This window comes from Rattus rattus, chromosome 17 (assembly GCF_011064425.1).
Source record: "Rattus rattus isolate New Zealand chromosome 17, Rrattus_CSIRO_v1, whole genome shotgun sequence".
Lineage (NCBI taxonomy): Eukaryota > Metazoa > Chordata > Mammalia > Rodentia > Muridae > Rattus > Rattus rattus.
This window is the reverse complement of record NC_046170.1, coordinates 4138358-4210446: the sequence shown is the minus strand read 5'-3', so window position 1 is coordinate 4210446 and position 72089 is coordinate 4138358.

Genomic DNA, 72089 nt, shown 5'->3' with positions numbered 1-72089 from the left:
TAGATTTAGGCAAGAGAGTCTGTACTGTCTGGAGAGAGCTGAAAAACAAGGCTGAAACTCAAAGAAGATTATCTTTTTTAAAAGTTTGAGACTTGGTCTCATTAGGCTTTCCTAGCTGGCCTGACCATGTAGACCATGTAGACCAGGTTGAACTCACAGAGATCTGCCTGCCTCTCCATCTCCCGTGCTGATATTAAAGGTGTATGCTATTAGGCCTGGTTCAGCTGCCTTAAAAAATAGGTGTATGTTGTGTGGGGTGTGTATGTGCTGCATAAATGTAATTGAACAGGTGTTCTAGCCTGTGTACATATGTGCAGAAATCAGAGGAAGATATGGTTGTCTCTCCTCCCGGCCCCCTATCACATTTCCTTGCATAGGGTCTCTCATTGAACCAGAAGTTCACCCTTTATCTAGGTCGGCTGGTCAGTAACCTTCTGGAATCTGCCTGACTCTGTCCCCAGTAGGCACATGCAGTCACACCTGGCTTCTTGTGGGTGCTGGGGCTTTGAACTCAGATCCTCATGCTTGCAGTGCAAGCACTGTTACCCACTGAGTCATGGTCACAGCTTCTAAAACAACTCAGTAAGTTAGAAACCGAATACTCTATGAACATTAGTGCACTGTGGTCAAGCTAGTCTTCGCTCTTGGTGTTACATAAAACCCTTATGTACATAACGTGATTTGTCATCAAAACTTCCCCATGGTCAGACAGCAAGAATTTCAGGGTTCTCATGCGGCCCAGTCTCTGTGGCAGCCATTTAATTCTTCTCCAAAAACCTCAAAGAACCATTGGCAATGCTTAAAGGAGTCTGGCTACATTCCCATCGGATTTTATTTGTGGAATTTGTATTTCATAATTTTCATGTGCCATGAAATATTCTTCTTCTTTTTATTTTTTTTTGACAGCTTAAAAATGTGGAAGAATATTCTTAACTTGTAGGCTGTGTGTAAAAACAGGCTTTCGGGCTGCAGTTCGCTGGGCTCTGTGTGAAATTCAATAAAATGTGAGAAACCTGCTTTGCAGATTACAAAGCTAGGTCTAGAGAGTTGTGGAAATGTCTTCCGCAAGAGGACAGAATCCTGAACGTGGGAGGTTTCAGGAGCCCCTCGGGTTCTGAAGATAGGAGGCAGGCACAGGAGGTTCCACAGGACAAAGGTTCTGCCATGAGCCCTCGACCTTAGCTAGAGGATGCTCAGCGCTTCAAATTGGTTTTTGATTGCAATTTTTATTAATTATTTGAGAATTCCATACAATGCATTTCGATCACAGTCACCCCCCCTACTTCTATAATATCTACCCCCTCTCCCTTGCTTGCCCACTTTTGCGTCCTTCTTAAAAAAAACAAAGTATCTAGTTCAGTCTGTGCTGCCCAAACGCTCTTGGGTGGGTGAAGTGCCGTCTCCCAGGGGGGTCCCCACACGAAACACTGATGGGTGTGGCTAGGAATGTAGTTGAGTTGGTAGTGGGAGTGCCAAGTATGCAGGAAGTCCTGGGTTCAGTCTCCCGCATAGCGGTGACGTGCCTGCTATTTCAGTCCTCTGTAGGCGGAGGCAGGAGAATCAGAAATTCAAGGTCTTCCAAGGCTACACCGAGAGTTTGAGACCGACCTGGGATATAGGAGATTTGCCATATAAGAAAAAGAAGGCTGGGTGATGAGCATAATCACGCTAGCACGAGTTCATCTGAGTTAGTCATCCCCAATCCTCGCTGTTTTCCTCCCAGCCAATTCTCCAAGCTCTGCCCTTTCATTCAGGGGAGAAGGTATCCACCAGCCCTATACCTCTGCCCTCCTAACTCCACCTGAGGGGAAACATCAGCTGTCTCCATGAGCTGAGCCTGCAGTTGGTGCCAGGAGCACCAGCGAGGAGCCAGTACAGCAGCCGCCCTCCTGCAGCCCTGTCCTGCTGCCCTGTAACTGCTTCCAGCCCTCACCTGGGCTTTGCCTTCTTCCCCTAACCTCTCTCATGCGCTCCTGAGCTCTCTCTCCACTTAGTGGTTCATTTACTGCGCAATCTGTGATTAATTAAAACAATTTAAATAACCGTGCTGATGCTAAATTCATTTACAGCCACCTCCGCTGTGCTCAGCTGCGGGAGCACAAGGGAGCTGCAGCGCTGGGTTTCGACGGGCGGCCAGGGGGCACTGTGGTGTCAACTTCGATAGCTGGTGCTTTTGGCTGGGTCAGGCAGTTGGGCGCTAGGAATCTACCCAACCTTTTGCCTTCTTCCACGTGGCCCCACCTCACACCCCCAGGCTTCAGAGACGCCCTGGGATAATTCAGAGGAGGAAATGTCAGTCATGCTGGAATGCATTACTTGAATTCCTCAGGCCTCAGGGTTTGCTACCCGAAGGGAAACAGAGTCATAGACTCTGTGAGAAGAAAACATGCCTAAAAGACTCCCTTGGTAGGGAGAGGTAGAGGCCTAAATTCTGACTGGCAACTTTGTACAAGGTGAGGACATAGAAGGGAACATGCATAGAAAAGACCAGGTGAGGATGAGGCGAGGATGAAAGCCGGCAGCAGACCCACTCCCTGTCCTTCCTACAGACCTAGCAGGCAGATGAGCTCATACCGGGGATTTAAGCCATCCTGTTTGTTACGGCAGGAGGAATCAGGGGTAAGGCTAAGCTAGGAAGGAACCCAGCACACAGTCTTTTTTTTTTTTTTCCCCGTTTTTTCTTTATTAACTTGAGTATTTCTTATTTACATTTCAATGTTATTCCCTTTCCCGTTTCGGGCCAACATCCCCCCTAACTCCTCCCTTCCCCTTGTATATGGGCTTCCCTCCCATCCTCCCCCATTACCGCCCTCCCACCCGCAACAATCACGTTCACTGGGGGTTCAGTCTTAGCAGGACCAAGGGCTTCCCCTTCCACTGGTGCTCTTACTAGGCTATTCATTGCTACCTATGAGGTTGGAGCCCAGGGTCAGTCCATGTATAGTCTTTGGGTAGTGGCTTAGTCCCTGGAAGCTCTGGTTGGTTGGCATTGTTGTTCATATGGGGTCTCGGCTCCTTCAAGCTCTTCCAATCCTTTCTCTGATTCCTTCAACGGGGGTCCTGTTCTCAGTTCAGTGGTTTGCTGCTGGCATTCGCCTATGTATTTGCTGTATTCTGGCTGTGTCTCTCAGGAGAGATCTACATCCTGAACTTCTTTGCTTCATCCATCTTGTCTACTTGGGTGGCTGTATATGTATGGGTCACATGTGGGGCAGGCTCTGAATGGGTGTTCCTTCTGCCTCTGTTTTAATCTTTGCCTCCCTATTCCCTGCCAAGGGTATTCTTGTTCCCCTTTTAAAGAAGGAGTGAAGCATTCGCATTTTGATCATTCGTCTTGAGTTTCGTCTGTGTGTTCTGCCCAGCACACAGTCTTAATCTCCCAAGGCACTTTGCTAGATGTAATCACTAATGTTTTCTAAATTAGCACTATATTTGGGGAGAGGCAGGGCCAAGTTTTAGCATTTGCTGCTCAGTCTGTCTACCTTACCTCTACTGTCCTGTCGTCCTGACTAGGGATGAGACGAGGCTGGGTAGGTGTGGTGGGTGGGAACAGGCAGGGCTGAGGGTATTTTCTGCACAGGAGCACATTTTGTACAGCCCAGGATTACTCGTGGCAGCTGTCTGCCTTTGAGTTAACATGGGATAAAACCACATGCATCTAAGTGACCTTGGGCGGTTGACTTCTTTTCTCAGTAGGGGAGCTTTTTATTCTCAGCAGATACTTGGACATATCTGGAGACCTTTTCTGTTGTGTTGTGTAAGGTGTGCTTGTTGGCATCGAGTGGGTGGGCTATCAGGGCTGGCCATCTCTCCTAGCTCATTTCCTCCCACTCTCCCATTTCCACTTTCCTCTGACCCCTGTAGTTTCTAAGCCACATAGCACTTTCACTGGCTGATGCCAGGACCTGCCTCAGCCAGGTCACATTCCAATCTGCAATGCCTCCCTTCAAGGCTTTTTATGACCATTTTGTTTGAAAATACAATTTCATACAATTTCCGTGCTCACCTAATCCCTCGTCTTACTTTACTTTTACAATTTTCTTAAAAAAAGATAATATCTTGCAAACTTCCTAAGTTCTAGGAATATAGGTGTGCTGACACCATGCCTGGCTAAAAAAGTCTTTTAAAAATAAAAAAATCAGTAGAATATGCTTCCTTCTAACATATATTCTTTTTTCTTCCTTCCTTCCTTCCTTCCTTCCTTCCTTCCTTCCTTCCTTCTTTCTTTCCTTAAAAGATTTATTTATTCTTTTTAAATTGCATGTGTCTTATGGGTATGCACATGTGAGAGCAGGTACCTAAGGAGGTGATGAGGGAGTCAGACGCCTGGAGAAGGAGTCACTGGTATTTTTGGACTGCGTACTGTGGTCTTGAGAACCAAACCTGGGTCCTCTGTAAGAGTAGCATGGGTTGCTAACTCTCTCTTGCCCACACTACTCATTTCTTAAGACAAATATTTATTTATTTATTTATTTATTTATTATTTATTTATTTATTCAGGTGCGTGCTTTTGTTTGCATGTGTCTCTTGCAGCGCATGCCTGCCTGGTGACCACAGAGTCTAGAAGAGGATGTTGGGTTTCCAGGGAGTAGAGTTATGGAACTTGTTTGCTGGGAGTCAAACTCAGTCCTCTGGAAGAGCAACTAGTACTTTTTAACAGTCGAGCCATCTCTCCAGCTCTGTGTTAGCTTTTTCCTTATGTTTCAGTTTCTGTCATCAACTGTTTTTTCCCTTTGGTTTCTTTTATTGTCTGATGTGTTCCTCATGCCCAGTATACTCCTTGTGCTTGGGTGTGTGGGGCACACTCAATGGCCCCATTTCGTCAGCTCCACCCGTGCTATCTCAGTGGACATTGAGAATGTGTGGGCACATTCAAGCCTTCCAGAGGTCTGGTGGCAAAGAAATCAGTATGACTCTGTCTCACCCACGGTCCTCCAATCTTACTTGCCCGTAGAACCTACTTCCTGTCTGTCAGTCAGTCAGTCTGTCTGTCTGTCAGTCAGTCTGTCTGTCTGTCTGTCTGTCTCTGTCCTACCATCTGACAGTCTACAGAGGATACTGACCACTGCTTGTTCTGTTCCCAACCTTCCTGGGGGAATGCATGGGTGAAGATCCTGAAGATATGGGTGGTAGGCTTGGAGCCTTGGGGGCCTATGAGTGCATTCACTCAGGATAACACAAGCCCTGGCCCCTGGCTGCACAATAGCTGGTCAGGAGCTCAGCTGAGCTGCATCTTCTTCTGCACCTGTGCAAACACTGTGTATCACGAGACTCGGAAAGAGCATATGCCTAGAGTGTCCATTAGGACACCCTGGGAAAGAGGCTACAGCTTGCTTTGCCTGACCAAACAGGAACCTGGCAGTGTCGTATGTGTAGAAGGTCAGAGTGTATGTACAGAAGACAGGGCCAGATTTCTCCCTCCTTGGAGGCATTTTTGTGTGGACCCAGGCCCAGCTGGACATGGGCTGGGAGATGCTGAGATTAGGCATGAGGAATTCGGGCTTGATATTCACACTGAGGTTGTTTCAAAGGGAAGTATGAGACAAGGATGGGTGGATTTGATCATTGTAGCCATGCAAAACATAGAAAGAATCCATGAGAGAAACCTAAGACCTAGGTGATCTTAAGACCTAGATGAGTCAGAACCTTCTGGGAACCAGGATGCTTTCTGGATACTGAGTTAAACAAAGCAGGGCAGTGCTATTCCTAGATGTGCCCTGGGAGAGCCTTGGTGGCCAGTCTGCTCTATCCACACAGATATGTGCCCAGGATGTCATAATGTCAGCAGGTTCAGTTGTCTGATGGTGAAGGTTGAGTCCTCTATTGGGAGGAACCCACAGGACAGAAGGAAAGTGGTCAGGATGGCTTGGCATCCTGTGGGGCCTCTTCTCTAGGGACCCTAATCCCATCCATGAAAGAGGAGCCCTCACAGTCTATCCTGACCAGCTCTGAAAGGCTCACATCTTCCTACTGTCACCTACGCTAACACTTGAATTTTGGAGGGCAGATAGTCAAACCACTGAGATCTCCACATTGCTTACTCTGGCTCTGGGGTAGAGGTGGGGATTTCAAAGCATTTTATTTTGAATGTGGCATCTAGAACTCCTATTCGCTTGCTTTGCCACAATAACTTTAGAAAGCCCTCTGGGACCCCACAGATCAGTATTGATTCCCATGTATTTAAAGACCCCCCAAAGTCTACTGCTACCATGGTACTGGAGGCAACTTGGATATCAGAAGTGGAAGTGACAATCTCAAGTTCACAACGATGAGCACAATCAGTGTCCACTGGACCTAAAATGTGCGTCCTAAGGTCCCACTCAGAACAGCCTAAGTCTTTGTGAGAAATGAGTGAGGTTTGAACAATAGAAAGGGAAGAAGTCAGGCTTGTCAGGTAGTTTGTTACACAGATATATTTTAAAGCCCTTAGTCCTTGAGGATTTACTTATTTATTTTTATTTTTGTTGTTCTTAAGAAGGAGAGTGCATGTACTGATACGATTACACACATCTGGAGGTTAGAGAAAACCTTGGGTGAACGTCCTCAGAACCTTTCTACCTTTTCTTCAAGACAATGTCTTTCGTTGGCCCAGAGCTTCAGTGAGTGGGCTAGGCTAGCTGACCGAAAGTTTCCAGGAACTCACTTGCCTCTCCCTCTCATCCTGCCATCACTGGGATTATAGGTGTCTGACCACTATGGCCAGATTTTTGCATGGGTTCTGTGTATCCAAACTCAGCTCCTCATGCGTGCAAGCTCCTCAGCCTTCTTGGGGGATTTAAAACAAGTCATGGCTCTGCCTTGATGTTGGCCAAACAGGACTCTGAAGTGATTCTTCAACCATTTATTTCCCTGAGATGAGTGCTAAATAGCCTTTCCTTGCCCTTGCTGTTACTCAAACCCCAGAGGCACTCTGAGTCACCTTTGGAAGGTGTCTCCAGGTGGTCTCTCAGTGGAGCATCTGATTGGAGTCTGACTCTAGGATTTCCCCATTCTGTCCTCAGGTGCACTCTAGCAGCACACAGGTCCTTGACTGCCTTGCATTCTTCCCTCCCTGACCCTAGGGATGTCTTGTATAACTGGAATGGTTCTTTGGGCTGTTTGTTTCTGTTCTTTCTGATCCAGGAGGAAGCTGTGCAAGAGGAAGGTGTAGGTGGTAACTCACAGACTCCAGAAAGACCACAGACTCAAATCATGGCTAAATTAACTAAAGTGGTGTGTGTGTGTGTGTGTGTGTGTGTGTTGGACATGGGTGAGATAAGGGAGCAGTTCAGGAGCAGGAGGTTTCAAAGGGGGGGGGACTTGGCAGACAAATAGATGGGGTCACAGGAGCAGAACATAAGCATAACAAGTTAGCCAGAATGGCCCCCCTGAAACAAAAATATAGTTGCAAGGTAATCATTACAAGGTGGCCATAGCAAGGTGCTCATAACATCAGGTTGTCATAAAAACAGATGGTTATAACAAGGTGGTAATAACATCAGGTGGTCATAACTAGATGGTCATAATAATCTTCTGAAACAAAGGCATGGTTGCTGTTTCCCAAGACAGGAAGTACAGAACCATTTGTAGTTAAGGTTACAGGTGCAGCATAGCCAAGTCCTTGGGAACCAGATTTCATCACATACAGGAAAGAATCTGGTTTGTCTTTACTAGATGACATCATTCAAGCCTCAGAGGGAGGCAGGCTGGTTTACGTGTGGAACACAGAGCTGAGGAAAGCAATAGAGCGGCACACTGTCTTCTCTAGTTCCATTACCAAGAACTTTTTTGGAGTCCAGTTCTTTGCCAGGTGCCTGGAGACAGTGGTCATCGAGTACTGTCCATTGAAGACAAGATCTGGTCTCAAGAATGGCTAATCAGTGGGGACAAATATGAGGGAGGGGATACCTTTAGTACAGGGTGACAGTGATCACAGAGAACAATCTAGGAAGGAAGGGAAGAGGGGTAGCATCTGACTGGTGGGAAGTAGGAAAGAAGAAGTAGGAAAGGGAGGGGCGAGCTGATTTTGTGTACAGCCTTGAAAGTTAGCTGGCAGAAAGGGTTTGCAGATGAGATTTTCCAAGCAGGGAACAGAGCAGAGAGGATATCCTGTAAGACTGGCAGGCTGGGTCTATGCCAGACTAAGGTAGTCTGGAGTGCTAAGAATCCAGAGTGGAGCAGGGCCTCTGTTTTGTCTGCCAAGGTTCTGATGCCACTCCTGGTGGTGCAGGCTCTCTTCTGAAGACAGCAGTCTGTTTTTGTGAAGAATAGAGAGTAAATATTTTTGGCTCTCTGGATTATTCGGTCTGTCTGAATATATTCACTGTTGTCATGGTAGCAAGAAAGTATCCGTGGACATTCTTAAACAAATAGGTATGGTGGTGCCCCAGAACAAGTTTACATAGGAAAATAGGTAATGTTGGCCTTAAGGCTGAGGTTTGTTGATGACTGTAGAATGTGAGGGGTCATGGAATGGTTTTTCTTTTTTAACTCTTCTCTCATTCAATCCATCCCAAACACAGTTTCCCCTCCTTCCGTTTCTTCCAGTCCTGCTACCACCTCCCGTCTCCCCCCAGATCTACTTCTCTGTTTACCTTCAACAAAAGAACAAGCTTCCCAAGGGATGTCAACCAAAACACAGAAGAGTGATATACAATAAGAGTAGGCACAAACCCTCATATCAAGGCTGAGCAAGGCAACCCAGTAGGAGGAAAAGAACCCAAAAGCAGGTGAAAGACTCAGAGACACCCCCCTTTCCCACAGTTAGGAATCTCATAAAAACACCAAGTTAACAACCATAACCTATGCAGAGGACCCAGTGCAGACCCAGGCAGGATCTGTGATTGCTGCTTACTTGATTCTGTGGGTCATGTTGTCCTGTTGTCCTTTGCCCTTCTGGCTCCTACAATTCTTCCTCAGCTTCCCAGAGCTCCAAGGACCCAATGGAGACCTCTGATTTGGACTCTCTCCACCTACTGTTCGGTGCATCTGCTCCTGTCAGCTGCTATGGAAGCCTCTCTGATGACAAGTGGACTAGGCATCAAGCCTAGGTCTCCGGGTGGTCCTGCCTCCAGTTCCTGGTCATTAAGGCATAAGCTCCCTCTTGTGGCAAGAGCTACATTAGACTAATCATTGGTTGGCCACTCCAACAAGTACTGTGCCACCATTGCCTCAGCATGCCTTTTAGGAAGGACAGAAGGTCCTTGTAGGTAGAATGTTGTGTCTGGGTTGGTGTCCCAGTCTCACCTCTGCCTGGTTACAGGACATGGGGTATTTCAGGCTCAGTATCCCCCATTACTAGGAGAGCCCACTAGGGTCACCTTCATAGATTCCAGGGAGTTTCCACTGCAGTAGGTTTCTACATCGATCTCCATGCCTACCAAATCTGGCCATCTATGCCTGTACTCTCTCCCCCTAGACCCCTACCTGATTCTTCCTATTTCCATCACCAACCACCCCTAGCCGACCCACAAAAATCCATCTCCCCTTCCCAGGGAGATCCATGCATGAAGTTCCTCGAATGTAGCCTAAGATAGGGGCCCCAGTCCGGGTGAGATATAAAGCAGGCTGAGGTTGAGGACGCAGGGGCTCCCAAACTCCTGGGCATTGAGATGCCACCGGGAAGCTTGAGGAGTCAGGGATGAAGTAGGGGGGCATAGGTGGGAGGGAGCGGTCCTCTTGCACACAAACATGAACTGTCACTTGTTCTTTTGATCGTAGCCATTCTGACAGGTGTTAGATGGAATCTCAAAGCCACTTTGATTTGCATTTCGCTGATGGCTAAGGATGTTCAGCGTTTCTTTAAATGTTTCTCAGACATCGAGATTCTCTCTGCTGAGAAGTCTCTGTTCAGTTTTGTGCTCCATTTTTAATTGGGTTATTTGGTTTTGTTGGTGTCTATAGTTTCTTGAGTTCTTTATATATTTTGGATATTAGACCTCTATCAGATGTAGAGTTGGTGAAACTCTTTTGCCGTTCTGTGCGATGCCATTTTGTCCTATTGGTGGTGTCCTTTGCCTTACAGAAGCTTTTCAGTTTCATGAAGTCTCCTTTATTCACTGCTGATCTTAGTGTCTGAGCCATTGGTGTTCTGTTTCAGGAAGTTGTCTCTTATGTCAATGAGTTCTAGGCTATCCCCTACTTTCTATTCTATTAGGCTGAGTGTATCAGGTTTTATATTGAGGCCTTTGATCCACTTGGACTTGAGTTTTGTGCAGAATGATAGATATGGATCTATTTGACTTCCTCTATATGAACAATCCAGTTAGACCAACAACATTTGTTGAAGATGTTTTTTTTTTACATTGTGTATTTCTGACTTCTTTATAAACAAATAAACAAACAAACAAACAAACAAAAACAGTGCCCATGTGTATGGGGATTTACATCTGGGCCTGAATATTAGCATTAGCTCTTCTTTGAAAGCCTGGTAGAGGGGCTGGGGATTTAGCTCAGCGGTAGAGCGCTTACCTAGGAAGCGCAAGGCCCTGGGTTCGGTCCCCAGCTCCGAAAAAAAGAACCAAAAAAAAAAAAAAAAAAAAGCCTGGTAGAATTCTGGGCCTTCTTTGGTTGGGAGACTTTTAATGACTGCTTCTATTTCCTTATGAGTTATAGGACTACTTAAATTGTTTATTTCTTTTCTATTTAAGTTGTTATTCTGTTTTCTCAGTAGAACCCATTTACCAAACTGAGTAAATTTCAGCCCTTATTTCCTGCCATCTATTCTACTCGGATGTGTTTGCTTCTTTTTGTTCTAGCTTTCAGGTCTGTCAAGTTGAGAGCACTCCAATTTCTTTAGGAAGGCACTTAGTGCTATGAACTTTTCTCTTAGCATTGCTTACATCGTGTCCCGTAAATCTGGGTATGTTTGGCTTTCATTTTCAGTGAGTTCTAGGAAGCCTTTAGTTTCTTTAATGCTGCCTTGACCAGAAGTCATTCATTCAGTTGAGAGTTATTCACTTTCCATGATTTTGTAGGCTTTCCGTTCTTGTTGAAATCCAGCTTTAATCTGTGGTGGTCTAATATGATGTAAGGGGTTATTTAAATTTTCATGTATCTGTTGAGACTTGCATTGTGATCAATTTTTGAGAATGTCCCATGGAGTGTTAAGAGGTGTATTTGTGTGTGTGTGTGTGTGTGTGTGTGTGTGTGTGTGTGTGTGTGTGTATGTATGTGTGCGTGTGTTTAGATGAAATGATTTGTAGGTATCTGTTATGTCCATTTGAGTCATAATATCCGTTAGCTCTTTTTAATTTGTCTTTCTCTTTTTAATTTTTTGTCCAGATGATCTGCCTGTTGGCGAGAGTGGAATATTGAAGTCTCCCGCTATCAATGTTGTGATGGTCGAAGTGTGATTTAAACTTTAGTAGTGTTTACAGATGTAGGTGATCTTGAGTTTGAGCATCGATGTTTAGAATTGAAGCATCATCTTGGTGGATTTTTCTTTTATAAGGAAAGTATGAAGAAGTGTTCTCCCTCATCTTTTTTGATTAATTTTTAACTGAAGTCTATTTTGTTAGATATTAGAGTGACTATACTAGTTTGTTTCTTAGGTCTCTTTGTTTGGAAAAAATTTTCCAACTCTTTTCTCTAAGGTAAGTCTATCTTTCACATTGTGACGTGGTTCTTGTATGCGCCGGAAGGACAGACTCTGTTTTTACACACATTCTGTTAGTTCGTGTCCTTTTATTGGGGAATCGAATCCATTGATATTGGGAGACATCACTGATCATGATTGTTAGTTTCTGATGTTTTGTTGTTGTTGTTAGTATGTGTGTTTGTGTGTTTCTGTATGTGTGTGCATCCCTTCTTTGTTTTTGCTGGTGTGAGATTACTTCTTTTCTTTTTTTTTGGTGTACTTAACCTCCTTAGGTTCAAGTTTTCCTTCCAGTACCTCTATGGGTTTGATTTGTAGATAAATGTTTAAATTTGATTTTATCATAGGCTATCTTGTTTTCTCCATCTTCAGTGCTTGAAAATTTTGCTGGATATAGTAGTCTGGGCTGGCATCCACTGTCTCTTAGAGTCTGCAGGACATCTGTCTAGGCTCTTCTGGCTTTTAGAATCTCCACTGAGAAGTTGGATATATTTCTAATAGGTCTGCCTTTAATATGCTACTTGGCCTTTTCCCCTTGCAGCTTTTAATATTCTTTCCTTGTTTTATAGGTTAATGTTTTGATTATTATGTGGTAAGGGTACTTTCTTTTCTGGTCCAACCTATTTGGAGTTCTTTATGCTTCTTTTATCTTTATAAGCATCTCCTTCTTTACGCAAGGAAATTTTTCTTCTATGATTTTGCTGAAAATTTTTTCCTGCTTTTGAGTTGGGATTCTTCACTTTTTTCTACTCCTAGTATTCTCAAGTTTGTTTTTTTCATAATGTCCCAGATTTCTTGGATGTTTTGGGTCAGACATTTTTCACATTTTCTTTGACCAATGTGTCTATTTCTTCTATTGTTATCTTTAACAGCTGAGTTTCTCTCGTCCATCTCTTGTCTTCTGTTGGTGATGCTTATATTTGTAGTTCCTGTTTGCTTACGTAGATTTTCCATTTCCATAATTCCCTCAGATTGTGTTTTCTTTATTGCTTCTATTTTATTTTCAATTTTTATTCATTTCCTTCCACTGTTTATTTCCTTGCTTTCTTTAAGGGGTTGGTTTATTTATTTCCTCCAATATTTTGTTTGTCTTTTCCTCAGTTTCTTTAAAAGATTTATTCATTTTCTCTTTAAGGACCTCTAGCATCTTTATAATGGTTTTAAGGCTCTTTTTGCTTCAGCTGTTTTGGAATATTCCGGGTTTGCTGTAGTAGGAAAGCTGGGCTCTGGTGGTGACATATTGCCTTGGCTGTTGTTGATTATGTTAGTATACTGGCATCTAGTTAGCTGGTTTTTGTTTGTTTATTTGTTTGTTTGTTTTTTGTGATTATTGGTCTAGTACCAATTTCTGAGTTTATCATTGTTGGATAGGTATTTCTGGTTCCTCTCTGAACTTCTTACTGGTGTGGCCTATTGTTGAACTGGTAGTCTCCATCTGACTTGGGGTCTGGACTTCTGGTGGCCAGGGTGGCCTCTAGACAAGCGGGGCATCTCTCTTCAGATTGGGGGCTGGAATGTAGTAATGAGGAGGGGAGAGAGGACTAGAGGTAGGGTGAAGGATCACTGAAAGAGTTGGGGAGGTGTGTGTGTAGGAGGCCTACTTGGACTTCTGTCAGCCTGTGTAGTCCCTGGTTGAGTAGGGTATATGTCCAAGTTGGGGACTGGGATAAGGCAACAAGGAGGGGATAGGGGATTAAAAATAGTATTGTGGGGGGACAGCCCTGAGGCAGTGGCGGAGGTCCACAGGCAGGTGGCCTACCTGGGTTTGTGGCAGTTGGTGTGGCCTGTTGTGTGGTGATTGTGGGTTATAAGTAAGAGAAAACAATTTCTTTTATTGATGTTGGCTTTTAATTGCTGTGACAAAATGCTTGAAGGAAGCTATTTAAGATAGGAGAGGTTCATTTTAGTTTACAGTCATTTTAAGGTCATTTGGCTACATTGTTCAGAGGCCTGTGGTGAGGAAACCCATCGCGACAGAAGGGTGTGGCAGGCTAAGCTGCTTACCTTATGGTGGCTGTGAAGCAGTCAGTGAGAGATGAAGGGGACAAGATACATCCTTCAGTGGCCTCCAGTGACTTCCTCCACCTAATCTTTACCTTCTAACAGCTGACTTAGCTTTGAACTCATCAGTGGGTCAATTCAATAACACATGAGACTTTAGGAGATAGTACATATTCAACCACAACAGCAAACATATGTTTATGTTCTCAGTAGGTATTATAAGATTTAGGGATCAGACATTGAGTTCACACCTCCAGAATTCCGGAGCCCTGGATTCTGCCATTTCTCGTTAATCTTACATCTTCAGATAGCCCAGAGTAGGTGCTCAATAAATGTTTGTTGAGTGAATTAATGAGTCACTCCATCTGGGGTTGGCTCTGACCAGTGCCAGGATACACGTGAAGGTGACATATTTAACAGGCTCTTAGGAACAAACAAGTCTAGAGAAAGAGCAGGGAGGGGGGTGTGATTGGCCAATTAATTCAGGTGCTCTCTCACACCTGTTTCTTTCTGATTCCCCTGTCATAAGTTTTGCCATTCAGGGGGGGTAGGTCCTTCTGGAGGGAGGAACAGTGCCAGTCACAGCTTGGTGATGAGAGGGTGAGATGGTCTATCAAATAAAAATAATTTCTTGTAGCTACCCTAGGTCTGAGTGTTCTGAAACGATAGTGCCACCCATGCAAAAGTAACCATTGCACAATTTTGGAGTTGATGTTTATGGTGCTAATTTCGGGGGCACAGAGAGGATATTATTTCTTGTGTTTATGGTTTCCCACATCATGTTATTGAGCAGCTGAAGCCTAGTGAGTTCACAGAGAGAAAGCAGTGGCCTTCTCATTCCTAGCAAGATCCTAATTTTAAACCCACATGGTGGGGTCATTGGGGTCACCTACCTCCCCTGTCTGTGTTATACGTTGCTGTGCTATGATAAGAAGGTGATTGGTGCATTAGTTCACTTTGTGAGCAGTTCATCAACTTGCCACTCATGGCCCCTTTCCTCTGAGGGACCCACCCAGGGGACCATACTCCTTTTAGTTGCCACAATCAGTTTCCTCTGGTCTGCCATATTTCATAGACGGTCCATTGCAAGTACCCACCTTGTCCTGATGCACGCTCAGCCTTCTGCTTTTGCTCTCAATGTCTTGTGTTCCCTATCCTCACAGCACCTGTGCCTCAGTTGTGACCTGCACTGACATACATGATTTGTACATTCCCAGCTTCTGGCACACAAGCATGTGAATGTACCAGTGGCCTGTGGTCAACACTGAACTCAGAGTTACTCAGAGCCATCCTCCTCTGGGGTTAAATCTTCTGTTTGCTTAATGTACTCATTAGGGGACTTATTCATGTTGGCTTACTCTTACCTCAGATGCCTTCAACAGGAAGCATAACATGGTACCTTACTTACAGAGAAGTCCTGGAGCTGGAGGGCCAAGACTGGGTTATCAGGCATCTCGGTAGGCTCACAGGGACTCTGGTTCTTTCTTTCATTTCTCTCACCACTTTCGTTTTCCTCAGTGTCCAACATGACCTACCATCTACTTAGGTGATCTCATCCACAACTCCACAACTGGAGATCTGATGGTCAGTCCATCAGTCTTTTTTTTTCTGACGTCACCATACCTCAGTGTACTAGGCCATTTGCACAGCTAGGTCTGAGTGTTTCCCTCCTTTTGTTCATTGCTAGTCACAGCCTCTTGCCATTAGAGTCACCAGACGTGACTGATAGGGCACTGACACTAGATAGCCCATAGAGGGAAGGCCGCCTTTCTGGGTATGAAGAAGGAAGGAGGTACCCTTAGCTACCTTTTCATCATCCGGACCAAGGGTAAACTCTAATATCTCCATGCTCCTGTGACTTGCTGCAGCATTTAATAGGTGGGTAGGCAGTCAGACAAGGGAGGCCATTTGCAAAGTGGATAGTCGGTCCCTCCTTCCTGCATTCTGGAGAGGGGCCTGGCACTCACCTTACACTGCTGATTCAGGTAGTGTTACTGAAACCAATAGGGAAAGCCTCTTTCTACAGCTGCTGTGCGGATGGTTTTCACTTGGCTGCTGTTACTTTTATGGTAGGGGAGGAATGTGTACCAGAATTCCCATTTCCTCACTCTCCGAGGGGCATCCCCCAGCCACAATGTCCCTCAGAGGTTGAGGGGAAGGGCACCCAGTCCAAGGGGGCAGGTCATTATCTAGATTCACTGTCATTTTTGTCAAAGCCAGCTGAAAGAAGCAGAACACACACACACACACACACACACACACACACACACACACACACACACACAGAGTGGGGGTGGGGAAGATGCTCACACGCAGTGCGCAGTGAAAGCAATTAAAAGAACCAGTGCGGTGACACAGAGACAGCCTGCCAACCGTGCCAAGTTGACAAATTTTGCAAAAACAAAAGCAGGAGCTTAATTGCCTCGCAGCCCCACTGGTGTCCCCAGTACAGCATGCTTCTGCAGCTGTGGAGAGGAGAAGAGGTCTGGCCAGTAAACACTGAGGCCATGCTGAAAAGGTGGCCACCGCAGACCCGGGGTAGAGTGGACCTGTAGACATCCTGAGGCCAGGAGAATGAGAGCAGGGTCTGCTGATCCTCACCGGCTGGCCATGCCTCACTGCTGGCTGAGACTTTGTGTTCCCAAACACTAGGGGTCCAGGCTGCAAGGTCTGCTCACAGACCTTTCCCTACAATGGCACCACCATGGGCCAGTCGCAGTGCTGTCTGCTCTGAAGTCTGATGTCTTTGGGTTTCTGATCTCCGTGGGCCCTCTACTCTGCCCTCTCTGAATTCTTTTACCTTGACTTCTTCTTGTGCTTGGGAGAGATTATGTTGATCAAATATCCTGACTTGTCCTCTAGTCTGTGCTGGGAGAATGTTCTAGAGAGCCCTACCATAAATGCTAGTGAGATGGCAGAAAGCATACAATGGGATAGGGAGATTTTTTTCCTCTGGGCCGAGGGAGGTGTGTTCTAAGTTTTTACATGTTAGTTTATTTTGGAGACAGGATCTTACTATGTATCACCCGGCGACATTGCTAACTATGTAACTCACTCAGACTGGTCTTGAACTCACAGAGATCTCTGCTCTGCCTCTGCCTTTCAACTTCTGGAATTCAAACTGGGAGCCATCACGCCTGGGTAGTGTTCTAAGTCTTTACACCAGCTGATTCCTCGTTTTTTGGATTGCTGTGCTGGGGAGAGAGTTCTATGTTTTTCAGGCTAGAGATGAGGGCAGAGTCAAGTGCAGGGAGCTGCAGGAAACAGCTGCAATTGGATTATGAGCCACTGGTCTCAGAACCGTTGTCTTTGATCCCGTGCAACAGTGAAAGCCCACTAAGGACAGGTAGATGCTGGGGGGAAAAGAGCAGCTATTGGGGACCTGGAGAGCAGTCAGAGGAGAGGTCCATGGGGCTGGTAGTAGATAGTATTGCTTTTTTTCTGGAGAACTGATATGGGAGTGTCCATTCAGTGAAGACTGGAGTGGTATCACACAAGGCATGGTCCTGTTGTGCCCATATCACAGACCCCAAAAGACCACCGAGGAGCCGATTCTGATGCAATTGCACAAGGGTCTTTATTCGAGCTCGAGCTCGGGCCGCACAGTCTGTCACTGACACAGCAGGATGGGAGGGTGAAACGCCAAGCCCAGTTTCAAGCAGGTATTTATAGAGGCAAGTAAACAAGCAAGGCACACATCTGATTGGGGGGCTATTAAGGAATTTGTTGCCCTTTAAAATGATTTGGCTGGGAGCCAAACTTTCATAAGTAAACATCTTTAGGTACAGCTGTAACTTCTGCTTTCTTCCTGATTGGTGGTTGTTAGGAGGTGACCTGGAGACCAGTGCTGGGTACAGGTCTGATATCTAACTCAAGTTCAACCTTAGGTCAGGCTCTCTAAGACAGAGTCTGAACCCAAGATGGAGTTGGTCTGCTCTCTCAGTCCATGGTGTCCACTGGTCATTGTCTTTTTTCTCTCTAGAACAAGTCCTTAAATTTTACCTATTTATTTTGGACACAACATCTTAAACTCTGTATCTCACAAAAGCTTAAAATGGTCTTTATAGCTCAGGCTATCTTAAACTTGAAGCAATCCTCCTACCTTAGCCTCCCAAATGCTTGATTACGGACATCAGTCACCATGTCTGGCATTTTTTTTTTTTAAAGCAAATTCCTTTGTTAATATCTCTTATTTTATCCTTAATAATGCCCACCCAAAATTAGCTTTTACTTGTGCCATCAAGAGAATGTTGACTTTTAAAGCAAACACCTGGGATTGGGACTCTGAGAGTCCTGAGTTTGTCCCCTGCTCTGCTATTGGCTGCAAGTGACTGAGCTAGGGTTTGTCTTCTCCCAGCATTGCCTTCTGTTGTGAAAAGAGGCCTATCTTTGATTATCTTGTCCACTGGGAAATCCCCGTGAGATTGCTAACTTCATGGCATATGAAGTACGTGATGTCACATCAGTAGGAACCACCACTCAGAAGAGCCTCCCTTCACATAAGAGCCCCCAACCCGTTCTTATATCTCAAACTTTCCACTTCATCCTATCCTATCACCTCCCACCCCACCATAAGCAGCTTAGGCTTTGATCTAGATGGCTGGGAGGAGCAAATGTCCTGTGTTTGTCTGCAGGAATCTTGCCTGAGCAAGGATCTTCCTGGTGTCCTCTGTGGTGCTTTGATGGGTGATGCCAACTGGTCAGCAGGACAGCTTCCAAGGATCTGAAGGCAAAGACTTTTGAATAACACAGTCGTTCCACCACCTGCTAGCTGCATGTCCTTGGTGTAGTCACTGAATATTGTTGAGCCCCAACTTCTCCATTAGATTATGTGGTGCATTACCAGAGAGCCTGTGGTGTACATCTGAGATGATGTTGGGCGAAAAACTAAGTTTTGAGACCAACTGATGACTCAGTGTAAGGGGGAAATCCGTAGGCATGAAGGGATTTTCCTGGGTATACATCATAGGGGTAGGAATGGGGGTGTTGGGGCGGAATTTATAGGCAGTAGAAATGGAGTAGGAAACTTGGGGGTGGAGGTGTGGTGGACCTGGAATTGGAAGTGGAGGAATGGCGTCTCTTTATCATTTGTACTCTTTACATTCCTGTTTCTGTGCCTAGATTTGGTTCTTGAAGTAGAACATGTTTTTCCCCAGTCATCTCTGTATTCTCCAGATCTAACAGCATTCAAAGCACAGTATGGGCTCATAGAAATATTACTAGGCTTGCTACGTTCTTTGGTTTGTCTCTTACCTGACTGGCTGCCCCTTCGGGTTGTACTCCTACTGTGTACTTTCTTTATGCAGCCTGTAACTCCCTGCTCCAGATTATTAAGCTGTGGATTTCCTCAAGGCAGCATGTCAGACACACCTCCAGCCATACTGCCTCCCGTGGCAGACATTGCTAATTGATAACAGTACTCTACCCTCTGAGTCTAGTCCTGCATTTCAGATCTTCCTCCATTGCCAGGCAGTACCAATCAATAAGTATGAGGATTCAGAGTGAGTGTGCCAGCCATTCTTGCTCCAGAGAGTCCAGAGGGCTCTGGATCCCCCTGGCTCCTGAGACCCTACTCAGCCGTACCTCACCCATCATAGAATGGTTCATCTCATCATGGACGCATGCACTTTGCAGGTAGTTTTCTGGCCTACTTTTTTTTTTTCACACCATGGTGACTCTTAAAAAATATTTTCCTAACAGCAAATGAGTGTCTTCCCACTGCGAAGAAAGGGGGAAGAAGAATTAGCAGCTTCCTGTCTGAGGACTTCCACTGGAATTGATTTATCCCAGCAGAAAGAACCCAGCATTTTCCTTCCAAATTAATATGCAAATAAGTGCAAGCAACACCTCCCACGGGCAGGTTCAGAACACAGCGGTATTATCTAGGAACATTTATTAGCACTATTAATAGAGTTCACTGCATTCCTCTCCCCCCAGCTTTTATTGCCATTCTAATTATGGACCATTTTGTTGCCTTTTATTTTATTTTCTGGGTTCTGGTGCAGGCCTGCTGCTGTTGTTGGTTGGGAAAGATGTTCCTTAGGGGAGGGGGTCTGTGAAAGTGGAGGGGCCGTGACCTTCATGATTTCTTCCTTCCCTGATATCATTCCTCGCTTGGTTTAAACTTTATTTTCTTTTAACACCTCTGACACCATGGGACCCTGGAGAGGAATTCAGCTGAGATCTGCTGTAACTGAGCAGGTTCGGGGAGGGCACTGGGCTTCTGAAGAATTGTGATATCAGAGCGGATGTTTCCTGGGAATTCTAGACCCTCGGGGGAATTCCTGCAGAGTACCAAGCGGTGTTGTAGGTGTTCTGTGCATATAAAGCCATTTTTTTTTTCATCTTGTGAAAGCTTAAATAAGCAATGACAGCATATCTGTTTGTTTTTCAAGGAGGAAACTAAGGCATAGAGAGGTTAAATGGCTCTTGAGGGCTGATGGGGCGTGGCTTCTGATTCTCGTGCCCAACCTACTGTCCTCTCTTGGGCCTCATCACCACTCTCCTTTCCCCATGCAAGCAGTTAAACATGGCCTGAGCAATTCCTAAGAGGTTTACCATGGAAGACACAGTCTTTTCCTGCTTAATAACAGGACACTTGGGGTTAAAGATTTATGCCTTTAGAGGACACAGGCTTCACAAGCAAATACATCCTTTTGCTCTTGCCTAAGGGAGTCTGCTTAAAGTCACAGAGCCCTAAATCTCATACCATGCTCCATAACCCTCTACACATGCCCTTCCTGACATCCATTCCATGCAACTGAGCTGTGTTAGGGTGACACCCCACCTTTACCCATGCCTAGAGTGCTTCCAGTCAGATGAGAGTCCAGTGATTTATGGTATCACCTCACCCTAAGACCTCTGATTTGACAATTAAGTTATTAACTGGTAAACTTGTTCAAGGTCCTGGACCATTGTTTTGTTTGTTTTTTTTGAAACAAGGACTCAGCCTATTTCCCCTGGAACTATGTAGCTCAGCCTGGTTCCAATCCTGCAGTGGTCACCCTGCTGCAGGCTCCTGAGTGCTGAGGTTACTGATGTGAGAATCTGTCAACTTAACCAACATGGGTTGCCTGTCGTTCACCAGTTTCTTCACTGTAACTGGGTTTCTAGAAGGTGTCAAGACAGTTTTTGTTCTAGATGTTGACATGAACCTAGGACCCTTTGTTCTGTTTGCATAGAAGCTGGAGGGTGCATGTGAACCTCTCATGCTTGGACTTCCTCTTCCTCTCAGCCAGCTGGGTTTCCCTTAGAGCTGTAGCTTCAGAGATGCTGAACATGGATACTGGGCATCTTATCATCAGGAGAAAGGTCGGCTTTCTCTGTCACTCAGCATTTAGCCAACTTTATGTTTCTCCAGGAACAGGACAACCCCCAGTTGCGGAGTGGATTGCACCTGTGGAGGAGGTGGGGTTTGCTGTTGTTATTTTCTCCACCTTCTCTCTCCTTTCTCCTTGTGGTCTCCTCATACCCCAAGCCTGGGAACCTCAAACTTGCCTACCTCTCTTCTGCCCAGCTATTGGCCGGAAGAATCCATTCATCAATCAAGGATAACACTTGAGGAGGGGGGAGGACAAGGTTACATGGTATCAGTTATGTATGTGTAGATTCTCTCATGACTAGGGGCAACCAGGTCTTGTGGCCAGTATTTAGCATTACAATATGTACCAAAAGACCAAACCTTAACAGTTGCCCTTCGTCTAAATAAAAAGGCTCTTTTTCTTATCATAATAAACAGCATACAGCAGGAACTCTTATGAAATAATTATGAGAATTATTAGGTATGAGTTACGTTCAGAAAGTCCGGTCTGGTTGTATTTGGCAATTTAGGATCAAGTATTTTTTATCATCTATCCTATCTTTGTTAGTTCAGAGTTCTCTATCTAAATCATTTTCTATCCTAACTTGTATTACTAATCTAACGACGTCTTCTTAGACTTAGATCTTCTTAAATCCTAAACGATGTAAGGTTATAGTATGACTATGACTGTTTAGTCTTCAACCTCATCAGAGACCTCATAAGGAGTAAATATTACCTGTCTGTGCAGGAAGTGCTGGGATGCAACTTCCAAAAATTATAGAAATGACAAGAGACAGCTGATCACCTGGACAGTCCCCAGTATTCTCTATAATGTTGGAGCATTCATCGTCAGCCTTCTTACCCAGGATATCTGACGAACCTTATGTGAAGCCGTAATTATGAAGGACTTGTTTACCCTGTATTGGCAGAGCTTGACAGTTGACTGCCTGGTGTCCATTTGTCCTGTTTTTGACAGCATTTTGCTTGTAGATGAAGTTAGGGCATTTTCTTTGCCCAGTGGCTAGTTTTCCACTGAAGTAACTCCATATGGAAATTATTGGTGTTTGTCATCTTTGAAGTGGAACGGGAGTATTGTTAGGAGCAGATCTGTGTCATAGTTAGAGGATCCTTTAATAATGAAATAACTTAAAGTGTTATGTGTATCTTGGAGGTTTTGAAGACCACTTATTTACTTACTTATAGTATATCTGAATTGTTTTACTTACTTATAATTGTTTACATTTATTTACTTATAGCATATCTGAATTGTTAGCATCCTAGGTATTTACTATGTGAATAACCTTGAAAATTTTGTTGTAATTAGCTAAACTAGTATCTAATATGGCCGTGAGTTTGACTGTCTGACTATTAACTTTCATTACTTAGTTATTTTAAACAGTTTGTAATAGAAGCCTTTTAAAGGACTGGAACTACATCTTATTTTTTTTTTTTAAATGAGTTGCATAGGCATAATACAGGGTGGGGAGAAGCAAGCATGAAATTGAGTAAATAAGGAGGTGGAAAGGATTTGCGAGGAGTTGGGGGAGAAACGTGATCAAAACACAGTATTTAGAAAAAAATCTCAAAGTACGTAAAATAAGAACATCAGGGGACTCATAGAAAGGGGAAAACATCTCTTCCAGGGACTAGCAGCAGTGTACAAGGTGGGGTCTAAACTCCAGAGAATTCTGGGGTACAGGTTCCTCATAGCCATCCTGCCCTTTAGCACTACAGTCTGCCCGGCCCTCTTCTCAAGGTACTGTGGGCCTTATTGCTTAAGGACAACAAACTGGACTGCATCACAGAAGCTATACCTTTGTCCAGGGCTATTGTAACAAAGCCCCCCAGGCAGGATGGCTTCAGTGATCGTCATTTGTTTTCTCAAGGTTGTGGTGGTTGACAGGAAGGCTGGGAGTTGTATCACATGAGTCAGGGTTCCCTGGCGCTACAGAACACGTAGAATGAATCTCTCGGTATCTATAGAAAGGGGATTTATTAGAATGGCTTACAGGCTGTGTGTTAGCTAGTCTGCTGGCTGTCTCCAGCACTAAGGCCGGTCTTTTCAAGTCTCAAGCTTGTAGATGGTCATATTTTACGTGGTATCCCTCTGTGTCTGTGTCCAATCTCCTTTCCATCATGTTTTATTTTTTTCTTTCTTATCTTTCTTTTTTTTTTTTTTGTGGGGGGCAGTGGTCAGATTTCCTCTTTCGGGTTCTTTGTCTCATTTATAAAAGAATTTAGGAAACTATTCAAAAGTCAACACAAGGACAATATCATAGAGTTTGGAAGAAAATAACAGAATAACTCAAGCTGGGCGTCCCTGCAGCCATTGGGGGAGGGGTAGGGGTAAGAAGAGGTAGAGCGAGGCCTTTTGCAGTGGAAGCACCGTGAGCAGCTGCACGGCAGGCAAGCAGCCATTTGGTAGAGGGAGGAGTAGGAGTAGCTTCAGAGAAACGCTGAGAAAGCCCAGTGTCTAGCAAAGCATGTTCAGGCTTTTGGTCAGTAAGTGAAAGAAAAAAAAAAAAAAAAGAGGTAGGAAACAGGAAGAAAGGAAAGCTACACTTCTCCAAGTTATGTAGGGACGTGGACGGCCACATGGCTAAGTTTCCGTGAGTAGCTAAACAGAGGAGAGGAGAGCATGTCGGGAAGTTTAAGTACGTTATCTCATCAAGGGGGTAATCATTCTCCCCCACTCCTTAGCATGTCTTCAGGTGCAACAGAACCCCTGGTCAGATGTTTGGCACCAATGTTGTGATAGAATTGCAGCCACTGTCCCTGGACACACGGGGACAATGCAGTTCCACGTAGGAGAGGTTTATTGGGGAGGGGTGATAGAGACAAAGGAGGTAAAGAGAGAGAAAAAGAAGGAAAAAGGGGAGAAGGTCAGGAAGGGCCTGCTTTTTGTTTAAACTGAGACATAACTGCTCGCAATTAAAGGTGGGAGCGGAACCAAATGGACACTGGGAATGTATGGCCATTGCCATGGCAACAGATGCGCGGGTCCCTGTCGCCTATGGGTGATATCACCATCCTGGCTGGGTTCGGAGGGGATCTGCAACCAACTGTAAAGTCAGTTCCCGATACCAACAGTCTCGATTTTCACTTTTGCTAGAAGAGTGAGATCTTGATGTGGTAGCTTCAGAGTCCATCTGCTGTCTAGCATGGAGAATTTAGTCAGGTCCTTACTGCAGTGCTTAAGTTTGTACAGTGCCTGCTTGAGTTCCCTTTGAATGAACCTCTCTCAAAGTCTCCAGGCAAGGCCAGCTGAATTGACACTCTCCAGCTCTTAGAGAGACAGTACCTTTGTGTCTGTCTTGCCGCAGCTGCCACATCCCAAGGTCTTTGCATTTTTGACTCGGGGCGGTGGTGCAGAAAGATCCTTCTGTGGCTGGGTGTGGCCGGTGAGAGAGCCATGCTGAGAGGACTTACTGGACGCTGCCTTTAAGTTCCATTCCCAGGCTTCTGCTGGAAAGAGGGTGAAGGAAGAGCTGAGTAGCAACTTTTATCTTTTGTGCGTCTTTCAGCCCTCCCTCCCCCTGTCCTCTGTTCTCCTAGGCAGATGCCCTCTCAGCTTTGTCTCCCTGGAAGGTTCTCACTGACTGGGGACTTGTGTCTTATGAAAGCTTTGGCTTTTAAGAGTGGCTAGAGGAAAGAGCTTAATTACTGTGGGCTTTGTACCTCAGTTACTTTGGGAGACGGAGTTTAATAATTCATAGGAATTAGGACAATTTCTTTCTTCCGGGTCAGGTTCTGCTGACCAGCTCCGAATTTTCTCTGGTTCATCACATCTTCTAAGTTTGCTAGGAAGAGATCCCCATCAGCAAGGTGTGTGACCCATTCCCTCCTTTCCAAGGTAATTAATTTGACACAGATAAACCCCAGGGCTTTGTGTGTCGCATTCTCAACACTGAACCTCTCACAAAGAAAGTGCCCCTGTCACCAGCAGTGGGGCTGTTTCTGTCTTGTCTGTTTCTGTCTCTTGATAGAATGTCAAAGGAGAAAAATCTGTTTTGTATTTGTTCCTTTGAAAAAGGGTCAGAGATGCCATTGATCATAAAAGGAATTGCTGCTTTTTGTACAGAGAGGGAGAGATAATTTGAGTGTGTTTTAACCCAGGGCGTGCTGGCTCACATCTGTGATGCTGGCCCTTGGGAGGCTGCAGGGTATGGTGGCTCACATCTGTGATGCTGGCCCTTGGGGTGCAAGTTAGATGAAGGCATGTAGCATATCTTCCCGTAGACAGAAGCACATGGAGGAAAGGGGGAAGGGTATGGCACAATCACGAATCTCCTCTTGATCCTGTTTCCTCCTGTGTCTCTGTGTCTTTCTGTCTATGGCTCTCACCTCCATACAGGCCCGTTAGTGGCCTGCTTTGTCTCTCTCTACTTTGCCCCCTTGAGACATGGCCTCTCACTCAGTCCGAAGTTCATCATTTTGGCTAAGCTGACTGGCCAGCAGGTTCCTGGGATCTGTGTCTACCACTCATGGCTGGAGTTACAAGTATCGGCAGCCGTGCCTGGGTTTTACACTCCAGAGCCGGGATTTGAAGTCAGGTTCTTATGCTTGCGTTACAAACTCTCTTGCCTACTGAGCCATCTCTCAGCCCTGTTGGTTGGCCCTCAGAACTGAAAGAAAGAAAAACAAACGAAATGAACTATTGCTCTGTTTTTGGTCTGTGTCACTACTAGGTCTTTTCATCTTTCATTTCTTATCAACCTATTTATTCCATGTATATAAATATTTAAATTTAATATGCACAACATATTATAGTTACCGTTTTAATCTCTCATTTTTCTTTTCTTCCCAAAGGAAATTATTATCTTGAATTTGGCTGGTATTGCTTATATTTGCATTTTAGCATACAGTTCTGGTTTTGTGAGACAGGATCTCACTATATAGCCCAGGCTGGCCTCTAACTTGTGGTCCTCCTGCCTTATCCTCTAGAGGTCTGGAGCTGGCATGCCCCATCGTGCTTGGCCTATTTTACATTTTTCACTACCCGTGTTTGTATTGTAAGCATAAAACTCCTGTATCTCTGATGACAAGGCTTCTTCTGTGCCAGAGACCGTGGGGGTGGTGGTGATGGTGGAGCAATATGAATCAAATATGTATTATAGTTGTGTGAATATTTCAAAGAGTAAATAAAACATTATTTCAAAGAATTATGCTCTCTTACTCTTCTCTTCTCTGCTCTTGTGCCCTCTTTGTCCCCGTCCCTTCTCTCCCCATCACCCCACCCCCACTTTTCTCCATGTGCTCATAGCTGGCCTTTACTTATCCCCCCTTCTACTCTTCTTCTTTCATTAAACCTCTCCATGTGGGGAAAAAAAAGAATTATGTAGGAAAGAACGGAAAGAGAGTCCGTATACCTTAAGAAATTTAAGGTTTTTGTTTGTTTAATGTCCGTCTTTACTTAGGAATTAACAGAAGGAACAAACAAAAATTCGTTAATGGTACCATAGTAAGACTCAGCATGAAGACTTGAAACAAATATTGGCTTTAAAAATTCTATTCTATGTGTGGGGGCATTTTGTCTGCATGTGTCTGTGACCGCGTGAACACACAGTGGCCAGAAGACGTCATCAGATCCCGAGTGGTTGTTTGAATGAGGATAGCCTCACCAGCGCATACATTTGCAGATTTAGTCCCCCATTGATAACTGTTTGGAAGGTTTAGGGCACTGCAACCTTGGAGGAGGTGTGACCCTGAGAGTGGGTTTTGAGATTTTAAAGTTACACACTAGGCTCACCCAGTTTCTCTCCCTCCCTCCCTCCCTCCCTCCTTCCTTCCTTCCTTCCTTCCTTTTTTGCTTTATTTTTTTTAAAACTGGATATTTTTTAGTTTACATTTCAAATGTTATCCCCTTTCCCAGTTTCCTGATCCTAAACTCCCTGTCCCATCCCCCTCCCCTTTCTTCTATGAGGGTGCTTCCCCATCCATGTGCCCACCACGTTCCACTTCCTGGCCCTGATATTTCCTTACACTGCAGGGGTCGATCCTTGGGAGGACTAAGGGCTTCTCCTAACATTGGTGCCCAACAAGGCCATCATCTGCTTCATATGCTGCTGGAGCCTTGGGTCTGTCCATGTATACCCTTTGGATAGTGGTTTAGTCTCTGCAAGCTCTGGTTGTTTGGTATGCTGTTCTTATGGGATTGCAAACCCCTTCACCTGTTCAATCCTTTTCTCTAATCCTCTAATGGGGACTGTGTTCTCAGTGCAATGGTTGGCTACAAGCATCCACCTCTGTATTTGTCATGCTCTGGCAGAGCCTCTCAGGAGACAGCTATATCAGGCTCCTGTCAGCATGCACTTCTTGGCATCAGCAGTATTGTCTGAGTTTGGTGGCTGTATGTATATGGGCTGGATCCCCAGGTGGGGCAGGTTCTGAATGACCTTTCCTTCAGTCTCTGCTCCAAACTTTGTCTTAGTATTTTCTCCTATGAATATTTTTGTTCCCCCTTCAAGGAAGGACTGAAGCATTCACACTTTGGTCTTCCTTCTTCTTGAGCTTCATGTGGTCTGTGGATTGTATATTGGGTAATCTGAGCTTTTGGGATAATATCCACTTATCAGTGAGTGCATACCATGAGTATTTGTGATTGCGTTATCTCACTCAGGATTACATTTTCTAGTTCCATCCATTTGCCTGTGAATTTCATGAAGTCACTGTTTTTAATAGCTGAGTAGTACTCCATAGTGTAAATATAACACATTTTCTGTATCCATTCCTCTGGTGAGGGACATCTGGGTTCTTTCCAACTTCTGCTATTATAATTAAGGCTGCTATGAACATAGTGGAACATGTGTTGTTATATGTTGGAGAATATTTTGGGTATATGCCTAGGAGAGGTATAGCTGGGTCCTCAGGTAGTGGAATGTCCAGTTTTCTGAGGAACCTCCAGACTGATTTCCAGAGTGGTTGTACCAGCTTGCCATCCCACCAACAATGGAGGAGTGTTCCTCTTTCTCCACATCCTCGCCAGTATCTTGTCACCTGAGTTTTTGATCTTGGCCATTCTGACTGGTATGTGGTGGAATCTCAGGGTTGTTTTCATTTGAATTTCCCTGATGACTAGGATGTTGAATATTTCTTTAGGTGCCTCTCAGCCATTTGATAATCCTCAGCTGAGAATTCTTTGTTTAGCACTGTACCTCATTTTTTAATAGGGTTATTTGACTCTTTGGAGTCTAACTTCTTAAGTTCTTTGTGTATATTGGATATTAGCCCTCTATCGGATGTAGGATGGGTAAAGAGCTTTTCCCAATCTGTTGGTTGCCATTTTGTCCTAATGACAGCGTCCTTTGCCTTATAGAAGCTTTGCAGTTTTATGAGATCCCATTTGTCAATTCTTGATCTTAGAGCATAAGCCATTGGTGTTCTGTTCAGGAAATTTTCCCAGTGCCCATGTGTTCAAGGCTCTTCTCCTCTTTTTCTTCTAATAGTTTGAGTGTATCTGGTTTGATATGGAGGTCCTTGATCCACTTGGACTTAAGCTTTGTACATGGTGATAAGAATGGAATGATTTGCCTTCTTCTACATGCTGACCTCCAGTTGAACCAACACCATTTGTTGAAAATGCTACCTTTTTCCCACTGGATGGTTTTGGCTCCTTTGTCAAAGATCAAGTGACCATAGGTGTGTGGGTTCATTTCTGGGTCTTCAATTCTATTGCATTGATCTACCTGTCTGTCTCTGTATAAATACCATATAGTTTTTATCACTGTTGCTCTGTAGTACTGCTTGAGGTCAGGGATGGTGATTTCCCCAGAAGTTCTTTTATTGTTGAGGACAGTTTTTTCAATCCTGGGTTTTTTGTTATTCCAAATGAATTTGCAAATTGCTCTTTTTAACTCTATGAAGAATTGAGTTGAACTTTTGATGGGGATTGCATTGACTCCATATATTACTTTTGGCAAGTTGCCCTTTTTCAGAATATTAATCCTGCCATGGGAGATCTCTCCATCTTCTGAGATCTTCAAATTCTTTCTTCAGAGACTTGAAGTTCTTGTCATACAGATCTTTCACTTGCTCGGTTAGAGTCACCCCAAGGTATTTTATATTATTTGTGACTATTATGAAGGGTGTCCTTTCCCTAATTTTTCTCAGCCTATTTATCCTTTGAGTAGAGGAAGGCTACTGATTTGTTTGAGTTAATTTTATATCCAGACACTTTGCTGAAGATTTTTTTATCAGCTATTAGTTCTCTGGTGGAATTTTTTGGATCATTTAAATATACTATCATATCCTCTGCAAATAGTGATATTTTGACTTCTTCCTTTCCAATTTGTATCCCTTTGATCTCCTTTTGTTGTCTGATTGCTCTGGCTAGGACTTCGAGTACTATATTGAATAAGTAAGGAGAGAATGGGCAGCCTTGTCTAGTCCCTGATTTAGTGGGATTGCTTCAAGTTTTTCTCCATTAGTTCGATGTTGGCTACTGGTTTGCTGTACATTGCTTTTACTTTGTTTAGGTATGGGTCTTGAATTCCTGATCTTTCCAAGAGTTTTACCATGAAGGTGTGTTGAATTTTGTCAAATGCTTTCTCAGTATCTAATGAGATGACCATGTGGTTTTTTCTTTGAATTTGTTTATATAATGGATTACATTGATGGATTTCCGAATACTGAACCATCCCTGGATCCCTGGGATGAAGCCTACTTCATCATGATAGATGATTGTTTTGATGTGTTCTTGGATTTGGTTTGTGAGAATTTTATTGAGAATTTTGACATCAACATTCATAAGGGAAATTAGTCTGAAGGTCTGTTTCTTTGTTGGGTCTTTGTGTGATTTAGGTATGAGTGTAATTGTGGCTTCATAGAAGGAATTGTGTAGTGCTCCTTCTGTTTCTATTTTGTGGAATAGTTTGGAAAGTATTGGTATTAGGTCTTCTATGAAGGTCTGATAGAATTCTGCACTAAACCCACCTGGTCCTGGGCTTTTTTGGCTGGGAGACTTTTAATAACTGCTTCTATTTCTTTAGGAGTTATGGGACTGCTTAGATGGTTTATCTGATCCTGATTTATCTTTGGTACCTGATATCTATCTAGAAAATTGTCCATTTCATCCAGATTTTCCAGTTTTGTTGAATATAGTGTTTTGTAGTATGAGCTGTTGAATTTTTTTAATTTCCTCAGATTCTGTTGTTATCTCTCCCTTTTCATCTCTGATTTTGCCAATTTGGATACTCTCTCTATGCTCTCTGGTTAGTCTGGCTAAGGGTTTATCTATTTTGTTAATTTTCTCAAAGAACCAGCTCCTGGTTTTGTTGATTCTTTGTATAGTTCTTTTTGTTTCTACTTGGTTGATTTCAGCCCTGAGTTTGATTATTTCCTGCTGTGTACTCCTCCTGGGTGTTTTTGCTTCTTCTTGTTCCAGAGCTTTCAGGTGTGCCATCGTGCTGCTAGTGTATGCTCTCTCCAGTTTCTTTTTGGAGGGCCTCAGAGCTATGAGTTTTTCTCTTAGCACTGCTCTCATTGTGTCTGATAAGTTTGGGTATGTTGTGCCTTCATTTTCATTAAATTCTAAAAAGACTTTAATTTCTTTCTTTATTTCTTCCTTGACCAGGTTATCATTGAGTAGAGCATTGTTCAACTTCCATGTGTATGTGGGCTTTCTGTCAGGTGGTGATTGTTGTTGTTGTTATGGAAGATCAGCCATAGTCCATGGTGATCTGATAGGATGAATAAAATTATTTCAATCTTCTTGTATCTGTTGAGGCCTGTTTTGTGACCGATTATATGGTCAATTTTGGAGAGGGAACCATGAGGTGCTGAGAAGAAGCTATACTTTCTTGTTTTAGGATGAAATAGATATCTGTTAAATCCATTTGGTTCATGCAAATGCAATCTGCTGACTGCTCATCTAGCATGCTCTCCAAACATGGAACCTTCAAGTCAATGTTCTGGCTGAAAGTTGATTGCCTGTGGGCCATCATTTGGTGGTATTTATAAGGAAACATTTGTTTTGACCCAATAACACTGTAGATTGGGGTAGACTCTGACTCTATCTGTTTACTTTTGTTTTTATTTTAATGTTTGCTTTGTGCTTTTTAAAAATTATTTTTGAGCACTTGGAACATAAATCCCATCCCTCTGTCTCCTCTTCAAACTCCTTCAATGTTACCCATATCAATGATTTCTTCTTTCATTATTGTCATTATATGTACATGCTATGTGTATACATATGTACACATGTATATACAGTCTACTGATTTTGTTTTGTTTTGCCCATACATGTGTTGCCATTGATCTCTTGTAGCTCTTCTTCTAGGGGTGGGACTCTGTGGAATTTCCTTCATCCACATTGGCATGCCAATTGATGTTGTCCTTGTGCTGGTCTTGTTGAACAACTATACTGTTGAGATTTCATAGACTTCTTTTCCCTGTGTACTGGTAGTATCCAGAACACACTACCTAGCCACAAATATCCTGGGCTTCTGGCTCTTGTAGTCTTTCCACTAGTGAATGAAGATACTCATCAACACCATGTAGCTGCAACCAATGTTGTCTTCCACATCATTCTATTTTTTCAGCTTACACTGTTGAGGCATTTAAATCTTTCTCCTGAATAAAATGAAATGAATATTGCATGAAAAAAGGTAAGTTTTCTTTGCCTCTTCCTCATCTTCTTCCTTCTTCTCTGTGTCTCCTTTTTCCTCTTCTTGTCCTTCTGTAATTGGACCTCACAGTGTAGCCCAGGCTGGCCTCAAACTCATGGCAATTGGGTCTCAGTCTCCCAAGGGTTGGGATCACAAACTACTAAAACAGCTGGCTTAAGAATATTACAAAAACACAATGCATATTTCCTTTTCTCTCACTTCATGATCATTACTCTTAATACCATTGTAGAAGCAGTGTTCTCTCCTGCTTGTCTCCCCTTTAACTCTCACCCACTCATCCTTTTGGTTTCTTCCTGTCACTCTCACCTGCCTACTTCCTCTATTTCCTCTTGGCCTCATTATACAGATCAAGGTTAGCAAACTTCTTTCTTAAAGGGTAAGTGTGACTATTTTAGGCTCTGAGCCCCTTCCAGCTGTTCTGCAGTACCTCCTCTGCCCCAGTGTACCCCAGGGCTCCGGTCCTCCCTTAGTCACACTGTCCCTTCATTCTTTCACACCAAGTCTAGGGCCAACTTCAAAACAAGATACTCATGCATCTATAAAAGAAACAAAGACTTTATTTAGTTCATTAATTAGCAAAAAAAATCAATATTCTATTAAAGCAGTTCAAAGGAGAAAGCACACATCCACACATAGATGCATAAGTCATCTGTTACTGACAGACAGTTACTGGCTGAATTAGCCAACACGCTACAGGGCAGGGCTTCTTAGGATTTTGCTTTCGGTATCCCTTTACAGTTTTGAAAATCACCAAGGATCTCAATGAGCTTTTGCCTGTGGTCTGTCAATAATTTCTGGGTAAAATGTTAAAATAGAAAAGACCTTTGAGTGCTAGAGTGTAGAGTCTCACGGTTCATTAACTAACACAGCAATGATAGCAGCGATGAGTCAGGTAGCCCCAGGACAGTGTCACTACACACTTGTGAGAAGATGAGGGTACAAAGGGCGAACAAAGCCTGATAGAATGAATCCTTAAGGCATTTTGGGGAGAGCCCCAGATGGGTCGGATGACATTTTGACAATCACTGCCATCAGGCAGTGATGTTTAATGGTTGGTGCTGTGATCACTATTATTATTCTACAGAGTAGAAATCGATTATATTTTGCCAGATAAATTCCTCTTTATTGCTTCAGACATGAGCTATTCCTTTCTATCCCCCATAAACTTTCGGCAGCTTTCACCCTGACAGAGTACAAGGAGCCCAGTGATGGATGCCTGCCAACATACTCATCTTGGTAGGAGCTGATAATCCCTAGGTATCTGAGAGGTCACACTTGAGCTACACTGGAGGGAGGCTCTGCACTTGCCTTTTTCCATTTCTAAATCTTTGTCATTTTTTCCTAACACCAGGGATCCTTTTCTGGTCTTCCTGGTGATAGCCATCTGGCTTGTTCTATTATGGCATAAACTCTGTGTCAGTGCCCCTCAGGTCCTTCATTTGAAAGAGCTACTTTTGTTCTGTGTAACTTAAAAAAATAATACATGTCCTTTATTCCTCTGAAGGCAGTGCATGGAGAGGTGCAAAGACGAACACCCTAGGATCTGCTCTGGTGACAGTGCCTTCCCCTCAAATCCCCTTTCTAAGTCCGCCCCTCCAGAGGTCAGGAGGTTTTTAGTGTGACAGGCAGATGTTAGGAGTGATAATTAGAAGGATGCATAACTGAAATAGCTTCAGTCACAAGATAGAGGCCACATCAATTTGAAGTCTCAGGTCTCAACTTGGCAAGTAAGGAAGATATTGATCCTAATGTTGTGGTTCATATCTCAATCTCAGAGTTGGGGGGGAGGATGCATTGTGATGACCCATTTTCACTTGACCCCAAACTCCCCATGGTATGCTGTTTTTCCAAAGGATTTTGAGTTAGAAGATATGACTTTGGGGGTTGTTTTATTGGACAGTAGAAGTTGTCTGGTGACGCATTGCAATGATGAGGTGAGCTATGGCACATTGAGCACTTACCACATTGCTGGAGCCTTGCTCAGCCCCTCCCCATTTTGTCCTATGAGAAATTACAATGGCCTAAGAAGAAATGAAGACCATTGTCACTTTTCTGATGGAGAAGTGAGAGGTTAGGGACCCAGACACAAAAGAGAGAGGTTGGTACTTGACTCAGTCCATTTGGAATATCATCTTACTGACGCCATTTTGAAGTGGCTGGGATCTGAGACAAGTTGCACAAACTCTCCAAGTCCCACCTTATGTAGGTTTGCACATTTTTGTGGGATCACAACCCTTGACCCAGCTTCCTGCCAACCTTTTAAGTCAGCTGTTTCAGAGCCTTAGTAATTGACCTTCCCTTGTGTTTGGGGTGCTTTCCTTCACTCTCCTTGTACGAATGACCCCTCAAATCATTCAGAATTTGGCTTAATGGTTACTTCTTCAAAGAGGACTGTCAAAAGTTGATGTGTCCCATTTAATCTCCCAGTTACTTCATCAGAAAAACCTAACATATTACATGTATCACTTCTGATATTTTTTTAATTTATTTATAAATGTACTCATTATTTATCTCTCCTACAATTCCTGTTCCCTGAATTGTCTTTTCTGCATCCTGAAGGCCTGGCTTAGTGCCCAAAACATAGTAAACACTCAAAAAAATATTTGTTGGGTGAATTGACAACAGGCTACCGGTTAATAAGGTTATTTCTAGAGACACCAATATCATCATTAGAGCGGGATAGAGCTCTGGCCTGGAAGATGGTGGACATCTGGTATCCACATGCTGGCCTCGGATGCTACTGAATGATAGTTTGTGCTGACTGTCAACAGATGTGCCTTCATTCTCTGGGCAGAGACCCAGGGGGAAGCAGCCAGGATCTGACCTTGCTGATATGACCTCTCAATCCACTTGGATGAATTACATGTCTGACTCATAGAGGAGAGGATGTGCTCCCAAAGGGATCTTATTCTGCAGTGTGGAAGACCTGGTGTAAGTGTTAGCATTGCCAATTAGGAGTTTTGTGACCTTCAGCATGTCACTTTACCTCCTTGAGCTCAGTTTTCAACTTTTAATAAAGTTGGAGATACAGTGAGGATGTAAGGATAATGATTATATAGATATTGTCAAGGCATCTACCACACACATGCTCATTTCTCCCTCTCCCATGTCTTCCTCCATTTTGTCCTTATAGCTTACCATCTTCCTCCTTGCCTTCTTCCTGTCTCCTATATGTTATTCTCTCCTAGGTCCGGACTTGCCTTTTACAGAGTGAATAGCAGGTTGATGAACACAGAAGGAAGGAAAGAACTGCAGGATGTCTCTAGATCATGTGGGTTAAAGGTGTGCCACTAGGTTGGATTGTTTTTTTAAATCATTGTGGGACATTTTTCTGAGACACAGAGCTACAGGCAATTGTGAGTACCACAGTATGATTGCTGAGAAACAAACTCAGATGCTGTGGAGGAGCAGTAAATACTTTACTTATCTTGGAGCCATCTCTCTAGTCTCTGACTTGGAAATGGATTTCCATATTAGCTGGTCTATCTTGGATCACCTTGGACCAGCAATCTTGGGCCCGTCACTTCTACTCTTTTTGTCTTGAGCAACGAGAAGACTACATTCTGCTGGGGGTGGTCACATGGCTACTGTGTTAGGGGAAGCTCTATGGAGTCTTGATGGATTAGTGACAAGGCTGGAATGGGCAGGGATTGCCCAGGTTTCTTTCTGTACTAGTCATCCTTGGGTCTACATGCTATTTCAGGTGGTTTTTTTTTGTTTTTTTTTTTTTTTGTAGTGACTCTAGGGAGTTTTCACTAGCATAAAGTGACAAGCAGAAAGCAGATGTAGCCTAGTATTCTGTCTATGGCGAATGGACAGAGAGACATATACCTAAGGGGCCACCTAGTTCGCAGGGCTTCAACCTTCAAGTTTAAGGAGTAGCTTCAGTTTTATGACTTGTTATATCACGTGGTGCTTGCTTTCAGTTTCTTGGTAAACTGCCTGAACTATGAACAGACCAGAAGAGGTGGTGTTTGCCCAGTCAGGAGCTAGTGTGTATGCCCTCAGCCACCCCAGGGCCTGTGGGTCTCCTTTCCTCTCCCCTCCCCTTCCTCTTTTGTAGTTTTCAAGGATGATAGAGGCAGTTATCTAGGTTGCTTAGGAAGAGCCTATGGAGTGAGGGTAGTTCTGATTCTTCAGCCAAATGCTCCTTTCCAGGAAGCCCATGTAAATCTCCTAGTGACAGGACCAACCTTCCTTATTTTGAATAGCCAAAGCAAACGTATCACAGCTGTCTGTTGCAAACAGAAAAACCTTATGTATACACGTCCAAACTCTTTGCAATCCAGTGATTTCTAAAAACCATAACAATGTCATCGATAACTCATTTTTATGGAATCTATGGCTACGTGTCCAGTAATGCAGTGGGCATTATAATGTGTAGATTACGTCAACGTCCCTGTCAGTTTTGGAGGGAGATATAATTTCTATTTAGTAGGTAAAGAATAGGCACAGAGAGATTATTTCCTCATGTGAGCTGGCAAAACTCATAGAGAGAAAGAAAAACTGGGTTGTAAATCTGTCAACCAGGGGTGGGGCTGAGGCCTGATGCAAGTTCTTACTGCATCATGTGCGCTCTCTCCTCTGTCTCTTTGTCCCTTGTTACTGTGTTTTAATGATTATAGGATCTTAACTCTTCCTTTGTTGGAGCAGGATTAGTGTAGGTTCAGCGAGTCCCTTTCTACACCAGATGGGCACAGGTAGCCCAACATTGTTTAGCATCCCTAGTGTACTTTTTTTTTTTTGAGCACTCCTTGCAGTCAGACAAGCCATGTTATGAGCTGTAGCAAACAGATAAAGGCAGAGTGACTTGTCCATTTGCTTACCTTCTCCTCTCTAGTGATCGTTTCTCGCTCTCCTGTTCTGACTTCCCTTCCCTGTCAGGTACATGGAGAAGATCCAGCAGAAACTTGGCATGGAGGTATGCTTATTGAATCCTAGTACTAGAGATGCAGAGGTGGGGACTCTGTGAGTTCAAGTCTAGCCTGGTCTACATAGTAAGTTGCAGGCCTGCTAGGGCTTTGGAAACAAAGACCCCCATTTCCAAATTAAAAAAAATCTAGCAGAAAATTGAGGCATAAGGAATAGAGAAGCCACAGGGTAGCAAGAAGCTGGCCTTTGAATCACTGACTGCATGGAGCACAGCTAGTTCACCTCCTGCCTTGCACAACCTACTCTTGATTCTAATGTGAATGCAAAACAAATCTGCATTATGTTAGCCCTCCTAAGGTTCTGGGGCTGTTTGTTATGGCAGCAGCCTACCTTGATTAATGAAGCATCCCACTGGCCCTGAGTACCACCAGCTAGTTACTCTGCATACAGAGAATTTCCGAGTATAGATGTGTTAAAGTAAGCTGTCATAGTCTGCTTCCTTTTTGGTTAGAAATTTCTCATTCTTTGAGTTATTAATTCATTCAACTAGCATTTACCTTGTGTACCACAGTTATCTGCTGCCATGAATATTATTAAAAGCTCGTGACTTAAGAGAGTGTATTTTTTTATTTTGTGTCGCTGTGACTGCAGTATTGAGTGGCAATGACTTGAGAAGATGAATTTCTTTTGTATTTTGGTCTGTGATTTTAGTCCATCATAGCAGGAAAGGAATAACAGAGTGTTATGCTCAACTTGCCAGGACCTCCAAAGACCAGTGGGGAGCCAAATCTGATGCAAACATGTAAGGATCTTTATTACAAGCTTGTGAGAAAGGAATCTCATTGTCCTCCTTACAGTGGGTCAGAATGAGATCACTGAGTCTAGAGGTGTAGGCTATTTTTTGTAGTTACAGCAAGCTTGGGGCATTTCCATACGGGAAATTTTTATATTTTTATATATATTTTTAAAATATAGAATAGAGTTTATTTGGGGGCATGGAAAGGTGAATTGAGAAGGGAAGAGAGAGAGAGAGAGAGAGAGAGAGAGAGAGAGAGAGAGAGAGTTAATATTTTAAAAACTGCATTTCTGGCATAATCTGTAGGAACCGAACAGTGGGCAAAACCGCCTGACAAACAGGATGGCTAAGTTATCCTCTGCAGGATGTCTTCCATTATCTATAGTTCCTGCTATTGTAACCTGACTGGCTGTTGCTAAGTGGGCAGCAGGGGGAGTGCGGCGGGAGGGGGGGCGGTTGTCATAGGAAGACTGTGATTTTCTTCCTGGAATTGGAGTTTAGCCCCTGATCTCACACAAAATAGAGTTTCTTCTAAAACAGAGTTGGCTGGGCTTTAGAAGAGTAGCTCAGACCATGGTGGTGGCAGCTGGATGTAGAGGTTGTTTATATTCATATCATGGCAGATGGGAAGAAGAGCATCTCATGGGAACTTCAGAGCCCTGCCCCGAGTGACCCATGGCAGCCAGAGAGGTTTCTTACCTCTTTATGTTTCTGCAGTCTTCCCAGACAGCATCATCTGAGGATTCAAGGCGTCCAAAACATGCACGTGTGGGATGTTCAGATTAAACCACATCAGACAACAGGCATCTATCATTTCTTGGGGTTTTGAGTGGGACTGGGCTTAGAAGAGTCCTGAGCCAAGTGGTCATTAGGGAGTTATTTTCACCTAGTGTGTGTGTGTGTGTGTGTGTGTGTGTGTGTGTGTGTGTGTATTGCATTTTCCCAGAATTCTTGGCAGAATTGGTTTTCCGACTTACAGGATTAGGGGTTTCAGATTCCTGATTCACAGAGGTAAGTTACCCACAGCTCCTAGAGGCTACCCACAGTCCCTCCCTCCCCATGGCTTGCTCAGTTTACTTTTATATATCACCCAGGGTCACCTGTCTAGGGATTGGTGCTGCCAACAGTGGGCTGGGTCCACCCACATCAAACATCAATCAAGAAAATGCCCCATAGAGCTGCCCAAGGCCAGTCTTATGGATGCATTTTTCAATCAAGTTTCCATCTTCCTGGATGACCCTAGATTGTATCAAAATCACAAAAAAAAACCAAACACAATAAACAAAAACAAAAGACCAGACAAAAACAAACCAAACCAATCCAAACCAAACCAAAACAAAAAGACCTAACAAAGGACATTCACAACCTCACCTTGTGATCTTCAGTAGATTCTGCTGGTCAGCAGCAGGACACTTGTCCTTCTGTCTCTAAGGGTTTGACTAATTTTGCTATTTCCTTGGAACTCCTAACCACTCACCTGTACAGAGGTGATTAGCCCTGGGCTTATAATAGTGTGTCAGGGGGAACGTGCCTTAATGTTTAGAAGTCAAACACATGCCTTTGTGGTTCATGGGATGTATTTCTATTTCACAAGTGTCATTTCCTCTCTGTTAGCCCAAAAATATGAACTCGTGGTCCAGTACAGCCTGACTGACAGTTGAAGACCACCTGGCAGCTGCTGCGTCTTGCCAGGGCCCGGAACAAGTTGGTGATCGCCATCGAAGCTCAGCGTAACGAAATACGTGACTTTCGCCTGTTTGCCTTTAGTTTTTCAAAATTATGGCAAAACTGGAGCATGATGAAGGATGGCTGTCAAGAGAAGGCAAATAGGTGAGAGCAGGTCTTTAGGCATCTAAGTAAGAAGAATTGAAATGAAATGGAACCAGCCTCAGCCGAGCTCCCTCAGCATGTCTGCTGCACAAAGTCATTTAAGCCTCATAAGCATTCTGTGGGCTCGTGTAATATATACTCATTTTTCAAAAGACAAAGCTAAGGTTCAGAGAGGTTAAGTAAGTTGCCCAAGGGCACACAGCTCATCAGCGGCAGAGGCAGGAATAAAACTTGGCTCTGTTTGACTCCAGGGCAATGTGCTTGCCCTAGGTGCTGTCAGCTTGTGCTTTGTCACCTTTTCTGTGCAAGCAATGCTGCAAGTCTCATCTGCATATGTATTTCACAGTAGGGGAGCCATTCTGGGCCGCTTAGCTTGGAAGGGAGGTTGGGGTTGGGAAGGAGGAAGGCAGGAGGTGGGGCCAACATTAGCTCTAAGAGCTGTTGACAGGTCCTGACTGGTCTCCTGCATGGCAGGGTTTCACTTTCCTTATTCACACTGTTGTCTTCATAGTGCCTGGCCATGTCTCTCACAAGGTCATAGGTCACAGCTGTCAGAAGGCTTGTTCCAGGCTGACCCACTGTAAACAGAGTGGTGAATGGACGTGCTAGGCAGAACCTTACTTGGGATTCATCCCCAAGACAGATGTTACAAGGCTGGGAGGGTTGGCACTACTGCTCAGTGTTCTTTTTCCCATCACATCATTCTTGCTTTTTCTATCCAATTAGAAACATTTCCCCCCTTCCCTCTCCCCCCCCTTTACCCTTTCCCCTCCCCCAACACCCAAAATGTTGCCAGCTCCTTCTGGCCTCAAGCCCATACTGGACCTCCTCCTTCATGTCCGATATACTCCAAACGTTTCCTTTGGAATAAAACTTGGCTCTTCTGATCTTTGATCTTCTGAGAATTTCATCTTGATTTTGCTTTGTTTCCGGAACACAGCTTAGCCAGAGTGTGTTGATATCCCAAGTCCTGGCCATGGTATGTCCCCTCACGAACTGACTGCATGTAACACAGGTGTGTCTTATGAGCGAGCATGGCTCTGGGGTGTTTCGTGGAACTCTCAGGAGAGATGTGTTCTTCCAGAGTAGTCGTTCAACTAGAAGTGTGCAAAAACTGGAATTTGGCAGGAGTGGGTTTTGGGGGTGGATTGGCGAGGTAGGGGTTGGTTTCTATTTCTGAGAAAGTTAGTTGGTTTGAAAAATATAACTCACAGTGAAGAAAATCAAACCCAGAGAAAAAGAGGCTGTTGTGTCATTTCAGCATCTAGACCTTATTTAATTATTCCCAAAGAACCCTATTCTTTTCAGTTCCTTGAACCAACACATTGTCTATTTTATTTTGTTCATTTTTGTTAGCTCTGTCATTTGCATCCGGAAGCGACCAGCCCAACAAGCTGCCCCCTCGAGTGTGGTCTTTGCAGTAACCACATAAGGTTCTTTCTCTGTGCTTATCCCCTGGAGCAGCCTTAACTCCTATCTCATCAGGCAGCGTTTACTGAGCCCCCACTATGCTTTAAGTGCCGGGGATTCAACACCAAACACAACAGATAAACCCCCTGTCCTCAGGGGACATAGGCTCCAGTGAAAGAGAGGGGCAGCGGGCAGGATAAATAAAAGATGTGACTTGTTAACAGTGATAAAGGTCAAAGAAGAGATAACTCTTAACCAGGGAGAAGAAATCCCAGCTCAGAGTGAGAGGGTGGGTGAGGGGATGTGAGGTATAGGAGGTTCAGAGAAGGCCCCGCTGAGGTGGAGATGGGAGCAAGATCCCAAGGGACACAGGAGATGATCTATGCGGCTGTCTGTGCCCCAGGCAAAGGCAACAGCTTGTTTAAGATGGGCATCTCTATAGCAGTCTCCCTTCACCTCTCAGTAAGGGCCTCACATAGAACTGAACGTCACGACTCTTTGTCTCTGTCTCATTGTTGTCTCTATCTCTCTCGTTTTATTCTCTTTGTGTTTCAGTTTGAACATTTTAATAATTATTCTTATTTGTGCATGTGAGGATGGGTATGTGCACGTACCCTCCAGTTCCCAGAGAGGACAGAAGGGGGTGCCAAGTCCATTTGGAGCTGGAGTTATAGGTGGTTGGCAGCCACCCAGTTTGGTTGCTGGGATCTGAACTCTGGTCCTCTGTGAGAGTCGCAAGCTGTCTTAGTTGCTGAGCCATCTTTCCAGCCCCTCGATATTTTATTTGTCTTCATGCTGGTAAATTTGCACTGTGAGTTGGACTGGCTTTAGAGTCACCATGGAAGCATACTTCTGGGCATGTGCGTATGGATGGTTCCAGAGAGATTTCCTAGAGCAGGGAAGATTCACCCTGAATGCTAGCAGCACTGCCCCATGGGCTAGGGTCCCAGACTAAATACAGAGGATGATGAGTTCAATGCCAGCATTCACGTCTCTCTGCTTCCTGACTGGGCTCCTGCTTCTGTGCCTGTCCCATTGCAATCGACTGGACCCTCAAACAGTGAGCCACGGCAAACCCTTTCCCTCCTTAAGTTTTTTTGGTCAGGACTTTTATTGTAGTACAAGAATGAGAAAAGCAAGTAGCACGCTCTTTATGTTACTGACCCTGTCTTCAGTAGAGCCTCATGCTTCAGCTCATCTCTTGCCTCTTTCATTTCATATCCCCAAGTTCTAGGTTTTCTTTTAGTTCTTTCGGTAAATTATTATCTTTAAAAGGTTTTTTTTCCTGTTCATCTTGCTTCTATTTTAAAATTCTTTGAAAGACGCCAATTCTATTTGTACCAATGCATGTTGGGTCTGTGTGTATGTCTGTGTGCTGCCTATGTGCCTGGTTCCAGTGAACACCCAGACTAGAGTTACAGACAGTTTTGCGCTGCCATGTGAGTTCTGGGAATTTAAGCTGGGTCCTCTGAAAGAGCAGCCATTGCTCTTAGTTGACGAGCCATCTCTCCGGCCCATCTTTTTAGATTATGTAAGATGTCTGTGGTAATTCTTTTAAAGTCAGTGTTTGTTCGCCTCCGCATCTGTCTCTGGGACTATCTCTGTTGACTATCCTTTCTCTTGATCATGGGTGAAAAGAGTTCAAAGATCCCTGTTTTGAGTTGGGGGTTTGAACTTCATCATCAAAAGATTATTACACAGAAAGTCCAGCTTAAGACTAGCCACTTAAAAACCCTAAATGATTTTCAAAAACTTTTGGGAGATATTAATTGCCTTAGATCCTATCTTAAACTCACCAGAGGAGAACTTAAGCCCCTTTTTGACCTTCTTAAGGGAGACTCTAACCCTTCTTCCCATCGATCCTTGACCCCTGCGGCAGCCAATGCCCTGCAAATCACTGAAGGGGCTATTCAAAGTCAGGGAGTTACCTCCGTCTCCTATGATAAACCCCTCCTCTTTATTGTCTGCACCACGTCCTACACACCCACTGGACAAAAAGACCCCCTTTTGTGGACGCATCTTCCTGCTTTGCCCACTGAAGTCCTTATCCCTTATACCTCCTTGGTTGCTAAACTTATTCTCTTAGGGCGAGAACAAAGCAGACAGTTCTTTGGCAAGGATCCTGATAAACTGATCTTGCCCTACTCTAAGGACCAGATACACTGGCTTATGCAGACTACCAGTGAGTGGCCTGCTGTTTGTTCATCCTTTTCAGGAATTATTGATAATCATTATCCTGCTGATAAATTGCTTCAATTTGCAAAGATTCACCCCTTCATTTTTCCAAGGATCGCATCTCCCCGCTCTTCGACAGAGGCATGCCTGTGTTTACAGATGGCTCCTCTACTGGAAATGCAGCTTACGTCATTGATGGACAGACCACCACCATCCAGTCTCCCTTCTGCTCTGCACAACTTGTGGAACTCTTTGCAGTAATTAAAGTACTTCAAATGATGATAGATCACCCTTTTAATTTATATACAGACAGTGCTTACACTGCCCAGTCTTTCCCGCTCCTTGAGATGGTCCCTTATATTACGCCCTCCACTAATGCCATTCCCTTATTTTCACAACTTCAGAAGTTGATTACCTCCAGATGCCACTCCTTCTACATTGGGAACCTCCGTGCTCATTCAGACCCCCTGTCCCTCTCTCTGAGGGAAATGCCTGTGCTGATGCTGACACCCGTTTGGCCTTCCCTGTCTCTCTAGACCCCATTGTACAAGCCCAAGAGAGCCACTCATTACATCATTGAACTGCTCAGACACTTCGACAACTCTTTAGAATTACCCGAGAAGAGGCGCGTCAGATTGGTAAACAGTGCCCAGCTGTGTCACATTGTCACCTAACCCTCATTTGGGGGTCAACCCCAGGGGCCTGATCCCAAATGAGACATGGCAGATGGACATTGCCCATGTGCCTGAATTTGGACATCTTAAATATCTTCATGTGGTTATAGACACCTTTGGTGGATTTATGTTTGCCAAGGCTGTAGGCCTACACACTGAAGAAGCCTCAAAAAATGTCATAGCTCATGTGCTAAATTGCCTTTCAGTTATGGGTAAACCTAAGGTTATTAAGGCAGACAATGATCCTGGCCGTACGGGAAAAAAATTTCAAAAGTTCTGCCGCTGGCTACAGATTAAACATGTTACTGGTGAAAGACCCACTCCATGAGTCTTAACTCAGAGCTGCAACAGGCTTGAATGAGCCCAGGCACGCCCAGATACCTAGGGCGGAGTCACCGTTAAAACTAACAGACCATAAAAGGAAAGGAATACAGAACAGACTAGGAATACCGGATCTGGCAGGAAGGGATAAGTCCCTAGCCCCCCGACATTCAGGACGTCCCAGCCCGCACGTACTCTTTTATCATGTTACAACCTCATTCGAATATGATTCAAACCTGCCAATGTGTTTAGCAATACCTTATTACCTCATCTTGTGAAATAACCAATCATATGTGAACATGTCTATATGCCTCGTTTAAATCCACCAATCCCCGTAACTATGCATCTGCTTCTGTATGCCCACTTCTGCTTCCCCAAACCCTATAAAAGTCCCATGCTGGAGCTGCTGGGCGCACAAGTCCTCCGAAGAGACTGTGTGCCCGCAGGTACCTGTGTTTTCCAATAAACCCTCTTGCTGATTGCATCCGAGTGGCCTCGGTTCGGTCATTGGGCGCTTGGGGGTCTCCTCCTGAGGGAAAGGTCCTCTCCGGAGGTCTTTTCACTGGCATTCCTTACAATCCTCAGGGTCAGGGCATTGTTGAACGAGTTCACCAGACTCTCAAAAAAACTCCTCAAGTTAAAAATGGGTAACTTGTACCCCACAAAAGGATCTCCCAAAAGCATTCTCCACTGTGCATTGTTTGTTCTCGATTTCCTGAACCTAGATGCCCATGGTAGATCTGCCGCTGACCGTCTCTGGCACTCTGAAACAAACAAGAATTATGCTACGGCCATGTGGAAAGACCCTCTTACTTATAAATGGATTGGCCCAGACCCAGTTCTTATCTGGGGCAGAGGGGCGGTGTGTCTGTTTGACACCAAGGAGGGTGCTGCTTGGTGGCTACCAGAAAGACTTGTAGAACACAAGTAAGGATAAGATTTTTAGAAAGTGATGAAGTCCAGGGAAGAGAGTCTCCCTGACATCCCTCTCTCCCTTTCTCTTCACAGGTTAAGAAAAATGGATCCTTCCCTGTCAAGACTTTTTTGTTCTATTACTGTCCTTGATGTCTACATATGGAGCTAATTCTCACAGACCCCTCAATCTTACCTGGCTGGTAATAAGTGGAGAGGGTGATACTGTGTGGAGAATGTCTAAGGTTACATACCCCGACTCCTGGTGGCCTACTCTTCACTCAGACCTTTGCAAACTGGCCATGGGCACCCCAGCCAACTGGGACCTTGAGGGATACTATGATCTTCAGAAGGCCCCTTCATCACCCTTACCTCCTGGGAGACATGGCCTTGACCCATGGGGTGGTTGTGGCACAAAAAAAAAATTGGAGATGTATGTTGAGAACGCTCCCCTATTATGTCTGCCCCAGCTTTCATAGAGATCGCACCTTAAACCATCAGTGCGGAGGCAAGGCAGAATATTTCTGCCATGGTTGGGGCTGTGAGACCACAGGTGATTGTTCCTTGGAATCCCTCTTCCTCATGGGATTTCCAAGTCACTGCTAATTATACCCAAGATAAGTCTGGAAGCCCAGGTTGGACAAACATAGAGAGGAGTGTTCAGGGTGGCGCCACCTACTACATATTCAATTTACAGAACCAGGAAAAAATACACCTTGTGGACCAGTGGCGTTTCATGGGGTCTGAGGCTTTATAAGGAACACCGTGGTGATGGTGTGACCTTCACTATAAAATTACAAACAAGCCTGCCCGGGGCTGATAAACCAGCTATGCCGATTGGGCCAAACCTTGCTTTGAATCCCCTATATTTTTCAGGGAAATCTCTTAAACCTTCCCCCACTGTTTTAGCCCCATCCGCTTTGCCCTCTGCTACTCATTTACTTCCAAATAGGATTCATGAGCCCAATAACCATCAATTTATCCTCAATATTGTTAATCAAACCTTTTTTGTGCTAAATCATTCCTGTCCTGAACTTACTAAGTCCTGCTGGCTGTGTTATCATTCTGACCCCCTATTTTGTGTAGGAATTGCAACAAGTATTAATGTTTTGGGGACAGATGATCCTTTCCTGTGTAGGTGGGACCAACAGAGGCTAAACTAATGCTGAGTGTGGTCTCTGGCCAAGCGTCATGTGTTGGCAACCAAATTCCCTCCACCTTTGCAAGGAAACGATTCCCATTCCCTCCTCCTCCAAGTATCTTCTTCCCTCGAATGATACATTGTGAGCCTGTAGTGATGGCCTCCCGCCCTGCATTTATACTCCCAATTTGATAAATAATGCTACTGCCTTTTGTGTACTTGTACAAGTAATTCTCCACTTGACCTATTACACAGCCAATGAATTTGCCCAGATGTGGGATCCTGTTACCGATCATGCCCTACTTCGAACAAAATGAGAGGTCATAACAGCAGGTACCCTGTCTGTCCTCCTTGGCCTTGGTGCTGTAGGTGCTGGGATGGGCATAACCTCTCTGGTTCTCTCCGACAGACATTATTCTGACCTTTGGCAAACCATTGACAAAGACATTAGGGAACTAGAAATTGGCATTACCAACCTAGAAAAGTCCCTCGTCTCTTTGTCTGAAGTGGTTCTTCAGAACCGAAGAGGACTTGATTTGCTCTTCCTCCAGCAAGTGGGGCTCTGTGTGGCCCTTAAAGAAGAATGTTACTTCTATACCGACTATACTGGGGTAGTCAGAGATAGTATGGTTAGGGTTAGAGAAGGCTTAGAACTAAGAAAGAAACAGAGAACAAGAAGAAGGCTGGTTTAGGAGCTGGTTTTCCTCCTCTTCCTGGCTTACCACCCTCTTCCCCTCCGTTTTGGGGCTCCTGGTCGGTTTCTTCCTGCTCCTGACTTTTGGGCCTTGGGCCTTTAACTGGCTCACAGGCTTTATCAGACAACAGATTGACTCCCTGGCATCCAAACCCCTACAGGTTCATTACCATAAGCTTGATTTGGCGATAGAGGTCTGGTCCAGCCCTATGATGACATATCTCCCTTGCCTATATTGGCATGGGTACCTGCAAGGGGTGCGAGATTAAGTACCACAAGGGGAGGACCCTAATGTCTGTCTCTGAGTCCCCTGTGAAGCAAACCTGATTGCAAAGAGGTTGGTGTCGATTTCCCTTCAACCATGGTGTCCCATTCCCTCAACATGCCGTTGAGAGATCCTCGGAGTTGGCGGGGGCTAAGACCTCTCCTCCCTAAAAAGATACCCCCAAAACCTATCTATGACCAGTGATAACGATTGGAGGACCAGGTCAATACTTCCCCACCTTGGGTTAAAGCCCGCTTGTCTCTGTGACATCATCGTCACATATCACTTGTTAGCCTCACATAAATTGATAAAAAGGGAGGAGATGCCGAGAGCCAAGCCCACTTTTACACCCTCTGTTTCAGGAATGTTTCAGGAACGTTCTTCCCAAAAGAACATTGGGAGGGTGGTGATGGAAATGAGTTGGCCTTGGGCCCTGTGTGACCTTCCCGCTGCCCTGAAATAAAGTTTGAGAGCTTGATCAGACTTCAGTTTGCTCTCCTTCTTTGCATCTCCTGTCCCCCATTCTTTCGCCCTCACCTCAGGTCTCCACTGAACCCCTCGCAGGTCGGGGCAGGGTCACATGCTCTGCATCTTATAATATCTCATTATTATTGATTAAGTGCTAGCTATTTTGATTGAATGAACAGTAAGAAATGAACTAAGTAATATGGTTTTCCTTTATTTTTTTCCCCTATGGTCTCTGCAAGTCCCACAGCCAGCAGAATAATAATCTGTGTGAAGCAAGAAGGAAATATTCTTCAGCACAACTTAGTAGCTGGTGTTGGCACAGGGGAGTTCACTTTAGACATATTTAAGCACAGCACAATGTTGGAAGAAAGTTTTTTTTTTGATGATGATTAATTCATTCCTCTGTGTACTGCCAGCCTTGAGACATGTTTACACTGAAATTCTTTGTTAAGTACAAGTGACATCTCCTTGAGGATGGGTTTTATTTACTGAGAAACAATGCTCAAGCTAAAGGTCTGGGAGGAACAAACACGCTAGTCTAGGCATTCAGGTATGGCCTGTCCCTACAGATAGCACAGATCACCAGGCTATTAAACATATCCGTTCCCAGCTCTCCAGGTAGAAAAGAAGTATAGGTCTCCCCGGTGAGGAGATAACCCTTGGGGTTTAACATTCCTGGTTTTCCTGGTGCTTATCTGTGAGCACACAGACCTTATGCCTTCTACAGAGGAGCTCCGCCTTTTGCTACAAGGAAGCCTGGGGGTAAAGGCTGATAGTTCAGATCCTATTATGACCAAGATGAGCTGGGTTAATTAAAACTGTATGATGCTTTTATTTACTTCCCATTTCCAATGTATTGCTTCCATCCCAGTGCCTAACAAGTTCCTAGGCTGAGACTGTCTAAAGACCAGTTCTCCTAGAGGGACTTGGTTTGCAGCTTTGGTGAATTTTGACTCATCTCTGGGCTTAACCTGAGCAGTGTGCAGAACTGCAGGATTCGTCTCTGCCCTCCGCCAACCCCCCACTCCTAGCTGCTTATTCAGCAGTCGCTGCTGGGGAGAGTTGTTGGCCTAGGAGATTTATTACTACATTTCGGACTCTTCCAGATTCCAATTTGTCATGCCAACCCACATTGTCACAAGAAGTCGGGTTGGCTTGTCTTTGCTCGAGCAAAGTTTCCCTGCGGGAGATCTCCTTTCCTATCTGCTCAGGCTGACCCAACAGTTGGCCCAGGGGATGACAGTGGCAGCTTCTCCTGCCTCGTTGGGGAAGGGCTCAGTCTTCTATGAAATCCAGCTTATTTAAGTGTCTTTGCGTCCTTCAACAGGGACTTAAAAGTATGGCATTTTTGTCATTTAGTTTTCTGATGCTTTAATGGTGAGAACAGTAACACATTGTAGCCTTTTGTATCCTGAGAGGCCCTCTTCTTTTATGTTAGAACAAAGGACAACTGTGACATTGTAACACTGATAAAGTTCTTGACCGTGTCCGGAGCATAAAGTAGACCTGCATTGTTCAGAGAAGCACGCCCATGTACAGCTCAGGGCCTGGCAGACTGGGCATGCTCAGATATCTTATTTAGGTCTTATACCAAGAGCAGCACAGGGACAGTAGGCAAGGAATGAAGGTCACAGACCTGGAACGGCTCACAGCTGAGCTGCAAGGATGGGTGAGCCTACACCCATTTGCTCATTTGCTACATGGTTGCCAAAGCCCAGATCTTTAAGGCTGTGTTTCCAGTTTCCTCGGCTCAAAGCAAACGATAGCATTGGTGTGGAATGTGGAGGCATTGAACTTCACCTGCATTCTGTTCCCCTCCGGCTGGTTACAGTTGAACCAGGAAGTAGGGGGAGCCAAGTTTAAGGGAGGAAACTGAGTCTGTGAGTCTATAAGTGGCCTTAATAAGAGTCTCGAGCATGGGAGAGACTCTGCTGAGAGGGAACAACCGAAATTCAAGTTCACCAGCTCCTGCTGGAGGAAGCAGACAGAGAAATGTACAGCTCCAGGGAGAGCTGAGGTACTTTGTACTTAGAAAAAAGAGATTTGTTTATGCTTATGGGTATAAGTGCTTGCATGTATGTCTGTCTGTACGTCACCTGTGTGACGCGCCCATGGAGGCCAGAAGAGGTTATCAGATCCTCTGGAACTAGAGTGATAGGCAGTTGCTAGCCACTGTGTCACACGTGCTGGGAACTGAACTCAGGTCCTTTGAAGGAGCAGAAGTGCTCCTTACCACTGAGCCATTCCTGTTTTATAGTACAGGTGAGTAGAATAGTGGACGGGAGCTTTCAGGACAGCAACTTTCTGCTTTTGGCTAAGATAGGACCAGGAAGTTGGCTGTGAGATTGAGTCTCCTAGAAGTGGCAGGGAAGCTTCAACCATGATATATTTTTTTTTTTGTTACTTTGTTTTTAATTTTAATTTTTTCTCCATCTTTATTAAATTGGGTATTTCTTATTTACATTTCAATTGTTATTATCTTTCCTGGTTTCCAGGCCAACATGCCCCTAACCCCTCTCCTTCCCCTTCTATATGGGTGTTCCCCTCCCCATCCTCCTCCCATTACCGCCCTCCCCCCAACAATCACGTTCACTGGGGGTTCAGTCTTGGCAGGACCAAGGGCTTCCCCTTCCACTGGTGCCCTTACTAGGCTATTCATTGCTACCTATGCAGTTGGAGCCCAGGGTCAGTTCATGTATAGTCTTTGGGTAGTGGCTTAGTCCCTGGAAACTCTTCAACCATGATATCTTAACTGTATAGGCTGTCTGTATATATTTACGTAAAACCTAAGCACATCACTCCTTGTAACAAAGTGTTAAACACCATTTAGTCAGTGTTAGGCCTGGGCTCAAACAAGTTAACCTGCTCACCTCAAGTTCCATAACCCAGTAACTGAAGGATCCAGGATCAGCGACACACAGGTGTCTGCTTGCCAAATCTGTGATTTTCCTAACCTCTATCTCTATGACCTTAATGGTCCCTTCTGTGCTGGCCACCATAAAACCTCTTTACAAATATTACTTCTAATATTTTGAACGTGATAACATAATTTATAAGAAAGGATATGGAGATTTTGCAAGTAGACTTGGGAACCCTCACGCCCAATACACATGAGAATTAAGATCTGGTCCTAGGCCAGTCACTGCTGGCCAGGTCCGCTTTAGTCCTTGGGGTATCTAGGCACTGTTGTTGTGCACGGGCTGGACTAGAAGGCACAGAGGAAGCACAGCCTAGCAGGTGGGCCAGCAGGATCTCCGTTGGCATGAGTGTGGGAGAAACAGCCTACTCTTGAGACAATTGCCAGTGAAACAGCTCTCTTTTATTGGGGGTAACAGAGGCTATATAAACCGTGGGGAGTGGATGGGAGTTTTGGACGTGAGTATAAAAGATTGTTTGGTGCTGAGAAGTTGGGAATGCTTCATTTGCATGAAGAGAATTCCAGGCGGTAGCCAAGAATAAGCCAAGTCCTTACTGGGTGAGAGAAAATTTAACCTGTAACCTGGCCACCAGAGACATATTCAGGGGTGTTGGAGATGGTGGCCATAAGTCTTACCTGTGTTGGGATGTGCAAACTCAGAGCAAGGAGGAAGCAGTCCTCCTCCTGCCAGTCTTAGGATGAGATTTTGGGGGTTTGGATATGTTTCGACCTCACTCTTGCTCTAGATTGGCTCCCCCAGTTACATGGTTTTCTGGTCCCGCAAGTAATTCCAAACCTGATTCAGTCTGGTTCCCTTCCATTGTCTATCTTTTTCCTCCTCTGGCGCCAGGGACCTAACTTCTGTAGCTGATACTTGCCGAGCCCTTTCAGATTGCTGGGGTTGAGCAGGTGGGCACAGCTGGAGGCTAGGAGGAGGGGGAGCTGGGCACACGTGTCCTTGCTATACTGTAGGTTCTTGGTGGCTGTGTCTTACTCCCAAGCTTCCAGAAAGTACAGCCTTTCTAGGCTCCATCTTTCAACTGGATTTTGGTGGCTACTTTCCTCCATGTCCTTTCTGCCCTAGGGTTGAGCATAGCACAGGGTTGCTGCTCATCCCCAGAGCCTTAGCCACTCTGTAGGCTATCTGAACCCCGTTGACTGGTATATTCACTCTGGTCCTTTCAGTGTGTGTGTGTGTGTGTGTGTGTGTGTGTGTGTGTGTGTGTGTGTGTGTGTGTGTGTGTGTGTGTGTGTGTGTGTGTGTGTGTGTGTGTGTGTGTGTGTGTGTGTGTGTGTGTGTGTGTGTGTGTGGTGTGTGTGTGTGTGTGTGTGTGAGTGTGTGTGTGTGTGTGTGTGTGAGTGTGTGTCTGTGTGTGTGAGTGTGTATGTGTGTGAGTGTGTGTATATGTGTATGTGTGTGTGTGTGTGTATCTGTGTGTGAGTGTGTCTGTATGTGTGTGAGTGTGTGTGTCTGTGTGTGTGTGTGTGTGTGTGTGTGTGTGTGTGTGTGTCTGTGTGTGTGTGTGTGTGTGTCTGTGTGTGTGTCTGTGTGTGTGTGTCTGTATGTGTGTGTGTGTGTGTGTGTGTGTGTATCATGTGTGTGAGTAGTGTGTGTGTGTCTGTGTGTCTGTGTGTATGTGTGTGTGTATGTGTGTGTGTCTGTGTGTTGTATATGTGTGTGTATGTGTGTGTGTCTGTGTGTATGTGTGTGTGTGTGTGTGTGTGTGTGTGTGTGAGTGTGTGTGTGTGTGTGTCTGTGTGTGTGTGTGTGTGTGTGTGTGTGTGTGTGTGTGTGTGTGTGTGTGTATGTGTATGTGTGTGTGTGTGTGTGTGTGTGTGTGTGTGAGTGTGTGTGTGTGTGTGTGTGTGTGTGTGTGTTTTGTTTCAAAATACCAGCTGAGTGAGCCTCTGCTTCCCGCCAAGTCCCTGAGTGATGCGACTCCTCATCAGAGATCCAAACTCAGAGAATAAGATTTCAACAGCAGCTTGGTTCAGAGCTTGCTTTGAGAAAATGTTTACTCCTTTCCAGAAAAGCAGCTCTCATCCTGATGACATCACACTGTGCCCTCTTCAGGTCACAGCAGTTTGACTTCAGGCTCTCAATGCCAGCAGCAGCCCCTCAAACCCTATTGTGCCTCCAGGAAGCAGCTGTGGAAGCAGCAGAGAGCAGACAATCCAGTGAGCTGCTCCTGGGTGTCGATGGGAAGGGGAGGGACAGACGTCTCTTTATGTTATTTGCAGGAGCTGGTCCTGCTTGAAGGATGATGTGTGAGAGTGTTCTTGGCTGGGAACCTTTGGGAGAGCAACTAGCCAGTGTGTGTGGGCCAAGACTGGAGAAGATCTGGCCAGGAAGTTCTCTGTGAGACTGTGTCTCCTAGAAAAGTCAGGCAAGCTTTTGCCATGGTACCTCAACAAGATGGCTGCCTGAGGCAGACCTGAACAAGAACAACACCAATGGAGGTGTTAACTCACTAATCCCTCTCCCCTTATCCTTTTCACTTCTCCTCAGAGAATGGAAGCCCCCCTGGGTTCTGCCAGGCTAGGGCATCAAGTTACAGTAAGATTAAGCTTATCCTCTCCCACTGAGGCCCAGCAAGTCAGTCCCGCTAGGGGAAGGGGATCCAATGGAATTCTATTTTAATCTTAAAGATATGGCTGAAGAACCAGCTCTGAGGTTAGAACTGTTGCTCCTTGCCACTGTAACTAGCACTTTTCTGTAGTCCACTTTCACAGGTAGATCTGGGCTATGTTATTTGGGCAAACAGCAAGGCTGGGAAGCTGTGTTGGAGCTGGAGTATGGGACAGAGGAGTCTGACTAAACCCCAGGAGAACTCTGGCAGATGAGGGTTCCTTTCTCCACTGGCTGGGAAAGAAATGAGGTAGGACAAACCTACAGGTGTCACTGACAGGTAGTGCTTGGAATCTACCAGGTCCTAACCACAACCTTGGAGGGAAGCCACAGAGTCCTACTTTGCATGGAGAACAAAAGTTCAGAGACATTGTGCGACTGAACCAGGACCACAGAGCGAGAAGATTGAGATGGCAAACACAGGTCTGTGTGCTTCAAAAGGCCTTTTGAATGTCCTATCTATGTGATCTTTTGTCCATTAAGTGACTCTTCAAAAGATACAGTGCCTCACTGGCAATGTTTCTGGAGGGCAGGGTGTGGTGCCTCCTTCTTCCTGGGTCTCTCTCAGGGACAGTGTGGGTACACAGCAAGAAACAAGCACTTGGAGAAGTCTTGAAGGTGAGGTTGCTGGGATCTTAGGGTCAACTGACACACCTACCTTTTTTATCTAAAGAAAAAAAAAATCAGGTCCACAAATATGGGGAGATATAACAAACCCCACAGAGCCTTTCAGCTGGTTCCCATAGTGTTATGAATGGAGTGTTCCCAGTCCTTGCCTCCTACCCATCAAACCAGATAATGGATGTGAAAGGAACACAAACATAAAACAATTTAGTACCAAGAGTGGCTGTGATAGCATAGATTTGGAGAGAAATTGGTAGGAAACCCAGTTACAGGTGGCTGCTGGGGCAACTCAATTAAAACTGGCTTGCCCGGGAAGTTTTTTTTTTTTGTTGTTAGTTTTTTGTTATTTAAAGAAAATTGTCATGATTCTGGTGTCTTTGCTGATGGAGGTTGTGTGCGAATTAGCTCTTCCTTTACTTCTTGGTGCCCTGAGGGTTTGCATAATGATGCTACTAATCATAAAGACTGATGATCTGGGGAATGGCTTAGTCAGTGAAGCACTTACAATGCAAGCATGAGCCCCCAGAACCCAGAAAAGTGTGGTTCCAGCTCTGGGGAAATAGAGACTGGTGGATCTCTAGGGCCCCCTGGTCAGTCAGTCCGGCCTGGTCTGGTGAGTTGAGGGCCAGTTAGAGATCTTGTTTAAAAAAACAAGATGGGGAGTGAATTAAGGGTGTGTGTGCAGGATCAGGTATTGGAAGGGACAGGAGAGAATTACAGAGGCTCAGGAAATTGATTAGAAATATGTAGCAATGAAGGATGGGGAACTGGGGGTAGCCACTAGAAAGTCCCAGATGCCAGGGAAACAAGAGGCTTCCAGCAGCCAATGGTGATGTTCCATTGGGATTCCTGCCTGGCTATAGGAGGCAGCCTCTTCAGGATCCATATCCCCAGTGTTGTGAGCCACAGCTAATGTCACCCCCACTGATTCTTGGATTCCTTCCTTATCCCAGGTCTATGTCTTGTCCTGGAGACGATCCCTCCTCTGGGACTCTGGTGGAACAAGATTGGGGCAGGAGCATAGAGGTAGATGCCATCATGGTCAAGAAGAAGAGGACCCTACATTTCATTTAGGCTACTGGTTGTCAATGACACCATCATACAGTTTCTGGGTATCTGCTCCCTTAGGTTTTGCTGAGAAGTCTTGGTGGACTTCTATGGGGTGTCCTTGAGGACCCATGTTTGAAGGACTGCAATTTGGATGACCTGATTCAACCACAAGTCAGCTGGACTCTTTTTTATCATATGTACGTGTGGCACATATGTGCATGTGCATGTGCAGAGGCCAGAGGTCAGGTAAGAGCACTCACTGAATTGAGCTAGGCTGACAGCCTATAAGCACTGGCATTACATGTGCATGGGGCCATGTCTGGTTTGTTATTTGGGTTCTGGGGTTACAAACTCAGGTCCTCATGCATGTACAGCAAGCGTTCTTATTCACTGAGCCATCTCTCCAGTCTTTGGCTTGACTTGTATTCTGGTGGAAAAGCAGACACTTCAACAATGGGGTCCTGAAGCCAGATCTGTACCCCAATATCTTATGGCTATGAAATCATCTACAATTCATCCCACCTGTTAGGACTACATTTTTTTTTCATAGTAAAATAAGAATATACTCATAGTCATCCCCTCTAATGATTATAGAAAAACTTGTAATCAATAGTGCATGTGGAACATTGTGGGGCTCAGTCGCAGTGGATGCTTTGTAAATACGATTATGCCACGCTGTTAGCAGAGGTGGTTTGATTTGTCCTCTTCGAATTGTTATCTGTGTTGTATAGTCTTCATGTGGCGTGGTGACAAAAGTCTATGGCAGGCCTTCATGACTTCGTGACCTTTTCATGGTGACATGATTTCCATGTCACCAGCTGACATCTGTGAGGAGGCATGGATTCTACTCTCTGAGGGAGTTGACATATAGCTTTGGTGATAGGGCAGGCTGGGAAGCTTTGGTCCATGTCCAAATGGATGACCTGTAAAGACGCTGGCTCTTTGGCATTTGAGCTTGTACAGACTTCTGAGCTCACTGGCCTGTGGCTGGTGTGACAGCACATTATGAAGACTTGGGACTGAGCCCAGAAGCTCTTACTCTCAGCCTGGGTGATGAAGCCACTATCAATGTGACAGTCAGCTGTTTCACAGCCTAAGGCTTCAGAACAGAGCAGTTGGAGGGAGAATCCACTTCAACCACTGAGTCCATCAGCCACAGTGTTCCTGGTGAAGCCCATTATCAGCAAAAGTCAGAGTGGATAGAAGAGGATTGTGTGTGTTTAAACAGCCACAGTTGAACACAGTAGTCCAGGTTTAGACAATTTCCGCAATGAGAGCTTGGGGGACAATATAGGTACTTAAGTTGGGAGCATCCGGGGAGGAAAGGAAGCCAGCATTTCTAGTCACAGCCTTTTTCCCTAAGGGACCTAGGGAGTCAAGCTCTATAACAAAGGGGTTTTCCTGTACACAGCAATTCTTTCTCATGTTATGGGCATGCTGGGTGTAGTCTAACACATGTCTTACCTGAGTCTTAGAAACAAATGGCTGTTCTGCTTAATTATTTCAGTAAGTCACTTCCTCATTTGTCTCCTGCAGGAAACTCATTCTTTGGGCATGTAGTAAACTCTAGCAAAATCAGATTTTCTTGATTTCCTTGATCATAAAAGTAGAAATCCTACATAAAAACAACTCACTGGGCTGTTGCAGACTTGAAGTAAGCAATCAATGTGCATAAAGCTTTTAGTACAAAGTTGGACAACAGAAATGGCCTAGCTAATGGAAGTTGTTATCATGTTTAATAGGCAGGCAGTGCCAGGTGGGGCACTGGGGTCATGGTGATAGAAGGACAACTCTACTCAAAGGGAGATCTCCATTAGACAGGAAGACACTAATTATCAGTGAAGTATGTTTTCGGTACAGTAGATATGCAGACATGGATTTGGCTAGCCTTGTGGGAAAGGTAAAGCTGCTTCGAGGTACAAGCACTTCCAGTGCTTGGTTTTCAGTGATGGTTAATAGTAAGGGTAGGGAAATCTGAAGACTTCCTTTGCTGTGTATGAAAATGCCAAAGCCAGTGAAGAGTCTTTCTTGGCCCTTTCTCTATCTCTTAAGCTAAGGCCCTTGGTCAATTTGCCAGAAACTAACCACTGTTTGCCGTGGGCCAGGTACCAACTCTTACTGCTTTGTTGGTACAAACAGAACTCTATCAGATTTCCTGGAATCCTGCATGCTATGACTCAGGACCAAGTCTACTTCACACCTTGAACTTCACACCTCATCAGGGATGGTGGTAGTCCTTTGGCTACATTCTTCATGGGCCTCCCCTGCTCTGTGAACCTTTATCCAGTGCCTACTATCCTAAGGTCTGTCAGAGTTACAACCTTCCTGTCTCTTCTGCAATTTGACCTGACAAAGGATGCCTGATGCTGGGCTGTGTGATCTAGAGACCTGTCGTGGGAAGGGATTTCATTGTAGTCTGCATGAGTAAGGTGCAGGGACAAACTCAGAGCTCAGGTGTGCTAGCTAGTCCTATGTTAACTTGACACAAGCTAGAGATATTGGGAACAGGGGGGCCTCAGTGGAGAAAATGCCTCTATAAGAGGCTATATGGCATTTTCTTATTAGTAATTGGTAAGGGAGGGACTAGCCCATTGTGGGTACTGCCACTCCTGGTGCTTCTGGTTAACCAGACAGCAGGCTGAGTAAGTCATGGTGAGCAAGCCAGGAAGAAGCACCCCTCCATGGCCTCTACATCAGCTCCTGTCTCCAGGTTCTTGCTCTGTTTGGATTGTAGTCTTTGGTAATGAACAGCAATGTGGATGTATAAGCTGAGTAAACCTTTTCCTCCCCAACTTGCTTCTTGTTCATGGTATTTTATCATAGCAATAGAAACTCCAACTAAGACAAGTTAACATCAGGACTGTGGGGTACTGCTGTGATGGACCTGACCATGTTGTTTTGGGAAGATTGTGAAAAAAACTGGAATTTTGGGCAAGAAAAGTCATTGAGTACTAGATGCTTGGTGAGGTGTTTTGTAGAAGCTTGAAAGATAAGAAGTTGAGAGCAGTGTAGATGATAGAAGCCTGGCTTATGAAGTTACAGAGGGAAGCAAAGGTGTTCCTAGGCCATTTGTGTGAAGAATCCGTGGTGTCTGGTCAGCTGGGGCTGAAGAATCAGATGTGATGAACAAGAGATCAGCACCATTGAAGTGAAGCTATTGTGTTTCTGGGACAATTGGTGCTAGTTATCTGGAGCTGAGAGGTCAGAGGTGATTAAGAAGAGACCAGCATCACTGAGACAAAATCTTCTGGAAAGTGTTCCCAGGGAGACAGGACTCAGATGTGTCTACAGGCAGCCATGATTGTGTGCTGAGCCAGCAGCCAAACTTGGCAGTGTGAGAGTCACCCAGGTGGTACTGGTTTTGAAGGCGTGAAGGGGTCATGGAGCACAGCTAAGGCTTGGAACTGTGAGAAGTCGGGAGAGGCCATTGGTGAAGTTGCAGCCCCAGTGGCAGTTGAAGGCCCAAGATTGAAGGGGGTCATGCAGAAAAGTCGAGACTTGGCACCATGGAGTAAGTCTAGGAAAGGTGATTGGTCAGAGTGCAGCCCAGTTGCAGCAGAAGCCCCCGGCAGTTTGGAGATGGCAGTACCATGGGATGACCATCAAGGACAGCAGCAGAAGCAGGGAACGGAGCCTCTCCAAGCTTAGAGGACGGAGCTGTGTGTGTTCCAGGAGCAGATCTGAGGGAGTGACGGCAGCCCTTTGGAGGACCCCAGAAGGCCGTGAGTGGATCGCAGATATTGATTTGATCTGGTCGCGACTGTGCTCTGGCATTTTCCTCTTTAAGTAAGGACATATTTAACTTATTTTTGATTTTACAGAAGCCCAGAGGAGAGAGAGAGAGTGAATTTTCAAGAGATTTTGGTTTTAAAAGAGACTTTGGATTTTTTTTTTAAAAAAGAAATTGTTTTAAAGTATCTGAATTTGTAAAGACTGTGGGAAATGTTAAGTTTGTAAAATATCTTATGTGTGTTAATGTGTGTTAGTGTGGGATCTTGGGGATGAACAAGGAAGGACAGGTTGTAGTTTAACAGTGACGTATGTGTGTGTCAAGTTGACAAGGAGTCAATGGTGCTGGCTAGTTTTACGTTAGCTTGACCCAAGCTAGAGTTATCTGAAAAGAGGGGATCTATAAGAAAGCAGGCTGAGCAAGCCAGAGTGAGCGAGTAAGCAGCATCCCTCCAATGGCCTCTGCACCTGTCCCTGTCTTCAGGTTCCTGCATGGCTTGAGTTCCTGTCCTGACTTCATTTGATGAAGAACAGTGATGTGGAAGTGTAAGTCAAATAACCTCTTTTCTTCCCAAAGTGCTCCTTGGTCATTGTGTTTTGTCACACCAAGAGAAACTCAAACTAAGAATCGGGCTGTACCTTCTATAAAGTCTTGGAACTCCCAATGTTCACACCAACTCCACCCTTCACAGATACCCCATCCCTTTGTCTGAGAACCCTTCCTTCCCTTCATTCCTTTCATTTGTGTTTGAGACAGGGTCTCACTCTGCAGCCCATCCTGGCTTAGAATCACTGTGTAGCCCAGGCTGTCCTTGAACTTATGGTACTCTGACTGCAGTCTCTTAAGTGCTGGGATTTTAGGCTGAGTCACCAGGCCCAAATTGACTTTCATTCTCTAAGTACTTAGCAGGTGTTGGGGACTCTTTTAGATGCTTGACTCTGTCCTTGTTTTTTTTTTATATATTTATTTTTATTTTTATTTTTTATAGGAATGAAGAGAGCAGCAAAGCCCCTGTCTTCATGGGGTTTCAACTGGAATAGAGGTAAGTGGGCCAAGTTAGTACTAAAGACTGTGAGAGAGATGGGAAGTGCTTGACAGAGAAAGAGGGAATCCTTTTGGCCAGGGGACACCCGTGTTAGCAGGTGATATCAGCCAGGGTCCTGAAGGAGCAGGGGGTACATCCTTCTGGCACTTGCAGTGGTATTGTCTTGTTGAAATATGTAACCAAGGAAACCAACTCTGTCCTCTGTTTGTCCCCAGTGACCCAGGGATCCGGCCTTCTCCCTCATGTCTACAGGCTCCTTCTGCAGGGCCCCATTCTTTAGAATGTCCAGGCAGTTTATGGAGAAACCAGTCATATCTAAAGTCCTTTTTGCTTGCAGAGGACTGCCCACACATGTAGATCCCCTCTGAAGATCACAGGGTGGGATCGTGAGCGTCTAGGTGTCCAAATGAGTCTTGGGTGTGTTAGGAGAAGGCTAAGTTCAGCCTTGTCCCCAGTCCCTAGCTGGATGCACTAGCAGAAGGTGCAGGATTAATGTCTCCTGCATGAAGGAGTAAGTGAATGAGCTCCCTGAGGTCAGGGACTGCATCACACTCTTGGTCCCTCTCCTGTCCCTCTCTACCCTGCAGTGCCTGGCATGACTGAAAAATGCTTATGGAATAAATGATTATTTTAATTACTCAATGAGTCACCACAGGGTTCCTTTAAATAGCACTTATTCTGGCGCACTTAAATGTTCATTTATAAATAATTAACTATGTCACCAGGAGGTTTGGAGAGAGAAGACATGCAGAGGAAGGAAGGGCCATGAGGAAAGTTTCTAGCTACAAGGTTAGGCAGGACAGTGGATTGGAAAGAGAGAGGGCTGTGGAGCTGCTGTCCCAGGCACCAGACCCTAACTAGGAGAGCATCAAGCTCCCATAGCTATAAATCCTCCTGGGCTCTGCCCTGGGTGGTTGTGAGTACCACACATATTCAGTTACTGCCTAGGCCTGGGAACTGTAGTGGTGCTTGAGGATAAGTACCTGTCTTCAAAGGGCTTTTGGATAACTATGTCTCTTGGGGACCACACTTCCTAGTATGTTCCATCCTGGATTCTTGAGCAGGTGCAATGCTTGCACACTGATGCTCATCCTCCCAGAGCATTCTGGGAGGTACTCCTGCTGTCACAAAGCTCACATCACACCCTAAAATGACAAGAGGCCACACAGAAACAGAAAGTCCTATGGCATGTGGCAGCATCGACATGTATCAGGCCAAGATCCAGGTGTGAGAGTGTGGGACTCCAGGGACAACATCGGGAGCAGAAGAGGGGCAGTCAGCTTTGGAATTGTAGGTGTTATAAATGGTGGATTTTTTTTTTTTTGGTTCTTTTTTTCGGAGCTGGGGATCGAACCCAGGGCCTTGCGCTTCCTAGGCAAGCGCTCTACCACTGAGCTAAATCCCCAACCCCAAATGGTGGATGTTTTAAGTGCTAAGTTAGCACTGATAGCTGAAGCAGACATATCCACAGATCTGCACCCCACTAGTGTAAGCTCCATGCTATGGCTAGTGCTCACCTTTATTCTAAAGGGAGCTGAGACCCTTGTTCTCAGTTATTTATTAGAAGTTTATGGTGTGCCACATGACTCAATGATGATAATAATAATAATGGCACCTTGATTGAAGGTTCCCCCCCAACCCCTGCCACCAGGTGCTGTATTCAGGGACTTATAAAATCATCTCGTAGAATCCTAAAAACAGCATCATGATGTAGTATCCTACAAGCAATATATTTTTATCCATAGGTGTCCCTTGCTATTAGCGGGGGCTTGATTGCAGGATTGTGGATACTGAATTCTGAGGCTCTACAAGTCCTTGCTCTAACACAGCAGAATTTTCCACAGATTCTATACAATCCACCCATGTGCAGAAGTCACTTCTGAATTTCTTACCACTTGATACACTGTGATTCTCTGTAGATGGTTGTTTAATTGTAGTTTTTTCAGGGAATGATAATATGGAAAAGTCTTTGCATTTTTCAGTCCGGATGCAGTAAAAAAATAATCTGTCTGCATGAAACTCAAGAAGGATGACCAAAATGCGAATGCTTCACTCCTTCTTTAAAAGGGGAACAAGAATAATACCTTTGGGAGGGAATAGGGAGGCAAAGTTTAGAACAGAGACAGAAGGAACACCCATTCAGAGCCTGCCCCACATGTGGCCCACACATATACAGCCACCCAACTAGACAAGATGGATGAAGCAAAGAAGTGCAGGCTGACAGGAACCAGATGTAGATCTCTCCTGAAGGACACAGCCAGAATACAGCAAATACATAGGCGCATGCCAGCAGCAAACCACTGAACTGAGAACGGGACCCTCGTTGAAGGAATCAGAGAAAGAACTGGAAGAGCTTGAAGGGCTCGAGACCCCATATGAACAACAATGCCAAGCAACCAGAGCTTCCAGGGACTAAGCCACTACCTAAAGACTATACATGGACTGACCCTGGACTCTGACCTCATAGGTAGCAATGAATATCCTAGTAAGAGCACCAGTGGAAGGGGAAGCCCTGGGTCCTGCTAAGACTGAACCCCCAGTGAAAGGGCAGTAATGGGAGGAGGATGGGGAGCTGAACACCCATATAGAAGGGGAGGGGGAGAGGTTAGGGGGATGTTTGCCTGGAAACTGGGAAGGGGAATAACAATCGAAATGTAAATAAGAAATACCCAATTTAATAAAGACGGAGGAAAAAAAAAAGAAGATGCTCATAAAAAGGCGTCGAAACAAAAACAAAACAAAACAAAAAATCTGTCTGTGGCTGGTTGAATCTGTGCAGGCAAAAATCCATGTGTACGGAGGCATGTCTACATAAAGAATCTGAGACCCTGAGGCAGAGAGAAGTTACTCGGATATTACACATCCAGGGTGGGGCCGGTCTTCCAAGTACCAGCTGGCTAACTGTAGCCCATTGCTACTCAAGAGGGTAGTCCCTGGGCTAACAGATCCGGCCTGGGAGCTAGTTAGAATACAGGCCTCACCCTGCCCCAACCTCACTGGTTCCAAATATACATTGTAAAAAGATTCCTAGGCAGCTCCTTGCCCATGCACAATTCCAGAAGTGCTGATCCCAAGCATGGCTGGCTAACAAGTTCCCAAGTCACTCCATTGTTTGCGGAATGTTGACAGCCATAGGCTGGAGGGAGCAGTCTTGCTTTCAAGGGACCTAGAGCCAAACTCTTGTAACTCTGGGAACTTTGTAAAAACTTGGCTTCGGGATATGGGTGCAAGTAAGTTCATGAAAGGAGCATGTGTGTCAGGGCTGGGCAGACAGAATTCTGAAGTCGGCCTTACGCCTTATCTTTCTGACTCGCTCCTCTATAAAACAGGTGCAGTGGCACCCAATTTATCTTGACCTTCGCTAGTGTTCTACCCATCCAAGGAAGCGCCAGTCTCTGTGATTTGATGTAGGGATTCCTGGCAGCATTTACCATGTCAGGTGGCCCAGGGTCCGTAGAGCCTGGGGTCAGCACAGACTGTGTATCTCACAGCCAGATCTAGTCTGGATCGTCATTGTCTGCTCGATGTGAGATGCAGGTGTGACTACGGCATATCATTGGGCGAATGTCAGCCCAGGATGATTCTGATGGTGGGGGTGGTGCTGCTGCTGCTGGTGGTGGTGGTGATGGTGATGGTGGTGGAGGTAGTGGTGATGGTGATGGAGGTGCTGTGGTGTGTGTGTGTGTTTGTGTGTGTGTGTGTGTATGTGTTCTAACACACATGAGGGAGGAAGGACAGTGCTTCTACCACATTATGGGTTTTTCTGCTCAGTTTTGGGAGCTGAAAATTAATGCCTTCTCTCATGGTAGCTGGGTGGACTCGTAGTATTTCTTCAAGCCAGCTAGCAATTCTTAGCAGTGGGACAGATACTGGCTAAATAGCCTTTCCTTTTCTTGATGGCTATTGGTAATTCATAGTGGTAGGAGACAGAATTTTGAAAAGAAAAGCTCTAGAATTCCAGTAGGAGAGCTGCCTTCTGTGTTAAGATGAGGGTCTACCTGGTTCTCCATGGGCCATTTCGAAGGCGGTTAAGCTGGACAATGGCTAGGCAGTGACAAGGAAGCTCTCCCTTCCATATTTGTGGTATGTAGTAGGACTCTAAGCAGGTGTAGGTGACACTGAAGGGGTCTGGGGAACACCTTCAACCAACACAAGAAACATGTCTTGCATCCTGATTGGGCCTTGATAATCTGGAAATTTTCTCTAGAAAGCGGCAGAGCACACAGCTGGTTCGTGGTACTGCCGTAGTTAGAACTCCGGTTTGTAAAACCAGCCCCTTTCTTTGTGCCCCACCGCCTCTCTGCAGAAGTGGCAGGCCTCGGAACTTCCCGCTATCCTTCTTGGTGTGCGAACACCTGCCAGTCACTCCTGGGCATTGATGGGTTTCTGCCTGCTTCCCTGGCAGGGCTCAATTGAGCCCTGTAGCTTGGATTTAATTACACAATTGAAAAGACAAACAAATTAAAAGAGGAGTGTCGCTCTGTAAACAGCCTCCTTAATGACTCTGAGGACCGAGTTGCCTCTCCCCTTCAGTTCACACATCCTCCAGCATTTCAGATGCCTGGATCTTAACTAGGATCGGTAGAGCCTGGGGTCGGCACAGACTGTGCACCCCACAGCCAAGTCTAGTCTGGACTGCCCTTAGAATAACACAAGCTACTCTAACTAGGCCCTGAGTATGTCTTTGAACCAAGTGTTTTTAAAAGCTTGGTGGTGTGTTAGGAGCTTCTGGGAACTTCTTCCAAACCCTTACTCAGGACGCCGGTTCTCTGAGCCTGGGTCAGTCTGAGAATGTGTTCCCTACACAGATGTCCCCGAGGAGATGGTGGTCAAGAGCTTGCCTTTCTGCAGAAGCTGGGAACTGTCAGAAAGAAAGCTGGACTCTGCACTCACTGCCTGTTCCCATGCCCCACCTTCCTTGTGCGGGAGCTTTTCTTTCCTTCTTTCCTTCTTTCCTTCTTTCCTTCTTTCCTTCTTTCCTTCTTTCCTTCTTTCCTTCTTTCCTTCTTTCCTTCTTTCCTTCTTTCCTTCTTTCCTTCTTTCCTTCTTTCCTTCTTTCCTTCTTTCCTTCTTTCCTTCTTTCTTTCTTTCTCTCTTTCTCTCTTTCTCTCTTTCTCTCTTTCTCTCTTTCCTTCCCTCCCTCCCCTCTCTTCCCTCCCTCTCTCCTCCCTCCCTCCCCTCCCTCTCTCCTTCCTCCTTCCCTCCCTCCCCCCTTCCTCCCTCCCTCCCTCTGCCCCTCCCTCCCTCCCTCCTTCCTTCCTTTTCTTTTGTCCTGATACAGGGTCTCAAAATTTAGCCTTAGCTTGCCCTGAACTTGTTAGGTAGCTGAGGATGAACTTGCTCCAGATCTTCCTGCCTCTTAATCTCTCAAGTGGGAAGATAACAGGCATGCACTACCCTGTCCCCTCTAGGCAGTGCTGGGGATTAAATTGAGAGGTTCACACATGCCAGGCAAGCACTCTACCCACTGAGCTGCACTCCCGTCCTTGTGCTGGGAGTTGATTCTTCAATGATGGGGATGTGGGATTATGGCAACCAGGGACGTTAACTCCCCAAGAATGCTGAAACAAACCATCGAAACTCTGCAGAAAATTCAAGATGGCTTGAATGGAGCTGGGTTTCTTGGGTACTGCTGGTGCTGAGGCCTGCTCCCTGTGCAGCTCTAGGGCAGAATGGGTTGCTGCCTCTCTAGCAGTCACGTGCAGCTGAGTCACAACAGTCTCTCAATCTCTGCCTCCATCACCACAGAGGTCTCTTCCATAGGTATTGATATTTCATCTTTCCATACAAAAGCATCAGACATTGAGTTCAGGGGCCATGCCCTTCACAGTGGCTTCATGGTGACTGTAGAGGCCCCTTGGTCTATGTTTCAATAAACCTGTTATAAATTAAAAGTGTTGAAATTGCATAGTGTGGTTGATACACTTAGCCGACTGTCTTGATCAGGGTTTCTATTCCTGCACAAACATCATAACCAAGAAGCAAGTTGGGGAGGAAAGGGTTTATTCAGCTTACACTTCCACATTGCTGTTCATCACCAAAGGAAGTCAGGACTGGAACTCAAGCAGGTCAGGGAGCAGGAGCTGATGCAGAGGCCATGGAGGGATGTTACTCACTGGCTTGCTTCCCCTGGCTTGCTCAGCTTGCTTTCTTATAGAACCCAGGACTACCAGCCCAGGGATGGCACCACCCACATGGCTGGGTCCTCCCCTCTTGATCACTAGTTGAGAAAATGCCTTACAGCTGGGTCTCATGAAGGCATTTCCACAACTGAGGCTCCTGTTCTGTGATAACTGCAGCTTGTGTCAAGTTGACACACAAAACTGGCCAGTACACCGACCAAGCCTGGGTGTTTGTTAGCCTCTGTGATTGTGAGGCTCATTGGGAGCCATGGGTATTGCAGGCTGCCGCCTAACATCAAAAGTGGGAAGTTTTTGGCGTAGGGGCAGGAGGAATCTGGGGGGAGCTGGGAGACGGGAAAATAAAATTAAAATATTTTGTATGAAAAAATTCAAAACAGTGAGAATCATGTAGCTGATCACTCTCCTGGCAAAGATCAAATTCAAAAATTGAAGATAGTCTCCTGTTAGCTTCAGCTGTCAGCTTGATAACAGTCGAGCGTTATCTGAGGGAGTTTCAGTTGGGGGATTAACTTGATTGGCCCATGGCCATGACTGTGGAACATTTTCTTGATTGCTAATTGATGTTGGAGAGCCTAGCCCACCGTGGGCAGAACCATCCTTGGGTAGGTGGGCTTAAAAAATACAGCCGAATATGAGACAGAGTGCGAGTCAGTAAGCAGGGTTCCTCTATGGTTCCTGCTTCCGTTCCTGCCTCTAGGTTCCTGCTTTGAGTTCCTGCCCTGACTTAGCTCAATAATAAATTGTGGCCTAGAAGTATAAGATGGAATAAATCCTTCTAGCAATTTTTAAAATTAATTATCTACACCCCAAGTGTTGTCCCCCCCCTCCCGTTCCCTCACCGTGGTGTATCAAGTCTCTGCAGGATTAGGTACAACCTCTCCCACTAAGGTCAGACAAGGAAGCCCTCTGCTACATATGTGCCAGGGGCCTTGGACCACTCAGACATGCTCTTTGGTTAGTGGCTCAGTCTCTGGGAGCTCCCAGGGGTCCAGCTTCGTTGATTCTGTTGGCCTTCTTATGGGGGTGGCCCATAAGTGTGTGTGCACAGGTGCACATGTATGTGGTGTTCATGCACAATGCACACCTGAATAGATAGGCCAGAAGACAACCTCAGGTGACATCCCTAGCTTTTTTTTGAGATAAGTCTCTTCATTGATCTGAGGCTTTATCAACTATGTTAGGTTTGCTGGCCAGAAAGTCCCATAGAGCCTCCTGTGTCTGCCTCCCCAGTGCTGGGCTTAGAAACAAACTGTTATGCCTGGCATTTCTATATGAGATCTGGAGATGGAACTCGGGTCCCTAAGATTGCAAAGCAAACACTTTACCAACTGAGCTATCCTTCCCCTCTCGAGACTTTTATTTATGAATAAGGTCACACTCCACGTTCTGGGTGGATTGAGATTTTTTTTTGGGGGGAGAGGAGGACAACCCTTTACAATCTACAGAATCTGGTGATCTGATTCTTTATCCCTTCCTAACTCTCCAAATAGGGATGGGCTCTTCTAAACTTTGAAAACCCATGGAAAAGTTGTATTCTTTTTTTTTTTTTTAAGATTTATTTATTTATTATATATAAGTACACACTGTAGCTGTCTTCAGATACACCAGAAGAGGGCATCGGATCTCTTTACAGATGGTTGTGAGCTACCATGTGGTTGCTGGGAATTGAACTCATGACCTCTGAGAGAGCAGTCGGGTGCTCTTAACCGCTGAGCCATCTCTCCAGCCCGAAAAGTTGTATTCTTATAGAATCCCTCCGTGGCTCTGTACTGAGAACCCCTCATCCAACCACAGACCCAAGCATTTCCTCTAATGTGGCGTGGCTGTCATTTCTCTGTTTCCTCAGACAAGAACTCCTTGGAGACTGAGCCTGTGCCAGTCCTGTTCTGGGCACACCTTCTGATGTCAGATAAAGGGGAGCAGCATCAGATCTACAAAGAAGCAGGCCTCCTCCTCCTGGTTATGTGACCTTGGCAAGGTCTGGGCAGCTTGAGGCCTGAGGAGACAGATTTGGAAGAAGAATTCCTTTGGGACTCTTCCCAAAGACCCTCATCGTCAGGGCTCTCTGTCACTGTCTTTATTGCCATCCATCTGAGTTCCCACATTGTAAGCCCTTTCCCAGTACCCCCTCTTCTCTCTTTCGGGGGCAGGGGTGGGGGGTTCTGGAGCCCCAGTTTTCTGCTGGACTAATTTGGATAATGGTGGAGCACTTCCGGAGCTCTCACCCCCACCTTCTCCGGCCCCCAGTTGTTTCCTTTTCTTCTTCCCAACTCCGCTGCTATGAAGCGAGGTCAGGTGCCGGAGTTACCCAGTGAGTCTAATTATCCAGGAAAGTAATTAACATTTCTAATAGAAACTGCCACTGCTCATTTTCACCGGGGCCACACAAAAGCAATAAGGTAAAAGAGTTTTGTAATTAAAGACTCGTTATTGTGTGCTCCCCACTCTGTTCCATAGCTAATAAGTCTTTTGCAGGGGAAATGAGTGCACCGGGCTTCACGGAGATGGACAGGGCCCCTGATAGAAACCATCAGATGCCTGTTTCTCCACTCAATTCCCCCTTCGTCTGGGGACCTATCTTCCGGCTTTCTCTTCTCTCAAAAAAGTCTCTTTTGAAAAGCGAGGAGAGAGGCTCATTACCTGCCTAGGCATGCTCTGTGCACACACTCGAGGATCACACAGAATTCCATCAAGGTGTGCAATAGTAATTCAACGTGAGGCAAAACTTATCAAAACGTTGCCTGTGACCTTCACAGCGTCTCGTGTCACCTGGAAGTTCAAGAACACTGTCCATCAGAAAGACACCTCGGTGAGGATGGGAGGGGCCGGTGCAGGGAGCTGGTAAAAGCTCAGATGGTGGGAAGTGGACAGAAAGGGAAGGTGGGTAGGGGCTGCCTGGATCTTACTTCCTTCTGGTTTTATTGCACTCTCTGGGCAGGGGGGCGGCTTTTTTGGAAGCAGTTTATTATTCAAAAGTGGATTCATTTATCCATCCATGAATTTGGCGTTCACAGAGACTGAGTCACTTGACTGACAATGCCTTCCTATGAGGTTACGCATAAATACCATCCTCATTTTTGATATGAGGAAATTGAGGTTGAAAACATTAAGAACCTTGGTCTTTGTCGCTGGAGAAGCAGCTACAAGGTATATAGCTGCCGTCTAAAACCCTTGCCTACAGGGCCACACGGCTGCCTCGTTACCTCATCAGCGGAGAGCTGCGAACCTAGGCCTATGTGACGATGCTGTGTGAGGGCTCTGCTGGGCTTTCTGGCCACTTAGACATGTGGCCAAGAAGCCAATCTCAGTAGGAGTGAAGTCTAATCTGGGGTTCTAAATGCTGTGCTAGCCATTTGTAGGCTATTAGCAGAATGTGTGAGGAGGGACTTCTGGAGGTAGTCTGTAACCCATCACTGACAGTCTGTGTCACAGGGAAATCATCTTCCTCCTATGTAAATGACTTGAAGTGCTGTGGTACCCAAATAGTACAGCGTGGATCAAGATACCCGCTATGCTGTGATGTCGGTAAAACTGCAACATTTTTCCTGCCTGTTTAATATTCCTTGTCTTCTATATTTCAGATTTATCCATTTAGAAAATTATCTTTGCGTGCATTATGACACTGGAGTAAGGATTATTTTAGGTCTGGAGAAAAAAGTATCTGGAAAGGAAGTTTTTGACTTCCTTAGAGCCATCAGGGATGGACTGAGTGGTAGACACACAGCCGTGCCGTGCCAGAACTTTAGGTATCAAGACGTGGTTCCCATGGAGACTGTGGGGAGCCGTGCTTGGCCAGTTTATCTCTAGGGTGTTGTACCTGTGACAATGAGTTATCATTGTACTGTGATATCTTTTGAAAGTCTTGATGGAAGATGTCTTAAACGTAGGACTGGATGAAAGAAGGAATAAAAAAGGGAAGAAGGTAAGGCTGAGGATTGGACCCTACAGAAGCCTGGGAAGGAAGGATGGAGAAAGGAAAGGAGAAAGGGAGGAAGGAAGGGAAGGAGAAAGAAGAAGGTAGTAAGGTAGGGAGGAAATGAGGAAGGAAATAAGGGATGAAGGGAGGGGGAAAGCTGTGTGTGTGGGAGAAGACAGTGTGCATGTGGGAAGGCAGTGTGTGTGTGTGTGTGTGTGTGTGTGTGTGTGTGAAGGCAGTGTGTGTGTAGGGGAAGGCAGTGTGTGTGTGTGTGTGTGTGTGTGGGCAGTGTGTGTGGGGGGAAGGCAGTGTGTGTGGGGGAAGGCAGTGTTTGTGTGTGTGTGTGTGTGTTTGTGTGTGGTGGGGAAGACAGTGTGTGTGTAGGGGGAAGGCAGTTTGTGTGTGGGAGAAGGCGGTGTGCATGTGGGAAGGCAGTGTGTGTTGTATGTGTGTGTGTGTGTGTGTGTGTTTGTGTATGGTGGGGAAGACAGTGTGTGTAGGGGAAGGCAGTGTGTGTGTGTGTGTGGTAGGGGTGTGTGTGGGTGTGTGCGTGAGAGGGGTGTGTGTGCGCGAGTGTCCGCGGTGTGTGTGTGTGTGGGAAGGCAGTGTGTGTGTGTGTGTGTGTAAGGCAGTGTGTGTGTGTGTGTGTGCCCTAGACACAGCAGTGTGTGTGTGTGTGTGGGGAGGGCAGTGTGTGTGTGTGTGTGGGGCAGCGTGTGTGTGTGTGGGAGGCGGTGTGTGTGTGGGAGGGCAGTGTGTGTGTGTGGGCAGGTGTGTGTGTGTGTGTGGTGTGTGTGTGTGTGTGGGCGGTGTGTGTGTGTGTGGGCAGTGTGTGTGTGTGGGGGAAGGCGGTGTGTGTGTGTGGGCAGTGTGTGTGTGGGCAGTGTGTGTGTGTGTGTGTGTGTAGCCGGTGTGTGTGTGTGTGTGTGGCAGTGTGTGTGTGTGTGTGGGCGGTGTGTGTGTGTGTGTGGGCAGTGTGTGTGTGGGGAGGCAGTGTGTGTGTGTGTGTGGGCAGTGTGTGTGTGTGTGTGTGTGTGTGTGTGTGTGTGTGTGTGTGTGTGTGTGTGTGTGTGTGGGCAGTGTGTGTGTGTGTGGAGAAGGCAGTGTGTGGAGGGGAGGCAGGCAGGGAGGAAAAAACAAGGAAGGGAAAGCCCAAGAGCAGGAATTACGAGGAGACCACAAACTGTGGACCCGGAAGGGCACATGAGTCGCGGAGGCTGGAGTGGGAGGGTGGCCAGACCTCTGTAAGAAGCAGGTCCAGTGTTGGGTATAGCGAGGTTAACTGTGTAACTGTAGACTTGCCTACCTCGTCAAGCTCTAGCTTTCTCACCTACACAAAGCCAACAAGACTTGCTAGTTATCTGCACGCTAAATTGCTCTGGTGCTTAGAAGTTTCAAACAGCAGCTCTTTGCTGGGCCCTGTAGCTTGGGGACTCTTGTCAGGTTGTATTAAAGGTGTCAGTGGAAGTGGGAACCATGTTAAGACCAAACCAAGAGAGGGGCCGCTTTCTGGCTCCTCTGTCTCTCTGTCTCTGGGTCTCTCTGTCTCTGGGTCTCTCCGTCTCTGTCTGTCTGTCTCTCTTTACTCTGAGTCATTGGGCTGTTAGCTTTTGGCTGGATACCATCCTCCTTTTCCTTCCCACGGGGGCCTCTTCCTGGGCATTGCATAACATGATGGCTGCAGGTAAGCAATTGAGAGCCACAGAGGATGACTTAAGAGGAATGTCAGGTTCAGTCATGACGTTCCATCATCCCTGCAGTATTTCCTCCATCAGAAGTGAGTGCAGGTTCCGTGCACATGCAGGAGAAGAGGCCACACGAGGGCTGAATTCTATGATCAAACCTCTGAAGACTTTTGGGAGGCTTAGATGAGAAAATGAAGGGCAAGTCCAGCACATTGCTTGGCCATGGCACACTTCAGAGGAAGCTCTTATTGCTGCTACCATGACAGTTCAATAGATGTTCATTGTGGCCGTGCTTCTGCAGGCGACAAAGGAGAAGAATGGTTACAGAAAAGGGATGCTATATATGCTACCCCTTGCCACAGCCATGCTGTGTAACACAGAAGTGGCACTCTGCAGTCACACCCACTTTTGCTCATGGTTCATTGGATGGGCTGGGATGTGATACTGCTCTGAACTAGGTTGGTAGGTGTTAAGGTCTAGGTAAGATGTTAAGGCTTAGGTAACTGTTACCTGGCTAGTCTGCCATTTTGTGCCGTTACTAATAAGGACACTTTTTCACATATTGTTTCTGCTGTTACTAGAAACTTTCTTATGACCAAGTTGATTACATGGTTTGTGCCATTGGAAACCAATCACGATAGAAGTCGGCAGAAGTGCTTTGCACAGTTACCCCCAGTAAGCTTGGCCCCAAACCAACCACCCAGTAGCACCCTACACCTGAGTATAAGTTTTTATGGCATTTGCTTTTGGTCCTGCCCCCGCGATGGACCCCAACGTAAGAGAGACACCAGCAACGATGCAAGAAACTATTTGGAAGAAGACTTTTGCTTTAAGTAGGAGTTGAATAAAGTTTAAGTTCCCAAGATTTCTCTGGGAATTGACAGCCTACTTGGAAAAAAGAGACATGTGCACGGGCAACTGACATCTTGCTTGACAAGCTAAGACATGAATGTTAGACAAAGCAAGTCCCCTTCGCAGTTGAGTACCCCAACCAACGGGAGAAGGATAAGTGTACAACAAAGGCATGTTCCTAAGGAAATCCCCTGTCCCTAAGTCCTGATTGGTAAAACAATGGGGCACAGATGTTTCTAGATCTCAGACTTAAAAAGCTCTGGTTGAATACCCCAACCAATGGGAGAAGGGTACGTGTACAACAAAGATATGTTTCTAAGGATCCCAACAGTAGCATTCACTTCTATGTCTCTGATCAGCATCAGGAAAGTCAGGCGACTTTATAGACCTTGGGCCCTCTCACTATAAGGTACTTAAATGGACTGGCCTCAGTTCTTCA